A 72,089-nucleotide genomic window follows, 5' to 3' on the forward strand; every position below is an offset into this window, starting at 1 on the left:
AAGAAATATTCCTTGTGGGAAAGAGAGAGTGAGTGAGAGAGGTTGCAGTCAGAGGCATTCTGCTTTTATTATCACCAGGAGAACTGTCATCTCACTTGTAGAACAGAATGTGCTGTGTTAGTCGCTCAGTCATGTTCGACTTTTTGCGACCCCAAGGACTGCAGCCCGCCAGGCTCCTCTGTCCATGGGGATTCTCCAGGCAAGAACGCTGGAGCGGGTTTCCATCCTCTCCTCCAGGGGATCTTCTCAACCCTGGGATTGAACCCAGGTCTCCCACATTGCAGGTGTATTCTTTACTGACCGAGCCACCAGGGAAGCCCCAAACAGAATTAGGTATGATAAATAAGGTTCGGCTTCCCTGGTGGCTCTTGAGAGTCCCGTGGACTGCAAGGAGATCAAACCAGTCAATCCTAAAGGAAATCAGTCCTGAATATTCATTGGAAGGACTGATTCTGAAGCTGAAACTTCAATACTTGGTCCACCTAATGTGAAGAACTGACTCACTGGAAAAGACCCTGATGCTGGGAAAGATTGAGGGCGAGAGGAGAAGGGGATGACAGAGGATGAGATGGTTGGATGGCATCACTGACTCGATGGACCAGAAGTCTGAGTAAACTCTGCGAGTTGGTGATAAACAGTGAAGCCTGGTGTGCTGCAGCCCATGGGGTCGCAAAGAGTCGGACATGACTGAGCAACTGAATGGAACTGAACTGAAATAAGCTTCAAAGCCAGGGTACTGCAAATGCAGTTTGGGGTCTCTGGTCAGTTTTGCTGGCATTTATTGATATAATTATAGTTTTCTTAACTTTATGCAATAAATTTTATTTCAATGAATGTTTAGGACAGTGTTCGGCAAAAACTGATCTCATAATTTTTATAAATTCAAATGCAACTCAGTGTACCATGGGCAGAGAATTGTCCTTGATGTCTTAACCAACTGCTAACCAGAACTCTGCCTCTGTTTGTATTCACTTTTACTTTGACTGGACATCTCCTAAAATCCCAAGAAGGAAATATTTCTAAGCTATAAAGAACTTGGGAACTTGTTTTTCGAAAGTACATTTCTTTTTTTTTTTTCTTTTTCTTTTTACTAGTCAAGGAATTTTCAGAAATGTGCCATTTGCCTAAGGGCAGATAATTTAAGATCTCTCTTGTGATGGCTTCAAGTAAGTCAGTGATTGGAAAGCTGATGCATGAATATAAGACATTATTATTCTACACTGATGCTTCAGAGGAGGAAACTAGTTAAGGGAATATTTTCCTCCCTAACATTTTATCCCTGCTGAAATAAGTCAAAATACCCAATGTTCTTTGTATTCAGAGGTGACACTGGTACCAGCACAACTGTCAGCTGCTGTCAATCCCAGGCTATTGGAAGCAATGTCATGGTACTTTGACTTGCTTTTCACTTTGCTCAGCATGTCTTGGAAGCATCGCCTCTACTCGTCTCTTCCACAGCTCACTGTTCAGCCAAATTGCACTATTTCAGCAGGAACTCAGCTAAATACTTTAAAGCTAGTGGACCAGCCTCCTTCTTGTTGAGGTTTTAAGTCTGTTTTTCAAAGAGAGATCCTCAGACAGGCACCAGCCACACTGCCTGGGGAGCTTGTTACGTTGCCTATTCCTGTACCTTATCTCTCAATGGAAGGATTCAAACACTGGGAATGGGAGAGCAGATAACCAGCATATTAAGCAAATGCCCCCGGTGCCGTCTATACGCTGATGGTTAGGACCTCTGATACAGTCACCAATTATGTTTTGGTTGAGCCTCATGTATTCCTTTACACACTGGGCTGGGGCATCAACAGTCTGTAGAAGCCTATTTCCAGAAATACATCTGGACATCTTCACAAAAGGCAGGTCGGTTCATATGACTCAAAGCTTTGCAGAAAACCCCCTGTCCCTTAAATATTTAATGGCTTATATTTTGAAAATGTCCCATGTGCAATCAAGTATATCTCTTTCTAAATGGCTAAATAGATCTGGAACAAAGAAAACAAGCCAAATCCAAAACAGTAACATATTTTGAAAGAAGAAGTACCATATTTCACATATCCGTAACTCTGATATGTTACTGATTTACATATCAGTTACTCTCATTGAATAGTAAGAGTAGAATTATGACCTTTGGTGGGAATGGAAGAATGCCTCACCTTGGCTGATACACAGGCAAGAACTCTTTCAGATATTCGTTAAGAAAATGAAAATAACTACAGTATCTTGGGCTTCCTTCCAGACAGGTATCTTCCTCGCCCTGCTCAGGACAGTCTGCACTTCGTCTTGTGACCCAGATGCAGCTCCCCAGGCTCAGAACTTCCTTTCCATCTGTATTGTTTCTGCAACCACTGAGAACATTTCTGCCCATTTTTTTTAAAAAGAACTTTTGATTGTGAAATAATTACAGATTTGTTGGAAATTTTTAAAAAAAAAGAAGTATAGGGAGCTTTCATATGCCCTGATAAACCCAGCTTCCCCGTGGGTAATATCTTGCACAACTGTAGTACAGCATCAAAGCCAGGAAGCTGATACTGGTGGCTGGTATGATCTACGGAGCTTCTTCAAATTTGACCAGTTCTACCCACACTGTGTGTGCTGTATGTGTGTGTGTGTGTGTGTGTGTGTGTGTAGATCTATGCGAATTTATCACACATGTAGATTAGCATAACTACTTCTGACACTAAGCTACATAACTCTTCCATCACCCAAGGCTCCCTTGTACTACTACTTCACAGCCACAGCCAGCCTCCTCCCCATCATCTCTGTGTGTGTACGTGCTCAGTCACTCACTGGTGTCAGACTCTTTGCGACCTCATGGACTGCAGCCCGCCAGGCTCTTCTGTCTGTGGAACTGTCCAGGCAAGAATACTGGAGTGGGTTGCCATTTCCTCCTCCAGGGGATCTGTCCGATCCATGGATTGAAAGCATATCTCTTGGGTCTCCTGCACTGGTAGGCAGATTCTTTACCACTGTGCCACCTGGGAAGTCCACTACCGTCTCTAACCCTGAGCAATAGCTAATCTGTTCTCCATCTCTATAATTCCATACAATTATTTTTAATAGCATTTTAATAGCCTTGGAGCAACTTCCAACCATGCTGAGCTTCCTGCCTGAACTGTCCAAGTTGTCTCCCAAGGCACCAATGACTGTTTTTGTTCATGCTCTCGTTATAAACTTGCATACATTTTTAGTGGTCTGACTATAAATATAATATTCCTAAAAGCATTATTTTGAATGTATAATTTTGCTGAATGTGTGGTTTTTCAGCAACGTTTATTATGGGAGAGCAGAAATATTCGTATAATGACTCCAACATAATTGAGTTTATTTTTTACCAAAAGAAGAGTTCAAGGAAGATCTTCTGTTCAGTGAGCATTTCTCCTTCAACTGGCAATCAAGTACCTACACTCTCTTCATCTTCTGACTCTGTCACTTTGATGGTTAATTTTATGTGTCAGCTGCACTGGGTCGAGGGTGCCCAGAGGTTTGGTTAAACATTATCTCTGGGTGTATCTGCAAGGGAGTTTCTGGATGAGATTATATTTGAATCAGTACATTGAGAAAAGCAGATTGTCATCCCTAATGTGGTCAGGCCTTATCGAATCCATTAAAGTCCTAAACAAAATAGAAGGCTGATTATGAAAGAATTCTTTCTCTTTCCCTCTGTCTATATATATCTTATAAGTTCTGTTTCTCTAGCAAACCCTGCCTAACATAGCTACCCTCGGGGGCCACGCACAGCAGCAGCTGTACCTCTCTAGAGGATGGGTACACAGAGAATGGGGCAAGCACAGCTACTTCTTTGAGATTTGACTAGAAATGGCCTGATTGCTTTCACTTACACCCCATTGAATGTGTGAACTCAGTCATGTGGCCACACTAAATCACAAAAGGGGTTGAGGAAAGTTGTCTAGTTCAAAGGACATCTCTCTTCTAACTTCTAAAAATTGAGGTTTCCTTAGGAGCAAACACCAGGAGAAGAAATGGCTTTGGGGTAGGCAAAAATAATGTCTGAAATAAGGATGAATGCAGAGATGATGCTATACAAATGTTCACCACAGAATTGTTTATAACAGTGAAAATATTTTAACAATCTAAATAACCTGTAATAGGAGATTGGTTAAATACATTATAATGAATTCATAACATTATAAAATATGACGTTTAAAATGGTATTACAGAGGAAAACATGCTTTAGAATGACATGGAAAATGTTTATAATGCATTGTTAAAGTATGAAAGGCAGGTAATGAAACATATACAATATATTTCCTCTTTTGTAAAACAACAACAGAAGTAGTAGATATGGGCACAGAAGAGAGACTGGATGAGTATATACAACAATTTTAATAAAAACGGTTATCTTTCTCTGGAAAACTATACGTGATTTTTATTTTCTTCTCTTTTTTAAAATCTGAATTTTCTAATTTGGGGGGTATATACCAAAAATGTATTACACTTGAAATGGAAATAATAAAAAGTTAGTTAAAATGAAGATCATGAGTATAGATGACCATTTAACTGGTGCCCTGGTTTGAATCCTCACTCTATCACTTACTAGTTATATGACCTTAGATGAGTCATTAACCTTTCTAAGTATTGATTTCCTTATCCACAAAATGAGAAGAGTGGTAATAAAAATACTGACCTCATTATCTTGTTATGAGGCTTAAATAAAATATTGTTCTTATAGTTCAGTACCAGGCCCACAGTAAGTGCTCAAAAAGCTTAACTATTGTTACCATGATCATTATTAATAGTAATAGTACAGTGTCTTAGGGCAACTCAAAGTCATAGGGTTGGAAGGCACATGGAAGTCATTGATGGGTTTTTCCATTCCTGGGCCAAATATCAATCTTCATAAATAAATTCTTGCTTCCCTCAAATCTACATTGCTTTTCATTCACCTCAGTTTGGTATTATTCTGTTCATAAACTTTCAAACATGTTCTTTGTTATCATTACTATTCAGCCTAAACTCCATCTAATTTTTCAAAATCACAAATTACAATATTATTTCCTTTTAGCAAAAGATTACACCATCAATCAATCATCATTACACATCATTTCTAAAGAATTTGGCTCTTAAGTGACTTCTAAGCAATTAGGATGACGACATTCTTTTTTCTTTCTTTTCTCTGTTGTTATCCAAGTGGTGGTAGGGGCAGAAAATGAAAGTCACTCAGTCTTGTCCAGCTCTTTGCGATCCCCTGGGCTATACAGTCCATGGAATTCTCCAAGCCAGAATACTGGAGTGGGTAGCCTTTACATTCTCCAGGGGATCTTCCCAATCCATGGATCAAACCCAGGTCTCCTACATTACAGGCGGATTTTTTACCAGCTGAGCCACAAGGGACGGAGAAGGCAATGGCATCCCACTCCAGTACTCTTGCCTGGAAAATCCATGGACAGAGGAGCCTGGTAGGCTGCAGTCCATGGGGTCGCTAAGAGTTGGGAATGACTGAGCAACTTCGCTTTCACTTTTCACTTTCATGCATTGGAGAAGGAAATGGCAACCCACTCCAGTGTTCTTGCCTGGAGAATCCCAGGGACGGGGAAGCCTGGTAGGCTGTTGTCTCTGGGGTTGCACAGAGTCGGACATGACTGAAGCGACTTAGCAGCAGCAGCAGAGCCACAAGGGAAGCCCATGACAACATTATACAGAACTTATCTCTCTTACCACCACCACACACATACTGATATCTGTCCCCATTCCCAGAGTTTCTTTTATGCACAGGCAACTCTTCTGGCTCTCTCCAGCACTTCACTAACTCTTCCCCCTCCCCTAGCTAGAACTTCCTTCTCCTTCTCTTTGGGGAGACTGCCCTGGGCCAGCACTTACTATGGTTGCTACTACTGCTGCCACTAAGTCGCTTCAGTCGTGTCCAACTGTGTGTGACCCCATAGACGGCAGCCCACCAGGCTCCCCCATCCCTGGGATTCTCCAGGCAAGAACACTGGAGTGGGTTGCCATTTCCTTCTCCAATGCATGAAAGTGAAAACTGAAAGGGAAGTCACTCAGTAGTGTCCGACCCTTCACGACGCCATGGACGGCAGCCTACCAGGCTCCTCCGTCTGGTTAATACTGGATGCTGCAGGGGAATCCCATTTGTGTTTGTGTGGGGGTTAGTAGCTTGTCTGGCCCAACTCTTTGCAACCCCACGGACACTTGTAGCCTGCCAGGCTTCTCTGTCCATGGAATCCCCCAGGCAAGAATACTGGAGTGGGTAGCCATTCCCTTCTCCAGTGGATCTTTCCAACCCAGGGACCGAATCCATGTCCTTTGCATTGTAGGTGGATTCTTTATGGTCAGAGCCACCAGAGAAGCCCATTTGGCACGTCTTTAACCTAGACTTTATCAGTGATAAGGAAAATATTTTATCTCCCTTCTGCTTTATCCTTTGTCTTATTTCCTAATTAGTTCAAAACCTGGATGGGGAAATAAAACACATACATACAGTTTCTTGATAATATCAAAGGATAATGGTGGGTTTTTGTTGTTGTTTTGCAGGGGGGAGGGTTGATGTGTGTGTTTTGTTTTTACTAAAGCTATAGTAGGAAGCAGGCAGGAAGAAAGGTATTCTAAAGCATCTAAAGAAGTAAAACTAACTGACTAGGAAAGGAAAGACTAGGTTAGTGGTCAATGTGGATTCAGTTTGCATTTTTAGGACACATTAGTGCTTCTCAAACTTTAATAGTGCAAAAGAATTACCTGGGAATGTTGTTGAAATGAACAATTATTTTGCTTAATCTAATATTTACAATGTGCCTACAATTTCGAAAGCATACAGCTATCTGCATAGCATGTCGTATTTGCTCACCTGCCCCCACCTCTGAATATCTCTCATTCTCATTATCAGCAGGCTAATGCTGTTTAACAAGCCACGCCAAATGCATTGGCTTAAAACAACAACCATTAACATGCTCACAGTTCCCTGGCGTCGGCCCCACTGGGTGATTCCCTTGCTGGTGTTGACTGAGCTTGCTCTTGATCTATGGCCAGCTCTAGGGAGCTAGACTGCTGTTCCCCTGGCAGTGCTGACTGTTGACTTGGGCAAAGCAGAGTACTGGACCACGTGTTTCTCATCACCATCCAACTGTCTAAAGCAGGATTATTCACGTGGCAGCAGGGTGGATCAGCCTACACATATCAGCTCTTCTCACGTCTCTACCTCCGGTACTCTTGCCTGGAAAATCCCATGGGCAGAGGAGCCCGGTAGGCTGCAGTCCATGGGTCGCTAAGAGTTGGACACGACTGAGGGGCTTCACTTTCACTTTTCATTTTCATGCATTGGAGAAAGAACTGGCAACCCACTCCAGTGTTCTTGCCTGGAGAATCCTAGAGACAGGGAGCCTGGTGGGCTGTCGTCTATGGGGTCACAGAGTTGGACACGACTGAAGTGACTTAGCAGCAGCAGCAGCAGCAGCAGCAAGTCTCTACCTGAATCACATTTGCTGCCATCCATCCCACTGGTCAAAAAGAGCTGCATGACCAAGTCCAGTGTCAGTGTGGGATACAATTACCTAAGTTGTGGATGTTGGATGGGGAAGCATTTGTGGTTGCTTTTGCAATCCGACTGTTCAAGTTCGAGTTGGCCTTTAAGGTCCCTTCCCTACCAAAGTCCCATCAGGCTTATTTTTATCTCCATACTATTACTCTTCTACTGCCCTCCTCCTGGAACACTCCTTCTACCTATCACTGGACAGAGACCTGGTCCACTTTCAAAAAGTATGTCCTACTTAAGCTTATTGTCTAAGTTGGATGGGATCTTGAATTACACAGCACAGCTCATTCAGACATTCAGACTCATTGTTACTTATACACGGGTTGTATATATTAGATCAGATATTTCTAAAGGATTTTGATTATGGCTTGCTCATCTTTGCATTCCTGTGACATTCAGCAAATAATTTAAATTTGAAGTCCATTCATGTCACTGGGAATGGAAAAGTTTCATTCTTTTTTATGGCTGAGGTATGAGGTAATATCAAGAGGCTTTTTTAGTTCCTCTTCACTTTCTGCCATAAGGGTGGTGTCATCTGCATATCTGAGGTTATTGTTATTTTCTCCCAGCAATCTTGATTCCAGCTTGTGCTTCTTCCAGCCCAGCATTTCTCATGATGTACATTGCATATAAATTAAATAAGCAGGGTGACAATATACAGCCTTGACGTACTCCTTTTCCTATTTGGAACCACTCTGTTGTTCCATGTCCAGTTCTAACTGTTGCTTCCTGACCTGCATATAAGTTTCTCAAGAGGCAGGTCAGGTGGCCTGGTATTCCATCTCTTTCAGAATTTTCCACAGTTTATTGTGATCCACACAGTCAAAGGCTTTGGCATAGTCAATAAAGCAGAAATAGATGTTTTTCTGGAACTCTCTTGCTTTTTCTATGATCCAGCGGATGTTGGCAATTTGATCTCTGGTTCCTCTGTCTTTTCTAAAACCAGCTGGAACATCTGGAAGTTCACGGTTCACGTATTGCTGAAGCCTGGCTTGGAGAATTTTGAGCTTTACTTTACTAGCGTGTGAGATGAGTGCAATTGTGTGGTAGTTTGAGCATTCTTTGGCATTGCCTTTCTTTGGGATTGGAATGAAAACTGACCTTAACCAGTCCTGTGGCCACTGCTGAGTTTTCCAAAGTTGCTGGCATATTGAGTGCAGCACTCTCACAGCATCATCTTTCAGGATTTGAAACAGCTCCACTGGAATTCCATCACCTCCACTAGCTTTGTTCATAGTGATGCTTTCTAAGGCCCACTTGACTTCACATTTCAGGATGTCTGGCTCTAGGTCAGTGATCACACCATCGTGATTATCTGGGTCATGAAGATCTTTTTTGTACAGTTCTTCTGTGTATTCTTGCCACCTCTTCTTAATATCTTCTGCTTCTGTTAGGTCCATACCATGTCTGTCCTTTATCGAGCCCGTCTTTGCATGAAATGTTCCCTTGGTATCTCTAATTTTCTTGAAGAGATTCCTAGTCTTCCCCATTCTGTTGTTTTCCTCTATTTCCTTGCATTGATCATGCTGCATAAGATCATGGCATCTGGTCACATCACTTCATGGGAAATAGATGGGGAAACAGTGGAAACAGTGTAAGACTTTATTTCTGGGGCTCCAAAATCACTGCAGATGGTGATTGCAGCCAGGAAATTAAAAGACGCTTACTCCTTAGAAGGAAAATTATGACCAACCTAGATAGCATATTTAAAAGAAGAGATATTACTTTGCTAACAAAGGTCCATCTAGTCAAGGCTATGGTTTTTCCAGTGGTCATGTATGGATGTGAGAGTTGGACTGTGAAGAAAGCTGAGTGCCGAAGAATTGATGCTTTTGAACTGTGGTGTTGGAGAAGACTCCTGAGAGTCCCTTGGACTGCAAGGAGATCCAACCAGTCCATTCTGAAGGAGATCAGTCCTGGGTGTTCATTGGAAGGACTGATGCTGAGGCTGAAACTCCAATACTTCGACCACCTCATATGAAGAGTTTACACTGGAAAAGACCCTGATGCTGGGAGGGATTGGAGGCAGGAGGAGAAGGGGACGACAGAGGATGAGATGGCTGGATGGCATCACTGACTCGATGCACATGAGTTTGGGTGAACTCCGGGAGTTGGTGATGGACAGGGAGGCCTGGCGTGCTGCGATTCATGGGGTCGCAAAGAGTCAGACACGACTGAGCAACTGAACTGAACTGATGAGGTAATATTCCATTGTGTATATATATGGAGAGAGAGAGAGAGCACATCTTCTTTATCCATTAATCTGTTGATGGACACTTAGGTTGCTTCCATATCTTGGCACTTGTAAATAATGCTGCTATGAATATTAAGGTGCATGTATCTTTCTACTAGTGTTTCTTTAAAAAAAAAATACACCTAGGAGCGGATTTGCTGGGTCATCCAGTAGTTCTGGCTTCCCCGGTGGCTCAGACAGTAAAGAATCTGCCTGCAATGTGGGAGACCTAGGTTTGATCACTGGATTGGGAAGATCCCTGGAGAAGAGAATGGCTACCCACTCCAGTATTCTTGCCTGGAGAATTTCATGGACAGAGGAGTCTGGTGGGCTACAGTCTTTGGGGTTGCAAAGAGTCAGACATGACTGAGTGACTAACACACACACACACACGCAGTAGTTCTACTTTTAGTTTTTTTTGAAAAACCTACATAGCATTTTCCGCATAATGACTGCATCAATTTACATGCCTACCAACAATGCAGGAAGGTTCCCTTCTCTGAACATCCTTGTCATTATTTATTATTTGTATTCTTTTTGACAATAGCCATCCTGACAAGTGTTAGGTGGTATGGCATGGTGGCATTGATTTGCCTTTCTCTAATGATTAGTGATGTTGAACATCTTTTCATGCACTTGTTGCCATCTGCATTAAAAGTAGGTATTCTTACTGCTTCCTTTTACACATTCAGTTCAGTTCTGTTCAGTTCAGTTCAGTTCAGTTGTTCAGTCTTGTCTGACTCTTTGCGACCCCATGAATTTTAGCACACCAGGCCTCCCTGTCCATCACCAACTCCCGGAGTTCACTCAGACTCACATCCATCGAGTCAGTGATGCCATCCAGCCATCTCATCCTCTGCCATCCCCTTCTCCTCCTGCCCCCATCCCTCCCAGCATCAGACTCTTTTCCAATGAGTCAACTCTTCGCATGAGGTGGCCAAAGTACTGGAGTTTCAGCTTTAGCATCATTCCTTCCAAAGAAATCCCAGGGCTGATCTCCTTCAGAATGGACTGGTTGCATCTCCTTGCAGTCCAAGGGACTCTCAAGAGTCTTCTCCAACACAACAGTTCAAAAGCATCAATTCTTCGGTGCTCAGCCTTCTTCACAGTCCACCTCTCACATCCATACATGACCACTGGAAAAACCATAGCCTTGACTAGAGAGACCTTTGTTGGCAAAGTAATGTCTCTGCTTTTCAATATGCTATCTAGGTTGGTCATAACTTTTCTTCCAAGGAGAAAGCGTCTTTTAATTTCATGGCTGCAATCACCATCTGCAGTGATTTTAGAGCCCCCAAAAATAGGAAAATAAAAAACAGAGAAGTAAAGTAACTTGATCACAGAGCCAGGAAGCCTAAGATCAGGATTTGAATCCATATCTCTTGAACTCAAGAGCCTAGCCTTTTTAATTTGGAGAAGGAAATGGCAACCCACTCCAGTACTCTTGCTTAGAGAATTCCATGGTCAGAGGAGCCTGGCAGGCTACTATCCATGGGGTCACACAGAGTCGGACATGACTGAAGCGACTTAGCAGCAACTGCAGCAGCCTTTTCAATTAGTTTCCTAATGGAATGAAAATAAATGGTGTTGAGTATTCCATATGCAGGTAATTAGGAAATGAACAAAGAGAGTATGTTTGTCCACTTTGGAATGCAAGTCACGCTTTTTAGGGCTTCTCATAGAGATGAGCTCAGAGGTTTGATTCAGATCAGTAGGTTCACAAGATATTCTCACTTCTCTGTACAAAGTTTTCAGACTCTGGAAAACTGAATCATTGATAAAATGATTCCAGCTTCACAAAAAGCTGAAAAAAAGCTAGAATGCTAACTCATTAGCATCTAGGGAGAAAGAGAAGTTACAACCACACCAGCACAGGTGTCAGATGGGTAGCATGGTCTTTTATCAACAGGGAAACCAAGATGAAAAGGCTGCAGAGTGTATTTACTTCCTTCCTTCTGAAGAAGATTTGAGTCCATTGCAAAGGGAGTGGTTATTTTAAAGCAATACAGTCGCTGATGAGGCATGGTGAGTCATTCTTGATGAAAAGGCTAAATCTGCCAAGCTGACAGAAAGACTCATATTGAGTCATTAGTACTCCATCTCTTTTGAGCAGTACTGGGGAAATTCTTCTTTGTCAACAACCACACTTTCAATATTCCATAAGGACATCAGTATTGATTGGGCCCCCCTTTCTTGGTTTGGGATTGTGAAGTCTGCTCTATTCTGATTCTTCTAACTCTGATTACACCCTCCCCGGCATCACAGTAGCAATTTGGGCAGCTGTCACCAGGAGATGACAATGCCTCAGACTTAGTTACACAGGGATGGGGTAATTGGTCAATCTTCCAGGAGGTGTGAATAACTCAGGGAGGATAATGTTACCAGATAAAGTGAATGATGCTTTAAAAACACTTCTTTCTTCACATGTGAAAAATGTGACAACTGAGATTGTGAAAGAAATAAATCCAAACACCTAGTGTAGTAGACATGTGGTAGTGGACATGGCTCTAGGTATTTAACTGTGAAGGGACTTAATGTAGGGAATAAGGTGTTTACAAAATCATTGAGGGGTCAAGGGATATGGACTCTAGACTGGGCCTCTGGAAATGCATTCTAGAATACTACAGAACTGACCTACCAGGGGAGCTACCACCTCTGCGGCTACTGCTAGGGCTGCTGATGTCAAGAACCCAGAGCTGAGACTGTGTTCCTGGTATCAGGAGGCCATACCACCTCTGGATCCCGGGACGAAAAATTCCATGTCTCTACTGCCTTGTTTGCCAGTGACAATCAACAGTCAAAAAAAAAAAAAAAAAGCAGGAAATGTCTTCCACCTTCTAAGTCTCATGGAAGTACATCTAATTGGCTAAACTTAATTTGTTTCTATAGTGCTAGTTGGGAGTCCAGAGAATGTAGTTTTGTAATTGTCCAGTTTTTAGTAAGGGGGCTTCCCTGGTGGCTCAGACAGTAAAGAATCTGCCTGCAATGCAGGAGACTTGGGTTGGGAAGATACAGTGGAGAAATGAATGGCAACCCACTCCAGTATTCTTGCCTGGAGAATTCCATGGACAGAGGAGCCTGGCGTGCTACAGTCCATGAGGTTACAAAGAATTGGACAAGGCTGAGCGACGAACACTTTCACTTCTAGTAAGACCAATGAGAAGGAGGCTAAGCGAGACAGTCCACACTCTCCACACTCAGGGTCAAGTGACACACTCACTGCCATGGCCACAAATGGCTGCAACAGCAGAAACCAAGGTCTCCCACTTGCTGAGTGCTCCGTCAGTGCAAGTACTGGGCTGAGTTCTTTACACCTGTCATTCCTTCCCTGCACTATTATTAGGATCCTTTCATAGAGGAGAGAGCTGGGGTCTTTCTAGAGAGACAGGTAAATTGCACAAGTTTATGCTGGGGCTGACTTTCCTATAGCTCAAATGGTAAAGAATCTGCCTGCAATGCAGGAGAGCAGGGTTCGATTCCTGGATAGGGAAGATCCTCTGGAGAAGGGAACAGCAATCCACTCTAGTTATTCTTGCCTGTAGAATCCAATGGACAGAGAAGCCTGGTGGACTACAGTCCATGAGGTCACAAAGAGTCGGATACAACTGAGTGACTAACACACACATGCTTGAGGAAGAGGAGGAGCCAGCCTCTGAGTTCCATCTGCCTGATTCCAGAGGCTACTTTCTCACTGCTACTTGACCACCAGCCACCCAATTCTTTATCACTGCTCCCCCACCCACCATCACTCTGAGCCAAGGGCCTCTGAGCCAAGGGCGTCTTCACTCTCTGTTAAGTGCAGCGAGCCTCAGGCTCTGGGCCAGTTCACAGACTCCTGAGAAGTCTCCCACAGCTTTCTTCTTGGTCCCTGCTTTTGAAGTTGTGGCAATAATCTCAGTTTTCTTGCTTGGAAGAAGCTTTCTCTACCCACCTCTCCTTCTGGAGAAAGAATTGCTTTACTCATCCCAAGGAAGGTCTTCATTTCGCTTCTGCTACAGCCACATCTACTTTTATTTCATCTCTCTCCATCTGAAATACAGATGAAGGCAAGACCAGGCTCTCTGAATTCTGAGTCTTAGCAAAATGCAATTACTATATTTCTTTTTTCTTGTTCTAATCACAGGAGACTTTTCTGAGAAACCTAGTTACTGATTCTACCACTCCCTTACTTCCTACTTCTGACTCCTCTTTGAAGTTTGACATTGGTGTGAAAGGTATTTTGCTTCAAACTGCTTAAGAGGTCTCATTAATGAGGTTGACGACAGCCATATCCTGCCATGCTTTGTGAGACTTGTCATTTCCCCTACCCTGAACATTTAGAACACATGTGAAAGGAATGACAAAGTGATATGGTCATTATTTGTTTATTTGCATCTGTCTTTGGAAAACATCTCCTTAATTTGAAATACCCTCATCTCATGAGGTATCACTGATTTGTCCCTGGCTCTCTCCCCTCTCTTCATATCTGGGTTCATTCAGCAACCACCAAATGATAAGCAATCTCTGGGACTCATTCTAATTATTTATTCATTCAAATCTGTGAATGCTTACCATGTGCCAGACACCATGCTAACTGCTAGAAAAGTAGGTGAATAAATAGTCATAGTTTCTGTTTTCCAGGAGGTTTCTTTCTAGACATCACCAATGCAGTTTAGGCAAGAATACACAGAAGAACTGGACAAAAAAGATCTTCATGACTCAGATAATCACGATGGTGTGATCACTCACCTAGAGCCAGACATCCTGGAATGTGAAGTCAAGTGGGCCTTAGAAAGCATCACTACGAACAAAGCTAGTGGAGGTGATGGAATTCCAGTTGAGCTATTACAAATCCTGAAAGATGATGCTGTGAAAGTGCTGCACTCAATATGCCAGCAAATTTGGAAAACTCAGCAGTGGCCACAGGACTGGTAAAGGTCAGTTTTCATTCCAATCCCTAAGAAAGGCAATGCCAAAGAATGCTCAAACTACCACACAACTGTACTCATCTCACACGCTAGTAAAGTAATGTTCAAAATTCTCCAAGCCAGGCTTCAGCAATACGTGAACCGTGAACTTCCAGATGTTCCAGCTGGTTTTAGAAAAGACAGAGGAACCAGAGATCAAATTGCCAACATCCGCTGGATCATAGAAAAAGCAAGAGAGTTCCAGAAAAACATCTGTTTCTGCTTTATTGACTATGCCAAAGCCTTTGACTGTGTGGATCACAATAAACTGTGGAAAATTCTGAAAGAGACGGGAATACCAGACCACCTGATCTGCCTCTTGAGAAATTTGTATGCAGGTCAGGAAGCAACAGTTAGAACTGGACATGGAACAACAGACTGGTTCCAAATAGGAAAAGGAGTTCGTCAAGGCTGTATATTGTCACCCTGTTTATTTTACTTATATGCAGAGTACATCATGAGAAACGCTGGACTGGAAGAAACACAAACTGGAATCAAGATTGCTGGGAGAAATATCAATAACCTCAGATATGCAGATGACACCACCCTTATGGCAGAAAGTGAAGAGGAACTAAAAAGCCTCTTGATGAAAGTGAAAGTGGAGAGTGAAAAAGTTGGCTTAAAGCTGTCAACATTCAGAAAACGAAGATCATGGCATCCGGTCCCATCACTTCATGGGAAATAGATGGGGAAACAGTGGAAACAGTGTCAGACTTTATTTTTCTGGGCTCCAAAATCATTGCAGATGGTGACTGCAGCCATGAAATTAAAAGACACTTACTCCTTGGAAGAAAAGTTATGACCAACCTAGATAGCATATTCAAAAGCAGAGACATTACTTTGCCAACAAAGATCCGTCTAGTCAAGGCTATGGTTTTTCCTGTGGTCATGTATGGATGTGAGAGTTAGACTGTGAAGAAGGCTGAGCGCTGAAGAATTGATGCTTTTGAACTGTTGTGTTGGAGAAGACTCTTGAGAGTCCCTTAGATTGCAAGGAGATGCAACCAGTCCATTCTGAAGGAGATCAGCCCTGGGATTTCTTTGGAAGGAATGATGCTAAAGCTGAAACTCCAGTACTTTGGCCACGTCATGAGAAGAGTTGACTCATTGGAAAAGACTCTGATGCTGGGAGGGATTGGGGGCAGGAGGAGAAGGGGACGACAGAGGATGAGATGGCTGGATGGCATCACTGACTCGATGGATGTGGGTCTGGGTGAACTCCGGGAGTTGGTGATGGGCAGGGAGGCCTGGTGTGCTGGGATTCATGGGGTCGCAAAGAGTCGGACACGACTGAGCAACTGATCTGATCCAATCTGATCTGATAAGGAATCTGCCTGCAATGCATGAGACATGGGTTGGATCCTAGTTGGGGAAAGATCCCCTGGAGAAGGGAATTGTTACCCACTCCAGTATTCTTGCCTGGAGAATCCCATGGGCAGAGGAGCCTGGCAGGCTATAGTCCATAAGCTTGCAAAGAGTCTGACAGGACTGAAGTGACTTAGCATGCACACGTGCATGCCCTCTTCCTGCAAAGAAGTAGGAATGCATCTAAAGTTTACCAACTTGTCCATTTTTAAAATGAGACTTCCAGCACTGTGCTCAAAGTCAGGTACTACTCCAAAAGCTTACATTCAAGTATGTTTACTGTCTGGTCTTCGGTTAACTGACTAGCTCTATTAAGTGCAATAAAGTTCTGCCATTTGGGCTGATTTTTACCTCAGGCAGAGGACTGATTTCCAAAGGAGAGATTACGTTAGTGATCGTATATCCTGCTTGATAACCTCCAGATTCAGTTTTGAGGTATGAGCCATCAACAAATAATATTAGACCTCAGTTCTCAGTGGCATTCTCTAATACATTTGAGTCACGTACAGAACATCCCCTAACAAAGGCAAGACAATTGTGCTGTTCACCTTCCTCTGGCAGAGTGGCAAAATTCAGTGTTGGAGTGGTGATTAGTTAGTAATGTGAGAGTACAAGAGTAATAATGTCACAGGAGGTTAATCAGCTGGCTGAAAAGTGTTGCATGTTCTCAGCCAGCATTAATGTCTGTCCTATATGAGGAACTATGAGGTCAAATGAGGATCCTAGTTCAGTAAAACACCAACAATTACTTATTTTTTTAAGCAACAGCTACTACTATGGGGGATAAATCTTTCCAATGAGGTCAAGGGTCTAGCAATAGATTTTTGATGGTTCCCATGAAGTTGAATTAAAACCCCAAGGGTTTGTCCAGATTACTTATGCACATATAGACAAAAGGGATTTTTGTATTTAGAAATGCCAGTAAATGAAGCTATTGAAGAACTTTTTTCCTTTTTCAGAGAACCTTTCTGAAAAAGGAAAACACTTTCAATATACTGACTTATCTTTGAACACTTGAGGTGAATAAATACAGATAGTTCAACAAAAATGACAGGGTTTAATTTAGTAATAGTAGCATCCCTGTCTACCGGGAATTGATGAGGCTGACCATCTGCACATAAGCAGCAGCCATTTTTCCTGGAGGAAAAGAGACTCTAAGCTTAGACGACCTCAGGAGAGCTGGCAATAGTTGGTTAAAAGAGATGTTTGGTCTCTTTGTGTTTCAAGACCACTCTGAACATAGACCCAACAAATTTTCCACCCTTGGCAGGTGAGTGAATTTGAGTGAACGCCCTCTAGATCAAAGGCAAACTCTCAGAACAAAAATCAAGATGAAAGTTGAATCTCATCCAGTTTCACTGGTGACTCACGACAAAATTTGTCCAAGTGGATGCTGGTCTGGTAAGAACAGCCCTCATTAGATCAATACTCATCAGTCTGCGACACTGGTTCGAACAACAGTTTAGAGGACCTGTGCCTGTGTTCTACCTTATGATTCTTCTTCTTATAACAACACTTTCAAACAGCACAATACAAAATAGAAGTATTAAAGAGAACCAAAAAGCATGGAAAGGAATGGTCTGATTCCAAGGATGTCAAATATATGGGAACCAATAACAAAACCTGGGTACCAAACTTATAATAAATAGTTGAAGAACTCAACACAAAAACAGTGGAGCCCAGATTTGGCACTTACTTACCATGTTGACACAGACTTGACAGCCAGAAGCAGGGGGCACTGGGGTATCTGTGAGAATCTCATCTGGCTGAAGGCTGGGGTCCATGGTGATGGACAGTTCAGATCGTGTCTCAGTGGAGTCTCCAGGAAAACTATGGAAATGAATGAAAACCATCCAAATAATAGAAACTTCAGAACTAGCAAGTTCTAAAACAAATTCAGAACTTGCTAGTGTAAGAGATTTAGTCATCATCACTTGCATTTGGCAGACTCAAAGGCAGGCAGGGGAGTGGAAAAGCTTTATGTTAGAAAAGGGGAAGGGTTCAGGTGTGCTCTGATTGGAGACTGTTGGCAAGGGGAAGCTGTTGAACATCTATTATATAGATGTTCAGTGCTGTGCTTTGAACACAGGTGTCATACATAACCCTCATCAATAAGGAGCTCACAGTCTAGTTGAGGAAGACAGAAAATTATCAACTGAAATGCAATTTGGCAAGTATCATGGCTGATAAATGCCAGGATGGTCTGGGAACACACAGTAGGAACAGTGGTTGAGTGTGAAAGCTTTAGTCATTCAGTTGTGTCCTTTGGGACCCCATGGACTGTAGTCCACCAGGCTTCTCTGTCTATAGAATTCTCCAGGCAAGAACAGTGGAGTGGGTTGTCATTTCCTTCTCCAAGGGATCTCTCCAACCAAAGGATCAAACCTAGTTCTCCTGCATTGCAGAAAGATTCTTTACTGTCTGAGCCACCACGTTACCTGTTAAACAATGAGTCCCAGGGGAGTGGGGTGTGGTGGGGGTGGGGGATTGGGAGGGAAGGGTCTGATTTGTAAAGATTACTGATTTCAGTGGATTTCCATGGTGTAAATACTCCCACCCTGGCCAGTTTTAATTTACCAGTAGGATGCCACTAAACAGGTAGTTGGAAAGAGATGTGAAGTAAGGTGCCATTATATCCTGTTTCCACCATACAGTACAGTGGATGCAAATAATCTCAAGAGCACAGATAATAGTAAAATGTAGAAAAATAATTAGGAAATTACGAGTTTGAGTGTTTACCATATTTTGCTTTTAAAACAATTGGCTTAATTGTAAACTTACAATTAAGAGCCACTGTATTTAAAAACCAACTCACAAAATTATTGAACATTTGACAATCACCTCTTGAAAGAGAATATGAACTATTGTAAACAGACCCCAGCATACCACTAGATAAGAGTAATTTCAAGAATTATTGTAGGCTCACCTAGAGTGAAGACTGCAAGGAAATCAATGGGAGGGATCCTGCCTTTTCATCTCCATCTCAAGCACCTAGTGCTAGGTTGTTGAAAAGTCAAAAGTAACTCATTAATTCAATATTTTTTTTTTTAATTTGAGCCCCTACTATATTCTGGGCACTTTTCCAGGCATTTGGGGAGTACCACAGCAAATACCAAGGCCCTGCCCTTTAGAGGGTTTACATTCTTTTGGGTGTAGGTGTGTGTATGTGTATGTTTGTTATAAACGTCTCATCAGGAGGTGGATGATAAGTGTTATGGCCAAAAATTTTGTGGTACAAAGGAGAAAAGGAGTGGGGGCATTGCTATTTCAAATGGGGTTTCCAGACAACTGTCAATGTTGAGATCTATGAAGGAAGGGATGAACGGGTCTGGAATCTGAGAAACATGGCTTGAGTAAGGCTGAAGAGCAGACTCAGATATCTCACCATTCAACAGGACTGGAATAAAGCGTAACCTAGGAAATTTTTTCTTCAGGGAAGATACTCACTTGGCCCTGACTCTCCTCAGCCGCTGCTCTCAGGTGCAAAGTCGTTTCTTCAAATCTATGGGCAGGGCTAATTTTCTGTACTGGTTGAAGCCTGACAAACGACCTGACACCCTTGCGCAGGCGCAAATGCTTCGTCTTCAGGCACACTATTAGGAGCGGTTCGCGCATGTGCGAGAGCGAGACGGACGTTTTTGTCCCAAGGCCCTCCCGTACCGTCCAGGAGGTGAGTCGCCTCCTGGTTCCGGGGTGTATTTGTTGTGTGTCAGTTGTTCTCCGGTCTCCGACAGCTGTCGCCACTACGGACATGAACCGCGAGCTCTTCGCGGCGGGCGAGCGGCTGGTGTCGCCGGCTTACGTGCGGCAGGGCTGTGAGGCCCGCCGCTCGCACGAGCACCTCATGCGGCTACTTCTGGAGAAGGTACTGGGCTCTGGGGTCCCTCCCCAACCGCCGCGCCCCCCAGGCTCCGGCTCCGCCCAGCGCCCCTGTTAGTTCCAGGATATGCCCCACCCGCTCGTATTTGCTGTCTGAACCCTGTCCCCAGACCCTGTCGCAGATTGGCATTGCCCTGTACCGGCTTGCACCGCTCAGGTCCTTCTCAGCTTCGCCAGTGCCGCAAAACCCAGCGTTTTTAGGGGATACGAGGTTTTCGGGATTTTGAGCTCCCCCCCTCCCCCCCCCCCCAACTTCGGGTTGGAGAAGCGAGGGGGAGAGGCCACATGATTTAGTTTTTTGTTTGCGGGTAGGGCAAAGTTCGCCTCTTCCAACTTTCACTACTCCCAGGAAACACGTGATGTTTAAATAAACTTAGGTTTATTAACTGGAAGGACTTACCTGGTGGCAAAGAATCCGCCCGCCAATGCGGGAGACGTGGATTCCATTCCTGGGTCGGGAAGACCTCCTGGGGAAGGAAATGCCAACCCACTCCCAATTTTCTAGCCTGGAGAATCCAGGCTCCATGGACAAAGGAGCCTGGCGGACTACTGCAGTCCGTGGGGTCTCAAAGAGTCAGACAGGACTTAGCAACAAAACAACAAGGCACTTAAAATCAGTCAATCCTAAGGGAAATCAACCCTGAATATTCACTGAAAGGACTGATGCTGAAACCCAAATGCTTTGGCCACCTGATGCAGGGAGCCGACTCATTGGAAAAGACCGCGAAGCTGGGAACGATTGAAGGCAAAAGGAGAAGGGGGCGGCAGAGGATGAGATGGTTAGGTAACACCCCGGGATGGACAGGAATTTGAGCAAAGTCTGGAAGATAGTCGAGGACCGAGGAGCCTGGGGTGCTGCAGTCCTTGGGGTCTCAAAAGAGTCGGACCCGTTAGTGACTGAACAACATGCTAACTCACGGCAAGTATTGCTGAGGAACTTCACAGTTCTCCTGGTTCTTGCCAGCATCCTGAATTTTAATCTCAGTAGTTTGGCAACCCCAGTTTTAACACCCTGGTTTGAAAAATCCTAGTTGAAGATAAGGTTTATTTGTCTTCAGTTACTTTTGTTACAGCTTTAAACCTGAGTAAATCTCATTGTATGCATTTATCATCACTTCTTGGACCAGTCTGTAGATAACTGTAATGGATTGTAACAAACATTTTGCCTCCTGAGAGTTTCTTCATAGTGTTGAATTCATGTCTGAATTTTAAAAAGCAAGGAGCATGGCAGAATGTGCATTGAAAAGTTTTAAAGTTCGTTGAAGTAGAGTTCTAGGGAATGATGTGTGTTTTTTTTTTAATATAGTCATAAGCTTTTTTTCCCCTCCTTTTTTAAGGGCAAGTGTCCAGAGGATGGTTGGGATGAAAGTACACTTGAACTCTTTTTACATGAACTTGCAATTATGGACAGCAACAATTTCCTGGGCAATTGTGGTGTGGGAGAAAGGGAAGGAAGAGTGGCATCTGCATTAGTTGCTCGGCGACATTACAGGTATGTTTTTTTTTTAAGTACAAAGCATTTCTTTTTTCTTTGTTAAAAACCATGGTGGCAGTATTAATAATATTAAATTATAAAATGTTCATTTGTAACCTACTTGTTTAAATGGACATGTGAACTAGCTGCAACAGGGAGACGGAAACAATTTATCTGAGTAGGTGTTTTTTAAGACAGTAGGGTAAAAGTTCTAGTATGTGGTGGTTATCCTGTCAGGTCTGGGTTGTTAAAAATACTGGCTGTATGTTGTGTTAACAGTGTTTAACCTAACCTATTTGGTTATAAGAGTTTTAAAAGTGTTAGGGTTGTTTATAATTTTCCATGTTTCTTTTCTAACATTGCAAATTTTTTTAATAGAATGCTATATGGATAGAACTTTCCATCATTCACTCACATCTAAATTGAATCCCATTATATGAGTATCCTGCTTTGTTGCACATAGGTGTAGGAAAGGTATATTTTATTTAATTTCAGGTCATTAAATCACTTTTTTCTTTTGTATTATTTCAGAAACATTATTCCATCAATTCTGACAATGATTTAGTTGTCAGTGGTTCGAAATATGATTTCTCTGTTCTCCAACCTTTCCTTGAAAAATAGGTAAACTCTTTAAAACTCATGTGTTCCGTGATTTTAAATCATGATGAAATTTTCCTCGGGATAGTAGAATTTTATTTCAGCCCAAACTATTGTCAAAGCTAATGATAATAAATGTATGAGCTAGATGAAAAATTCATGGTTAAAAATAAGCTGATAACACGGTTGATAATATATGTTAAAAAAAAAGCTTTGTACCTGAGGTTGCAGAGGTAATGGAGTATGACACTAGTGTTCTGTGATAATTCCTATGTGCAGAGTTTCTAATCTAGGCAACTATAAATGATAAATAAATCAAATTTAAAATGAATAGTTTGTACACTAGTTTTCAAGGAGCATATAATTCTTCTAAACTTAAGGCAATGTTTGAAACATCAGTTCATCTCTGTTGGAACTTAGCTCACTGCTCTGATTAGGGAAATGGAAAGAAAGAAGATAATTTAGTATTGCATATATTCTGGTTTTCCATTGCTGTATAACAAACCACCTCAAAACATAGTGGCTTAAAGCAGTCACTTATTGTTATCTCTCACAGTTCTATAGGTTACCTGGACTCAGCAGGTAATTATTGCTTCAGGTCTCTCACGTATACAGTCCGGCTGAGAGTTTAGTCATCTGAAGGTTCAACTGGGCAGTTTATCCAAGTTCAGTCACTTAGATGGCTGGGAATTGAGATGGCCTCTCCAAGTGGCTTGACTTGGGTTTCCACCAGCATGGCAACTGAATTTGAAGAGAGAAACCCTCTCCTCCTCTCCCCAGCCTCCCCCTGAGCAAACCCTTCAAGAGGCCAGGTAGAAGCTTTAAGACTTGTTATGACCTAGCTCAGAAGTTCCACACCATCATGTCTGCTTGATTCTTCCAGACCAAACAAATCACTGAGGCCAGCCCAGATTCAATCTGGGGAATTAGATTCCATCTCTTGGTCTGGCAGTGGCATATGGGCATAGAGAGAAAAGAAATCAATAGTGGCCATCTTTGAAGACTAGCAACCACAGCATAATTGATGAATTTGTTTTGATTTAACTAGATATTTCCACATTATTAATAGTCAAATATAGTGTTTATTTGGTTATTTGTATTTGTATACTTATACAGTGGATTACTTAACACTGAACATTTTTGTCCAGTTGTTGGCCCATTTTTTGCTTAGGTTCATTCATGGAATTGGACGATCAGGTGATATTTCTGCTGTGCAACCCAAAGCTGCAGGTTCTAGCCTTTTGAACAAAATTACCAATTCTTTGGTCCTGGACATCATAAAATTGGCTGGTATGTACTGTGTTAATCATAATACTTTTGGCTGACCAGTCACACAAACCTTTGCCTAATTTCTTTTATTAATGCTTCTTTCTAAAAGGAGTATAAATGGCTTTTGAAAAGATATATATAAAACCTTTAGAATAAGATGGAGAATAAGAGCCATAAGCCTGAAGGATGAATTTAGCAGTGAGCTTCCTGAGCAGGAATACAGAAGAAGTATTAAGTCTATAACTCTTTTTATTTGATAGAAGTATATAATTTCTTTAAGAAGGATGCTAGTTTTTCAATGGAATAACTAATTTCTGTTTTTCTTCTTATTTGTAGGTGTCCATACAGTGACCAGCTGCTTTGTAGTTCCAATGGCAACTGGTATGAGTCTAACCCTGTGTTTCTTAACATTGCGACACAGAAGACCAAAGGCAAAGTATATTATATGGCCACGAATAGACCAGAAGTCTTGCTTTAAATCCATGATCACTGCAGGTAAAAAAAGAGAAGTGGCATATGTCTTCAATACCACAGAAAATTCAAACATTTTATATAGAGGCAAATAAGTGAAAAAGAAACTAAAGTGAAGTCACTCAGTCATGTCTGTCTCTGTGACCCCATGGACTGTAGCCTGCCAGGTTCCTCCATCCATGGGATTTTCCAGGCAAGAATACTGGAGTGGGTTGCTGTTTCCTTCTCTAGGGGATCTTCCCAACCCAGGGATTGAACCTGGATCTCCTGCACTGCAGGCAGACTCTTTACCATCTGAGCTACCAAATAAACCTGTTCCTATTCCATTTTTTTAATTGTGGTAAAACATACATAACAAAATTTATTATTTTAACTGATTTTAAATATATAGTTTCTTGATATTGAGTACATTCATCATGTTTGAACCATCACTGTCATCTCTCTACAGAACTTTTTCATCCTCTTAAACTGAAACTCTACCTATTAAACAATAACTCTCCCCTGCCCTCCACCCCAGGTCCGTAGAAATCACTATTCTACTTTCTATGAATTTGTCCTTCATATAGGTGGAATTATAGACTGTTTGTCCTTTCATGACTGGCTTATTTGACTTAGCATTATATCTTTTAAGGTTCATCCATGTTATAGCATGTACCAGAATTTCCTTCTTCTTTTAAGACTCCCGTTGTGTGTGTGTGTGTGTGCGCGCATGCATGCATATTACGTATATATATATATATATCTCATTTTGTTTATTCATTTATTCGTTTACTGGTGGACACTTGGGTTGCTTCCACCTTTTGGCTATGGTGAATAATGCTGCTAAGAACATGGGTATACATATCCTGTTTGAGTCCCTGCTGTGAATTCTGAAAAGTATACACTCAAGAAGTGGAAGTGTTGCATTTTATGCCCCCATTCTTTAAAATGGGGATATGATTACCTACTTCAGAAGATTGTTTTCAGGATTAAATGGGATAACATATGAAATGCCGGCAATAATCCCTGGAGCATACAAGGTGCTTCAGGAATGTTTGTTGTATGTACATGAGTGGAATACCCATAAATAATTACCATGAATCAAAGTACAGGAATACAGACATCACTGAATATAGATGAGAAGAAACTTTAAATGGGCATTTTAGTATTTGGCTTTGTGATTAGGTCAAGTCAAATTTAAGAATTTAAAGTTATTTTTGAATGACCTCAGTCTGTTGTATGAAATGAACCATATTGGACTATAATTAAACTGCTTAAATAATTCTAAAGAAACTCGGGTAAAGGGATTCATAATAAGGTCATATAGCAGAAATAGACTTTTAACTGGCATAAATCTGTCAAGTCTGTTAATTTTCAAACTATTAACCAAAAATCTGATAACCAAACTTATGGAAAGATTGATATATTGAGAAACTGGAAACTTTTTCCAAAAGGTGTTATGATTTGGACTACATTATGTTCTTAGGAAGCAAGATGGTTGTATTCATAGAAAAACAACACAAACTTGCATTGTAGTTGTTTGAAAGCAAAAATAGGGTTGAATCTAGAGAATTTGATAATAGAAAATTAGCTATCCTTAGGATGTTATTTATTTAAAGTTTTGTTTTAGTAGCTGCTTAGATATGAAATCTAGACTTCTGTGGACCAGCATATGTGAATTGATGATTTTATAGTGGCTGAAGTTTTATATTTCTGTAGGTAGAATGCAGACAACTTGTTGTGGATTCTAAAACAGAAATGAAAACTACTTGCACTTAACTCTGCTTTAAATTGCTGTGTGACCTTGGGGAAGCCACTTAATCTTCCTAAACTTTGGCTCCCTTATCTTTGAAATGAGTAAGTTGAGTTAAATGGTTTCTAAATCCCTTATAGCTTTTAAATCCATGAATCTAGCCTACTGCTAGATCTGGTATTTGGGAAGACTTAAGATGTGAGTACATAATAACTTTATGTGCAAAACAATTTTTATATTTAAATTATAGAAGGCTGTTATAAGCTATGAGATGGGTCTCCTAAAATGTGTTTTATTTTTCTTTAGAGGTAAAACATTAAATGCATGATTGTGATTTGTTCCAGTACTTGAATTATATTATTTTTGTTCATCTCTGAAATAAAGTGAACTTTAAAATAAAACTTGTGTTGCCAGAGATTGAGTAGATTTACTTCTCGGTCGACTGAAATTGAACAGAGCTCAGTGACCTCTTTTGTCATCAATGACTGTGTTATTACTTTCCTAGGCATCTATTCAACACTTGTTTTCGTTTCTTCCCAAAATTAGTCTTTCTTGTCATATCAAAATATTAAATGGATTTGTGATCCTAACTGTCCTTTACATTGTTTTGACCTGCCTTTGCTTCATGCCAGTATTAAGCCAGGTCTTTATATTAGAGAAGGGTCCATTGACCAAAATAAATATTTAAGAGTTCTGTATAGAATAGGACTGCTTCCTAGAGTGCAGGATCTCCCCTTATTCTAACATTTTGGTTTCTGGTTGACTTGGTTAGGTTTTGAGCCTGTGGTGATAGAGAACATTTTAGAAGGTGACGAGCTGCGCACAGACCTGAAAGCAGTGGAGGCTAAAGTCCAGGAACTTGGGCCTGATCACGTTCTGTGTGTTCATTCTACCACGTCCTGTTTTGCTCCAAGGGTGCCTGATAGGTAAATGATTTGTGAACTTTGTCTTTCACTGTTCATCAGTCTTTAAAATGCACTTACACTAATTCTGAGAGATGTCTAAGTAACATTTGGCAGTTAATGCTACTTGAATGGACTGTTGAAGAAACAACATAATGGCTTCAGAAAATAAAAATATGATATAGAAGAAGGAAAAGCAACTAGTACCAAGTGGAGACCCTTTTTATCACCTGAAAAAACGCAGAGCATCTCTGTTTTCTTGCTCTTCATTATGTTTCTGGCTTTCTAGCATCCTTTTTGTCATTATTTAATAGAAGTTTCTAAGCTAAATTTTGTATTTACATATTTGGTTTTATTGCCATCTCCACTTACTTGATCTTACAGTTAGTTTTCATATATAGAAACTATCAGTATTATAATAACAGATTTTAAATAGAAAATTTTAGGATTATTTATTGTCCACTGATGCATGTTGATGTATGGCAAAACCAATACAATATTGTAAAGTAAGAAATAATAATAATAATAATAAAATAAATAAATAAATAAATTGGAAGACTAACCCAGATATACAGTTAGGTATATAATTATCCTTGCATTTAGAGAAAATGCAAATGTTTAAAAATGGCAACTGTTTCCTTTACTAAAGGACGGCCACAAGCTTTTGCTCTGAAAATGTGGTAGGCTTAGGTATAGTAATATATATTTCTAGTTTTGACAGCAACTGTTTGTTTCATTTTAACATTTTTAATAGAAGTACTAATAATTTATAAAAACTACATTGACTTTGGACTATTTTCATAGCATCAAGTTACACTTTGATTTTAGTTCATGAAGTCACGTGATTTGACAATAATGAATGCATGTTAGCTTTCTTTATAGGCAGATTTTAAGACTTTTTAAGGCACTTGCTTCATTCATGAGCTTGAGTGCTGTTTTCAGATTATGTTACATATGCTTGAGTTGTTTATTCATTACTTATCAAATTTTAAATTTGTACTGAAATATTAAATAAACATCTTTATTTCTTCATTGATGTTTTTGCTATATAGAAAAATTTTAATGTGATGGAAATAAATTACATTTCTAAAAACAGCATATGGATATTTGTATTATTATAGATTATTTATCCTTGAGGATATTTTTGTGAGGATATTTTTGTTTTTGTTTCATTTTGACTTTTTTTTAAATTGACATAAGGTTGATTTGCAGTGTTGTGTTAGTTTCTGGTGTACAGAAAAGTGATTCAGTTATACATATACATATAAAAACAATATACATGTTATTTTTTTATATCTTTTCCATTAGGATTTATTAAAGGATATTGAATATAGCTCCCTGTGCTATACAGTATGACCTTGTGGTTTATCTATTTTACATATAGTAGTTTGTATCTGCTGATCCCAAACTCCTGATTTATCCTTCCCCCACCCCCTATCCCTTTTGGTAATCATAAATTTCTTCTCTGTGTCTGTGAGTTGTTTCTGTTTTGTAAGTTTGTTCATTTGTATCATATTTTAAATTCTGCATATAAGTGATATCAAATTGTAATTTTCTTTCTCTGACTTGCTTCACTTAGTATGCTAATCTCTAGGTCAGTCTATATTGCTGCAATTGGTGTTATTTTGTTCTTTTTTTATGGCTGAGTAGTATTCCATTATATATATAGGCCACATCTTTATCCATTCACCTATAGGTAGGCATTCAGGTTGCTTCCATGTTTTGGCTATTGTAGATAGGGCCATTATGAATATAGCTCAGTCACTGAATCGTGTCTGAATCTTTGCGGCCCCATGGACTGTGTAGTCTGCCAGGCTCCTCTGTCCATGGGATTATCCAAGAAGAATACTGGAGTGGGTGTCATTTCACACTCCAGGGGATCTTCCCACCTCAGACACTGAACCTGTGTCTCCTGCGTTGGCAGGGAGATTTTTTTACCACTAATGCCACCTGGGGAAGCCCTCGTTATGAATGTAGGGATGCACGTGTTTGTTTGAATTAAGAGTTTTGTCTGCATGCATGTCCAGAAGTGGGAATGCTGGATCCTATGGCAACTCTAGTTTTTTTAAGGAATCGCCATTCTCTTTTTCCATAGTGGCTGCATCAGTTTACATTCCCGCAAACAATGAAGGAGGGTTTCCTTTTCTCCACACCCTCTCCAGCACTTATTGTTTGTAGATTTTTTTAATGATGGCCATTCTGAGTGGTGTGAGGTGATACCTCATTGAAGTTTTGATTTGCATCTCTATAATAATTAGTGATGTTGAGCATCTTTTCATGTGCCTCTTGGCCATCTGTATCATTTTGAATAACTTTATTACCTGGTATAGGATAAGTACATTTTGTGTGTATTATTCTTTAGAAAAAAATCAGGTTTTTTTTTTTCAGTCAGAATTCTCATGTTTATTCTTATGTTAAATGCTACTGTTATTGGTGTTATATAATGAATGTTCCTGATTAGAGTGAACTTTAGGAACATGATGATGCTCAGTTATTAGTAATATGTTTGAATTTCTGATTTTATTAAATTTAAAAATACATTTTGATTTCCTTACATTAAGTTTAATTCCTTTATAGTTTTAATTTGAATGTATATATTATCTTTATTAATTAATTGGACAGTATTATGGGGCAGAATCAAAGAAAATGTTTTTTAAAAGTATCATTTCTTAAATTGATAACTTAAATTGGATTCTGAGTTAGAATACAATCCGATTCACATCAAAAATATTTTTTTGTTTCTCCTTGCCCTCTTAATACACATTGTAAATATTAGCAATTTGATCAATTCAGAATATTTAAAACTACTCACAAGTCCTTTTTTTAAAGTACTTTGTTATTATGATGCTTTATTCTAAAAGAAGTTTGTTCCATTATTAAGAAATACTTTCATTAAAATACAAACATGTGAAAGTGTCTTTTATAAAAAAAATACTTGTGTGTATTCCAGAAGGTCTGTTTTTGTTAAAAACAACATCTGATTAGTTTTCTGCCTTGATTTGTGAGGTTTATGAAAATGAGTGATAAAATAAAACAAAACTTTAGGGATATAAATTGAAAACTTCTGATGTTGAATAATGTTATTTCTGTTTGTAGTTTAAAAACATATTAGTGTACATCTACTGTAAAAGGAAAATGTGCTATGGATAAATAGATAATTAAGCTATTATATATTTATGATACATTCTTATGGGGAAGAATTTTTTACTTTTCACATGCTTTGTTTTCAATTTTATATTGTAGAGAGCATTTTTTAATAATTTTATCAAGCCATAAGGTTTTGTTTTAGCTTCATAGCATGAAGACATTTCTGTTAGAGATGACCTCAGTCACAAGTAGTATTTAGTTTTACAAAAGAGCATTATTTATTACACTCCAATTGAAATTTATTACCTTACTTTGCATAAAGTTAGACTCTCAGATTGTCTTAATATGAGAAGTGTCAAATGAAAAAGTAAGAGTGAATTTTAAACCAGCAGCTATTTAAAAGATTCTTTAGTATCCAAGTTGTTGGAAAACGTTATTTTGGTACTCAAGTAGTTTAATGTTCTGTATTTTTTAATACATTAAAGTCTGTTTGAAAATGTATTTTTTACTTTATGAGATGCTTCATATGAGACTTCTTAGGATTTCAAGATATGCTAATTATTTTGCAGATATTAGCTTTGGAGTGATAAGCAACTGAAAGCATTTAAAAATGAGTATATCAACCTTGTAAGAACTGTATAAATAATCTGCTTCTTGCTTTTTATATAGAAAATTTTCAAGTGATTTAAAAGCTGCCGTCTATATAGATTTTTCTAAACACTTGTTTTCTTATTTTTATTGGTAACATTAATTTAAAAGCTTTTTCAGGCTTATCCCTAAGTACCTACTATGTATATTAAAGGTGCCAAATTATATGCTGAAATACTGCTGTAAAAATTTCAGTTTGTCATTTTTTCCCCTAGTATACTTTTTTGATATTTAGTCGCTAAGTCGTTTGTGACCCCATGAATTATAGCTCACCAGGCACCTCTGTCCATGGGATTTCCCAGGGAAGAATCCTGGAGTGGGTTGCCATATGGATAACTTAAATTTTAAAACTTTTTTTGTAGTTTATTAAGGCAGAGTATGAATACATCTTTCTATTGAATATGTTTATAGGTTAGAAGAACTGGCTGTGATTTGTGCTAATTATGGCATTCCACATATAGTCAACAATGCTTATGGAGTGCAATCTTCAAAGTGCATGCACCTCATTCAGCAGGTAAGAGCTTCAAAAGATATGTCAAGAAAAAATGTATTTTAACATACTTGGGTTTATTACTTTGTTTTTCTTGCAACCTAATATAGAAAGACAGTTAGTTTAGCATCTTCATTTTTATGGAGCATTAGGAATTTGCATCCAGTAGTCACTAGTGAAAGTCATTATTCGCTGCTAGCGGCATTGGACTATAGCTATGCTCAGAACGGATATAAAAATATTTTGCCACAGAACACAGAGCTGAGCTTCCTATACTATAGAGCAGGTTCCCAGTAGCTCTCTACTCTCCACAGGGTAGTTGGTAGTGTGTATTTATCCGTCCTAGTCTCTCAGTTCATCCTACCCAAGGTGGGAGGTGGGAGGGAGGTCCAAGGTAGGGGGCTGTATGTAGCCAATTCACTTCATTGTACAGCAGAAACTAATACAACATTGGACATTACCAGATGGTCAATACTGAAATCAGATTGATTATATACTTTGCAGTCAAAGATGGAGAAGTTCTATGTAGTCAGCAAAAACAAGACTGGGAGCTGACTGGGGCTCAGATCATGAACTCCTTATTGCAAAATTCAGACTTAAATTGAAGAAAGTAGGGAAAACCACTAGACCATTCAGGTATGACCTAAATCAAATCCCTTAACGATTATACAGTGGAAGTGACAAATATATTCAGGGGATTAAATCTGATAGAATGCCTGAAGAACTATGGACAGAGGTTCGTGACATTGTACAGGAGGCAGTGATCAAGACTATCCCCAAGAAAAGGAAATTCAAGAAGGCAAAATGGTTGAAGAGGCCTTACAAATATCTGTGAAAGAAGAGAAGGAAAAGGCAAAGGAGAAAAGCAAAGATACACCCATTTGAATGCAGAGTTCCAAAGAATAGCAAGGAGAGATAAGAAAGCCTTCTCCAGTGATCAATGCAAAGAAATAGAGGAAAACAAGAGAATGGGAAAGACTAGAGATCTCTTCAAGAAAATTCGAGATACCAAGGGAAGATTTCATGCAAAGATGGGCTCAATAAAGGACAGAAATGGTATGGACCTAACAGAAGCAGAAGATATTAAGAAGAGGTAGCAAAAATACACAGAAGAACTATACAAAAAAGATCTTCATGATCCATATAATCACGATGGTGTGATCACTCACCTAGAGCCAGAAATCCTGGAATGCAGTCAAATGGGCCTTAGGAAGCATCACTATGAACAAAATTAGTGGAGGTGATGGGATTCCAGTTGAGCTATTTCAGATCCTAAAAGATGATGCTGTGAAAGTGTTGCACTCATGCCAGCAAGTATGGAAATCTCAGCAGTGGCCACAGGACTGGGAAAGGTCAGTTTTCATTTCAATCCCAAAGAAAGGCAATGTCAAAGGATGCTCCAACTACTGCACAAATGTACTCATCTCAACATGCTAGCGAAGTAATGCTCAAAATTCTCCAAGCCAGGCTTCAACAGTATGTGAACAGTGAACTTTCAGATGTTCAAGCCAGTTTTAGGAAAGGCAGAGGAGCCAGAGATCAAATTACCGTCATTGAAAAAGCATCATTGAAGAAGCAAGAGAGTTCCAGAAAAACATCAATTTCTGCTTTATTGACTATTCCAGAGCCTTTGACTATGTGGATCACAGCAGACTGTGGAAAATTCTGAAACAGATGGGAATACCAGACCACCTTACCTGCCTCCTGAGAAATCTGTATGCAGGTCAAGAAGCAATAGTTAAAACTGGACATGGAAGAACAGACTGGTTCCAAATCGGGAAAGGAGTACATCAAGGCTGTATATTGTCACCCTGCTTATTTAACTTATATGCAGAGTATATCATGCAAAATGCTGGACTGGATGAAGCACAAGCTGGAATCAAGATTGCCAGGAGAAATATCAATAACCTCATATAGGCAGATGACACCACACTTATGCTGAAAGTGAAGAAGAACTAAAGAGTCTGTTGATGAAAGTGAAAGAGGAGAGTGAAAAAGTTGACTTAAAGCTCAACGTTCAGAAAACTAAGATCATGGCATCTGGTCCCATCACTTCATGGCAAATAGATGGGGAATAGTGGCAGACTTTATTTTGGGGGGCTCCAAAATCACTGCAGATGGTGACTGCAGCCATGAAATTAAAAGATGCTTGCTCCTTGGAAGAAAAATTATGACCAACCTAGATAGCATTTTAAAAAGCAGAGACGTTACTTTGCCAACAAAGGTCCATCTAGTCAAAGCTGTGGTTTTTCCAGTAGTCATGTATGGATGTGAGAGTTGGACTATAAAGAAAGCTGAGTGCCAAAGAATTGATGCTTTTGAACTGCGGTGTTGGAGAAGACTCAAGAGTCCCTTGGACTAGAAGGACATCCAACCAGTCCATCCTAAAGGAGATCAGTCCTGAATATTCATTGGAAGGACTGATGCTGAAGCTGAAACTCCAATACTTTGGGCACCTAATATGAAGAATTGACTCATTTGAGAAGACCCTGATGCTGGGAAAGATTGAAGGCGGGAGGAGAAGAGAATGACAGGATGAGATCATTGGATGGCATCACCGACTCAACGGACATGAGTTTGAGTAGGCTCTGGGATTTGGTGATGGACAGGGTAGCCTGGCATGCTGTAGTCCATGGGTCACAAAGAGTCGGACATGACTGAGTGACTGAACTGAACTGAACACAACATTGTAAAGAAACTATACCTCAATTTTTTTTTTAATCTGTTTTTCTTAAAAAAAAAAAAACAACTTCAGTAGCTTATTTTATTTAACTTTCTCAAAATGTTCCATTACCAGTGTTCTCATTTTTCTAATGTACTTGATTATAGTATTCATAAAATGTTGAATATTTATTCTAGCATATAACTGTGGAGTTGGCAAATAGGAAAGAACTGTTTTCTATTAGGGAAAGGACTTGGTTCACTATTATGTCCTCAGTCCTTGGGACAGAACCTGGTACATAATTGGCACTCAATAATTGATTACTCCAAATTGAATTATATTTACTTGCAGTGATTATTCATGCTATATTAGTATATAGATAGATATTATTTAGGTATGATACAAGTTTTATGATTTGTGTTCATAATGATGTAAATCAAGTACTCAGTTTTGACACACATGTAATTTGTGTTATGTGGTTAAGAGTTGCTCACAGATTATCTGTGGTCTCCCACGTGGTGGTGAATGCTTCTTAGATCTGTAGGTCCTATCTTAAAAATTTTTTGTTTTCTTTTTTATTCTTTTGAGTGTACTCTGATATAAATATGGTTTATATGATAGTATTAGCCGATTTTCTTAATTTCTTTACTCAAAGGTTGTACCTGTTAAGATGTAATTGACTGCAGGTAACAGAAACCCAACCCAAATTAGCTTAGTCAATAAAGAAATAGATTAGCTTGCATAACAAAAGAGGTCCAGAGGTGGGGTGGTATGCCAGGTTTTTTAAAACCTTTGTGGAAAACCGTTTACTGTTTCCTCAATATCCTTTTCCATAACTCCTTAACTTTTTAAGCCTTCATCACAATTTTAGATTAGATTATATCTAATTTGAATAGTGGCAGAGGAACTCTTGAAAAAACCATGATTTCAGTGATTCATTTTTATTCCATCTCCCTTTCCCTCTTTTCCTCTCTCTTCCTCTTTAATTTTTAGCAGCCTCAGTTCTTTTAAAAGTTAAATATACCAGCATTCCTAAAAGTTTAGAAAAATGAGGAAAGAGTAGAAGATCACTCATAAACCTGTTACCCTAACAGTTACCCTTAGTAATTTCTGTATCCCTTTTCTCTCTTTTTTAAAATACATATATGGTTATAGCTGTTTTGTATACTTAGTATTAACATTTCAAATTTAGTAAAAATATTTAATTTTTAAATTTAAATATTTGTGTTTCTATACTCTCCACATGCTTATGAAGTTTTCATAATAATCAGTTTAATGGTTCCTTAACATTTATCCAGATGTTACATACTTAACCCAGCAATGTTCATGACATATTTTTGAATACTGGAAAATTTGATGGTGTAATTGAAGAATTTAAGACTACGAAAGCTTCCCGTGGGGTTATACATCACAAATAGACTACTTTGTCATCACTTCTCTTCATTTGTGAGGTGGTTTTACTAAAATTTTAACCAGAAAATAACATTATAAGATGGTGAATGAATTTTTATGAGGTAGTTGTTGTATTGTTGCAGATACTGTGTTACCTTCTAGAACTGATAGTTCTTTAAAAAAGCGAAGAACCCTACATGAACATTGACCCTTAGAAAAAGAGGTGGTGTCCCTGTTGCTTTCAACCAAACGAATATTTGGGTCTTATTGGTGCTAGTTGTTTCATGACATTCTAAAAAATTAAAATTAACTTTATTTCAGTAGTTTTTATTCATTGTACATGCCATTTACTCAGTATACACCATGTGTCAGGCATCCTGCTAGACTTTTAAAATTTATTAAATTAATCCTAACAGTTTAAGGTATACTTCTTATTGTTTCTGTTCTGCAAATGAAGAAACACACTCAGAAGTATTAAGTGACTTGCCTAAGGAACGAAGCTGCAAAATGGCCCATCTAGTTCTGTGTGACTCCAAAGCCCTTATTTTCCTCTAAAAAAACAAAGTACCAAAACTGCTAAGCTTTCTTGAGAAGATAGTATTGCAATAATCAAGCAATCAGGGAAGAAAGAGATATAACTAAAATGTTTCTGAATTCTTTTTTTTTTTTTAAGGGCAGTACCCCAGAATCACTTAATGCTGAGCATACCGTGCATTCTGATGTGCATATATGGCCAGGAAATTAACTTTGCAAAACGTATAATTCTGATATATATTAAACTGACTAATTTAGGAGACTCATAGAATATGGGTGTGAGGACACATTACTAGATAGGGTTGTAGTAGAGTCACAAAATTACGTAGAATTAATTTAAATTTTAGAGTTAGAGTGGATTGTTAAGCTCCCAAAGTGTGGGAAGCAGTGAGTGTTTTTATTGAGAATTTGAGAGAAGTAGGTGTTATACTGCTTATTCATAGACCTGTCAATTCATTCAACACATATTTGCAGGGTTCCCACAGATGTGCCAGGCACCAGGGTAGGTGTTGGGGATGCAGTAGTAATTGTAACAATCTTCATCCTCATGGAGTGGAAGCAGACAGTGAGCAATAAGGATGACAGGTCTTCATAAATGCTCTAGCGTTTGAGACGAGGGGTGTCAGATGGAGTGATCCAGGAAGTCCTCTCTGAGAAGTGACATTTGAGCAGAGTCCTGAGTGATAATGAAAGAGTGAGTTGGGTGGTACTCGAGAGAGATTCCAGGCAGAAAGTAACGCTGAGGCCAGGGTGTGCTGGGAATGGGTGAAGAAGAGCAAGGAGGCCGGTATAGCTGGGCCAGGGCAACTGAGGGCGGCAGTGAGGGTAAAGAGGTTCTGAGGTGGGGTAAAGGTTTGAGATTTTATTCTTGGTATGATCATCAGGCAATGGAAGGCTTTGAACAGGAGAATAGCCTGTGACTGACTTTTTTAAACCATCGTTTTGGCTGTGCTGTGGGAAATGGCCTGCAGGAAGACAAGTATGGAAGGTTGTTGCAGCTGCCCACGTGAGATGTGTTGGTGGCCTAGGCCAGGGTGGTAGCTGTTGAGGTGTTAAGGAACAGTTTGATTCAGATGTATTTTGAGAGTCGATCTTATAGGGTATGCTGATGAATCAGATGCAAGAAATGAGGAAATGAGGATTCAGGGCCTCCAAGACTTTTGTGAGCTGCTGGAAAGATGAAAATGCTGTAGGATACTATTTAATTCTTTAAACATGAGTTCTTCATCGCACTTACCTAGGTTTTTGCCAGGGTGACTTTCAGCATGTGCATGTGTGCTCAGTTGCTTAGTCGCGTCTGACTCTGAGACCCCATGGACCGTAGCCCACCAGGCTCCTTTCCATGGGGTTCTCCAGGCAAGAACGCTGGAGTGGGTTGCCATTTCCTCTCCAGGGGATCTTCCCAATCCGAGGATCAAACCCGCATCTCCTGTGACTCCTGCATTGGCAGATGGATTCTTTACCACTGAGTTTCCTGGGAAGCCCCAGGTGACTTTCAGTAAGACTCGTCAACTACATTTCTGACCTTGGGCACATCACTTTAATTTCTTTGTGCCTTAATTTTCTTATCTGTAAAATAGCTATTATTGTGACATCTGCCCAGAGGGGTATTGCAAAGGTTAAATGAGTTAAGAATGTAGAGTGCTTAGAACAGTGCCTGATGCATAGTAAGTTCTCTGTAAATTCTAGCCTTAATTATTGTATGAACAATCATCTGTTTTATTCACTGCTGCTGTGTCCAGGAACTGGAGCAGTGTATGATAATAGGTGATAGGTGCCCCAATATTTGTCCTCTGAATTAATGAGTAAGTGAATGAACTGATAAATGGCCACTGTTAACTTCATAGGACGTGCTCCTGTGTTTCCTATCCTGTTTAAGCCCTTCTAGCCTTGTAGTGTTTTTCTTTCCTCCTCAGTAATAGCCTCAGACCTTAGTGTGGAGAGTGAGATCTATACACCATTCCTGGCCTGTTTGTTTTCCTGCCACAGAGTTTGCTGGCCTTTGACTGCTTTCTGTGTTTTAGTAGTGAAAGGATTCTAGCAAAGTCTTGTGGACTGATTGCCCTCTTAGTACTCCTGCTCCCAATTTAAGTTCAGATTTCTCTTGGGACATCTTGGGCAGTACTTAAATGTTGATGAAAAGGTAACTCTGTTCCACTTTATATTTATGTGCTACTACCTTGCATAGTTTTCAGTTATTTGTTCAGTGACTTTGCATGGTTTTCAGTTATTTATTCAGTTAGTCTCATATTCTTCTCTCTGTTTTCCTGTGGTAAGATGAGATTTTCTCTGATCATAGTTTATGAGGAAATTAGAAAGGAGAATGATGGGGAATGTTACAATTGAAACAATCACAGGATAGCCGCCAGAGTGGTCTGTGCCCTTTTTCTGATTTTGCTGCTTCTCTCTATTGCCAGAATCTGGTCTCTCAGATTAGGCTACCTATCTGCTCCTTCTATTCTCCCTGAGATATGGATGTGGATATAAAGTGGGAAGATGAAGGTCAAATGTGGTTACAATATTAATAGGAATGTAGATTGAGAATACAGATTGAAAATCTGTGGCTATAGATAAAGAAGAAAAACTATCTTAGCTGAAATTTAGATAGTATCTCAGTTTTTAAGAGGAGAAAATTGAAACACATTAGGCAGAAGGTCATGGACTGTGTTGCATGGGACTAGAACTTAGTTTTACATTTCTAGCAAGTATTCCATTTTTCACCAGAAGATGAAATTTTCACTTGAAGTTCATTTGCAATGGAATAGGATCATCCAAGATTATGACATTAGGAAACAAAAGTTACGTAGAACCATTGCCAATAGTATACTTCCAAAAAATTCCATTAGTTGATATTAAAAATAGAAAATTTCTTTTCTCTGTTATTATCCAAGTGGTGGTAGGAGCAGAAAGTGAAAGTCGCGCGGTCATGTCCGACTCTTTGCAATCCCCTGGACTATACACAGTCCATGGAATTCTCCAGACCAGAATACTGGAGTAGGTAGCCTTTCCCTTCTCCAGGGAAAGTCGTGCAGTCATGTCCGACTCTTTGCAATCCCCTGGACTATACACAGTCCATGGAATTCTCCAGACCAGAATACTGGAGTAGGTAGCCTTTCCCTTCTCCAGGGGATCTTCCCAACCCAGGGATTGAACCCAGGTCTCCCATATTGCAAGCGGGTTCTTTACCAGCTGAGCCACAAGGGAAGCCCAAGAATACTGGAGTGGGTAGTCTATCCCTTCTCCAGGGGATCTTCCTGACCCAGTAATTGAACTGGGGTCTCCTGCATTGCAGGCAGATTCTTTGTCAACTGAGCTATGAGGGAAGCCCTCCAGTTATAAGAAGCAGCATTTAAAAACTCTGTTTAATACTAAAAAATATTTTACTGGTGTTTATACAAAGAAAATAAAAATATTTGATCTGTGTTTTTATTTCTGTGCATTGTTTTAATGACATTTATTAACAACAGTTGCTGTCCTTTCTTCTGGAAACTAATAATGTAATATTGCATGTTACTCTGTTCTAGGGAGCTCGTGTTGGTAGAATAGATGCTTTCGTTCAGAGCTTGGACAAAAATTTTATGGTTCCAGTAGGTGGTGCTATAATTGCTGGCTTTAATGATTCCTTCATTCAGGAAATCAGCAAGATGTATCCAGGTAAATAAATCAGTTGCTCTTCCGAAAAAGTAACTAACAAACAAATATCCATTTATGTATTAGGCTACTGTAATAAATCTTACTTTACAAAGCTTTTTCTCCCTAATGTAACATATCATCCTTATTTCAGGAAGAGCTTCAGCTTCACCTTCTTTAGATGTCCTTATTACTTTATTATCACTTGGATCAAATGGCTACAAGAAGCTATTAAAAGAAAGAAAGGTAAGCTTTCCCTGTAGGTATAAAATAATATCCTTGACTAAAACAGTACTCCAGAGTATTGGTGTTTCTGTCTATTGGTTTATCAATTTGGGATATAGATACCTAGCACAGTCCTAGGGGATTGACTTTGATTTGGTTTTCAATTAATCATTGTTATCCCATCTATTCAGATATCCTGAGAAATCTTGGAAAAGCAATTTTGTTTTTGTGTTTGCTTTTTTTGAGAAAGTCCTGTATCAGGGATTCTATTAATTCGGTAAAATTTAATTCATTTATCACTTATAGGTAAATAGAAGCTCTTAAAAAACAGATGGACAAGTTTTTTTCTTTTTAGTTTTGGAAGACTTGTTTGGATGTGACATGTCATTTGCAGGAGGAAAAATACAGCTCAGAAGTTGACCAGCTTCTCTTTCTAAGTAATAAATCCATCTTTTGCCGTTATTGGAATGCTGAACTCATTGATTATGTTGATTATGAAAAGTGACATTTGTGCTTGAAAACTGAACTTTGTCTTCAACACTAAAAGCTAGCTTAATTCAGGGCAGCTTCAAAATTGTAGTCAGAGACAGTGTTGCTAGGGCAGGTCAGATTAAGATGTTTTATTCATCTCTAATCTGGGAGGGCTAGAGGTTCCTGGTATCGTTTTTGTATCTATAACTTTCTAATACTTAGTAGCAGTTACAGTCCCTAAGATTTATCATATTAATTTACATATTTTAAAATATTTTCATGTATATCATCCGATAGATCCTCTCAACAAACAGCCTTATGAATATCTAACAGAAATTTAAAACTTCTGTGCCCTGTTTTCTCCTAGTCCCTTTCTTCCCACTAATTCAACCCATAGGAAAGTAATTGCTTACTTTTTATTGTTAGGACATCTCTTAAGATTTACATGATATAGGAAAAAGATGGTCAACCTCAGTCTTTAGGGAAATACAAATTAAAGTGAGATATCACTAATATAAAAAACAAAAACTAATATAAAATCTAATCAGCAACGTTGATAACGCTTTGGCAGTTTCTTGTATGCTTACCACAAAAACTAGTGTCCCGCTCTTAGCTGTTTAGTCAAGAGAAATGAAAAATTGTATGTGTACAAAAACCTATATGTGAATCTTCATGGTGATTTTATTCATAATTGCCAAAAGCTGGAAACAACTCAAATGTCCATCATCTGGGGTATAAACAAACTGGTACATACATACTCTGCAATAAAAAGGAACCAACTACTGACATATGCAACAGCATAATAACTCTCAAATGCATTATGCTAAATGAAATAAGCCAGACTCGAAAGGCTACATATTGTATGTAGCCATCCTTTTTGTAAAAGGCAAAAAGATATCAGGACAGAAAAGAGATCAGTGGATGCTAGAGGCCTGGGTTGGAGAGGGGATTATTAATGGTAGAGAAATGTTTTGTATCTTGATAGTGGGAGTAGTTCCATGACTGTATGTTTGTCAGAATTCACAGAAGTGGACACCTGAAATTTTACTGTGTGTAAATTATGCCTCAATAGACCTGAAAAGAAATTCTAGGTGATTAGACTAAAACTCCAGTTTGATGAACTCCAAGAAATAATCATCTTGTTTTAGAGAGAGAAAACCTCAGCAGAATCTTTCAAGGCTCCTTCCCCATAGGACAGATGGAGACTGTTGACTGAGGAAAACCGTCACCTGTTTATGTGAAAGTTGTATCAGACACCAGGGGTCTTAGCTCTCTTGTCCCTAGTTGTTTCACTATGGTAAAGGTACTTGAACTCACAAATTTTTTTCCCTTATTTGTGAAAGAAACATTTGACATCTAGGCCACTTCTAATTCTGAAAGATTATAGAATATTTCTTAAAATGAAATAGCTGCTTTCTGGGCCTTGGGTATTATAATCATGGGAATTGGCCTGTAATTTAGTAATCCAGCACAAGTCATACTTTATATGACTTGTAATTTCTATTAAGCATTTTTTAAGTTTGAAATTTTTAAGATGATCTCTTCAATTTCATGGTATCTCATATCCATTTCCACCCCTGTTAAGCCCTTTTGACCCACCCCCTCCCCCAATCTGAACAGTGACAAGCTCATTTAAAATAGCATGGTCTAATGTATGGACCAGTATTTCTATGAAATAGAAATAAATAGTGGAGAACTTTGATTGTAGGATAAGTTTCACTGAGTAAATAATTTACTAAGTATCTGTTAAGCATATATTATGTGTCAAGCCTATAATATTGATATAATAACCAATAAGATAGACAAAAGATACCTGCTCTTGTGGAGCTTACATTTTGTATGAACGATACCAGCAGTAAACAAATAACGTAAAATATAAATTATAAAGTTTGTTTAATACATAAGTTATACAGGTGAAAGCACTGTGGAAAAGAAGAACAGAGTAAAATAAGGGGGGTTAGGGTTGATGTGAGGGGGGAGATGGTCAGAACTGATTTTTAAAATACAGTGGTTAGTGCAGGCCTCATAGAGAACATGACTTCTGCGTTGACTTGAAGAAGTTTGAGGGAGTATACTCCGTCAAGTGTGTGATGGAGAAGAGTATTTCAGGCAAAAAACCAGTACCTGAAATTAGGGCAGAAGACCAGGAGCTGACTGTGGCTCAGATCATGAACTCCTTGTTGCCAAATTCAGACTTAAATTGAAGAAAGTAGGGAAAACCACTAGACCATTCAAGTATGACCTAAATCAAATCCCTTACGATTATATAGTGGAAGTGAGAGACAGATTTAAGGGACTAAATCTGATAGAGTGCCTGATGAACTATGGACAGAGGTTTGTAACATTGTACAGGAGATAGTGATCAAGACCATCCCCAAGAAATAGAAATGCAAAAAAGCAAAATGGCTGTCTGAGGAGGCCTTGCAAATAGCTGTGAAAAGAAGAGAAGTGAAAGGCAAAGGAAAAAAGCCAAGATATACTCATTTGAATGCAGAGTTCCAAAGAATAGCAAGGAGAAATAAGAAAGCCTTCCTCAGTGATCAGTAGAAAGAAATGGAGGAAAACAATAAAATGCCAAAGACTAGAGATCTCTTCAAGAAAATTCAAGATACCAAGGGAACATTTCATCCAAAGATGGGCTCCATAAAGGACAGAAATGGTATGGACCTAAAAGAAGCAGAAGATATTAAGAAGAGGTGGCAAGAATACACAGAAGAACTATACAAAAAAGATCTTCATGACCCAGATAATCATGATGGTGTGATCACTCACCAGAGCCAGACATCCTGGAATGTGAAGTCAAATGGGCCTTAGGAAGCATCACTACGAATAAAGCTAGTGGAGGTGATGGAATTCCAGTTGAGCTATTTCAGTCGTAAAAGATGATGCTGTCAAAGTGCTGCACTTAGTATGTCAGCAAATTTGGAAAACTCAGAAATGGCCTCAGGAATGGAAAAGGTCCATTTCCATTCCAATCCGGAAGAAAGGCAATGCCAAAGAATGCTCAAACTACCGCACAGTTGTACTTATCTCACATGCTAGTAAAGAAATGCTCAAAATTCTCCAAGCCAGGTTTCAACAGTACGAGAACCGTGAACTTCCAGATGTTCAAGCCGGTTTTGGAAAAGGCAGAGGAACCAGAGACCAAATTGCCAACATCTGCTGGATCATGGAAAAAGCAAGCGAGTTCCAGAAAAACATCTATTTCTGCTTTATTGACTATGCCAGAGCCTTTGACTGTGTGGATCACAATAAACTGTGGAAAATTCTGAAAGAGATGGGAATACCAGACCACCTGACCTGCCTCCAGAGAAATCTCTATGCAGGTAAGGAAGCAACAGTTAGAACTGAACATGGAAGAACAGACTGGTTCCAAATAGGAAAAGTATGTCAAGTATGTCAAGGCTGTATATGTATGTCAAGGCTGTATATTGTCACCCTGCTTTTTTAACTTATATGCAGAGTACATCATGAGAAACGCTGAGCTGGATGAAGCACAAGCTGGAGTCAAGATTGCCAGGAGAAATATCAATAACCTCATATATGCAGATAACAGCACCCTTATGGCAGAAAGTGAAGAGGAACTCAAAAGCCTCTTGATGAAAGTGAAAGTGGAGAGTGAAAAAGTTGGCTTAAAGCTCAACATTCAGAAAATGAAGATTATGGCATCTGGTCCCATCACTTCATGGGAAATAGATGGGGAAACAGTGGAAACAGTGTCAGACTTTATTTTTCTGGGTTCCAAAACCACGGCAGATGGTGACTGCAGCCATGAAATTAAAAGACACTTACTCCTTGGAAGGAAAGTTATGACCAACCTAGAAAGCATATTGAAAAGCAGAGACATTACTTTGCCAGCAAAGGTCCATCTAGTCAAGGCTATGGTTTTTCCTGTGGTCATGTACGGATGTGAGAGTTGGACTGTGAAGAAAGCTGAGTGCCGAAGAATTGATGCTTTTGAACTGTGGTGTTGGAGAAGACTCTTGAGAGTCCCTTGAACTGCAAGGAGATCCAACCAGTCCATTCTGAAGGAGATCAGCCCTGGGATTTCTTTGGAAGGAATGATGCTAAAGCTGAAACTCCAGTACTTTGACCACCTCAAGCGAAGAGTTGACTCATTAGAAAACACTCTGATGCTGGGAGGGATTGGGGGCAAGAGGAGAAGGGGATGACAGAGGATGAGATGGCTGTATGGCATCACTGACTTGATGGATGTGAGTCTGGGTGAACTCCGGAAGTTGGTGATGGACAGGGAGGCCTGGTGTGCTGCGATTCATGGGGTCGCAAAGAGTTGGACACGACTGAGCGACTGAACTGAACTGAACTGAAAATCACTGCAGGTGGTGACTGCAGCCATGAAATTAAAAGATGCTTGCTCCTTGAAAGAAAAGTTATGACCAACCTAGTAGCATTTTAAAAAGCAGAGATATTACTTTGCCAGCAAAGGTCCGTCTAGTCAAAGCTGTGGTTTTTCCAGTAGTCATGTATGGATGTGAGAGTTGGACCATAAAGAGGGCTGAGAGTCAAAGAATTGATGCTTTTGAACTGTGGTATTGAAGAAGACTCTTGAGAGTCCCTTGAACTGCAAGGAAATCCAACCAGTCCATCCTAAAGGAGATCAGTCCTGAATAGTCATTGGAAGGACTGATGTTGAAGCTGAAACTCCCATACTTTGGCCACCTGATGTGAAGAACTGACTCATTTGAAAAGACTCTGATGCTAGGAAAGATCGAAGGCGGAAGGAGATTGAAGGGGATGACAGAGGATGAGATGGTTGGATGGCATCACCGACTCAATGGACATGAGTTTGAGTAAACTCTGGAAGTTGGTGACGGACAGGGAGACCTGGCATGCTGCAGTCCAGGAGGTCGCAAAGAGTTGGACACGACTGAGTGACTGAACTGAACAGTGCATTTGAGAAGCAGAGAAGAGGGCAGTGTGGTTAGGGCAAAGAGATTAAGGAGAGTTGTGAGAGTTGAGGTCAGGATGGTAATGGGGGTGGTGCTGGTCATGTAGGCCTTTCTAGGCCATGTAAGGTCTTTGCCTTGTATTCTGAGTAAAATAGCCGTTAGAGGATTTTCAATAGAGAAATACTGCTTGTTCTTTTATAACTCTCATCAGACTTGTAATTATTTATTTGGTATGTAAATTTCCCCTGCAGTATAAGTGCAGGGTCTTAACCACTGGACCACCAGGGAAGTCCCTAGTCACTGTATTTTTAACAAACTTCCCTGACAAATCTGATGCACACCCAAGCTTAAAACCCATTATTTTGGGGTACACAAATCATTTGTATCTATAATGGAAGCTTGGAACAGAAACCTGCAATGTTATAGTGTTGTAGTGTTTATGAAAGTGAAAAGTGAAAGGATATTTGGGAACACGTAAGTCCACTCTTCAGTCTTGTTTTACATGGAATAAGTATCTTGACATCTCTTATGACTTAGATGTTCTTATAGAGACATTTCTCTATAGGGATATAGTTGAAAACTTGTGAAAAAGGAATGACTTAAAATGGTGATTACCAGTTGTATGTAGCATTTACTGTACTTGAATAGGGCTTCCTCCCTAGCAGATACTCTTCTTCCAAAAGGACTTTTCTTACCCCTAAGAATTTTGAAATTGTTGATTTTAGGGATGTTCTGTCATCTTTTTGCAGTCTAGGAGTTTCTTTTATGCCATGCTTCTTACTTTTGGCATTTAGAGTTTGACTTTAAAATTTTAAGTTACTATTAGATGATGCCAAAGTCCCAAGCACGTGTACGTTTTGCTCAGCATGAATGAAAGTCCACCTGCTTTGAGACTGACTTGCAGGAATGTGTAGCTCAGCTGGTAAATGGATCCAGTAGGCAGCCCAGCTCTAATTTCACTGGGACTTTGTCCTTTATTAACCACTGGGTAAATATTTTGTGGGGAAATTTTATTTTTTAGTATTATGAATTGGATGAGTCCACTTTAGGTGTCAAGAGATCACTCACTTTGTAGCATCCAGAACTTTGTTATTTTTCTTTATGTAGATAGTGTAGAGTGGAAGGAACAGGGACAGGAAAAGAATAGGATTATAGCTTCAGTATATTAGCATGTGTCTGTATGAGTCCTGCTAGCTAATGTTAATTATTTTAGTCTGAAAACTGTTAGGCTAAGAGAAAAGTAGGTGGGTGGGAAACTAATATTTTTATGAATGTCTGCTGTATGTCTAGGACTCTGCGAGGTTCATTGTATTCATTATTTCATGCAGTGCATGTAGTACTCAGAGCAAGTTTATGAGGTAGATATTATGCCCATTTTACAGATGAAATTGAGGTTAGGAGAAGTTACGCACTTACCCAGAATCACACGTAAGTGCCAGAACTGCTGTTGAAACCCAAGTCTGTGTGATACTGAAGCCTCTGCACTGTCTTCCCACTCTTCCCACTTGCTTCCAGTCACCCATCAACTGTTGTGGAAGTGTTTGCCTGCTCTGTGCTAGGCATCTGAGCCATAAAATGGTAATCTCATGACCCCTTTTCTTATTAATAGAGGTGTGTAAAATCCCAAAGGCTCTAATGTATTCATTGATTTTATTTAAAATTCTGTGTATTGAATTTACTTAGAACAGAGACTATCTATAGTAGTAATCTTCAGAGTATAAAAATGCTCATTTGAGAACTCTATCATTGTAAGAGAATAAAAGTTTGCTTTTTAACAACTTCATTCAACAGGAAAGTCTTTTTTTTGAAAAATGTGGATGTCCTCCATAAACCATAATTGCATATATGTAGCATAAATATTGTTTTTTTATTGGATTTGTTGCAGAAGTAAAACCCTCTTTTGTTTAAATGGACTTGCTTTTGAACTGTGAAAATTTAATCGTGATAGTTTATTGGTTCAGCTCTGGAGAAGCTGAGGCATAGCTATTTTGCTCCAGCCAGAGCTATTTTTATACCATCACTGAGAGCTGCTTTTTATATTATTGGTGTTATTGAGTACTAAAAAAGGAGTGTTAAAAGAAAACTTAGGATTTTTTTTAATTCTGTGCCCTTATTCACCACAATGATATTTTTAGAGGTTATTTCATCTAGCTATATCTCTTCCAAAAAGGCTTTATCTTTTTCACAGTAAAAGGAGACAAGAACTCAGCTTGAAGCCATTCCTTCTCAAGCTTTCTTATTTGAAGAGTGAAAGGATCTAAGAGAGTGGAACTGTGTGTGTGAATTGAACCTCTTTGCCCTTAGCCCCTTCCTGATCAACATGTCTGCTTCATTGAGGGGAGAAGTGACCAGGAAGTTTAACTGAAGAGGCCTTTAAGAACAGGGATGAAAATTGCAGAAACTATTTCTTTGAGTTGCTCTATGCAAAAGAATAATCAGTCTTAGATGTTCATCCCTGCTTCAGGTTTGGTTCCAGAGAAGACCATTATTCTGCTTAGCTTTACTTTTTATAAGAGTGCTCTGCTGAACCGGACAGGCAGGTAATCGTTCATTGTTGCAAATATCTGCTGATTTGGAAAAGAGAATATCTGCAGAAAAGGAATGACAAAATGGCTGCTTCAGTGACTGGAATTTGTTTGCTGAAACTTGGAGAGCGTTAGACACATAACTCAAACAAACTTTGTAGCCTTAAGGTAGAGTAGTTGGATCCCAACAAAAGTGTCAGATTTTAGGCCTGGATATGAAGCATCAGTAGAAAAGTTTGAAGGCTTTAGCCTGTGCGGCGTGGAGTGTGTCTGGACCTGTGGCCTGGCCATTGTCATGGATAGCAGCATCCCACATTTAGTATGTTTGTCTTCACTTAGGAACATCTGTGTGAGTGGATATGTACCTCCAGTCTATTGTCTGTCCATCCTTACATGTTATTATCATTGAAATACCAGACTACTTGTTATGTTTCCTTTTTGATTTATTACCCACCTTATGAGGCATATTGTAATGATATGTGAAGTTCTCTTTCATCGTGTAACATGAAATAGTTATTTCAAAAGACGTGGTTACCTAAGACCCTTTTCTTTAAAATTTAGTGAATTATGTACATCTTGGATTATGGGAATAGATAAGCTAGATGTTGGGCTTCACAACTGCAAATCAATTTGCAAAAGGCTATATGAAAGATAATGCTTAATGTAATTCAACTTCTCTTCCATTAACACCTTGAGTTATGGTGTAAAGTTCTATATTTTTATTCTAGAAATGTAGCTGACATTAGCATTCAGGTGTACGGTTCAGCTTATCTCTGGTGAAGAATCTTTAAAATTAAGTTAAATACAGCACAAAAGACATAGAAAATCAATAATATTTCATTTCTTTTAAGTAAGATCTTTCTATATACATTTGTTTGGAGTGCTTATAAATTTCTCCCTTTACAGGAGTATTTTATAATAAATGTCAGTTATAGATTTAACTGTAGGAAAAAAATAGTGCAGGTTTTGAAATACCTTTAATATATCAGGTAAAAAACTGCTTAGCTAAGTATTAGTGTAGGAAATAATGGTACAGTCTCTTAAATGATATTTTTAAAGTGTAGTGATATTAATGGGAGAGCATTTAGGACCTTAATATGTGAAATACTGTAGGACTCAGTACATTGTGCTTTAAGATATTTTAAGCTGCTTTATTTATTGGATTACTTGTCATAACCCTTTATTCAGAGTAGAGATACTAAAAACATTTGCAGATGGATGTGAACTTGACTCACAAATATATTCTTTTTGTTTAATTACTCCCATACTAGTAATATGTGATTTAGTTACTTTAGCATTACATTTATAGTCTGAATATTTTTATTCTAATATTAGCTACCATTCCAGTGGTATTAGCAAGTGATTGATAGAACTGGTTAGAATTAATTTGTTAAGGTATTAGAAATTGAACACTGGAAAAATCTGTTTTTTAATAGCCATGTATGCATTAGTGAATTTAAAAGCACCCTCTAAGGGTGTTATTAAGGAACCATTTCCTTTCTTTTTGTTTTAAAGAAATAGCTAAGTACAAATTAAGGAGAAATTACTCTTTTCAGGTTCCTTTTATTCTACAAGTGTGATCACATTGGTGATAACTGTGGCAGTCATACTAGAGAGAATAATATTTTAAATTTGTCCCTCACAATTGAAATAAGTTTTTTGTTGTTAGTGTTAGGGGGGAGAATGTGGGAGTCTGTAAAAGGCATTTCCTGGCTCTCAGATTTGTTTCTGCTTATGCGGAGAAGGCAATGACACCCCACTCTAGTACTCTTGCCTGGAAAATCCCATGGATGGAGAAGCCTGGTAGCCTGTAGTCCATGGGGTCGCTAAGAGTCGGATACGACTGAGCGACTTCACTTTGACTTTTCACTTTCATGCATTGGAGAAGGAAATGGCAACCCACTCCAGTGTTCTTGCCTGGAGAATCCCAGGGACGGGGGAGCCTGGTGGGCTGCCGTCTGTGGGGTCGCACAGAGTCGGACACGACTGAAGTGACTTAGCAGCAGCATGGGAAGTTAATGAATTTGAGAGTAAGAGAGAATTAGATGCCCATTAAGACTTTAATGTATAATATGAAGAATCAGCAGTTAACATCTAAATTAAAATATATGACTTTTTTTTTTCTTTTTTAAACAACACTGAACATTTTTAAAATTTTATTTTTAATGTTTTTGGCCTGTGGGATCTTAGTTCCCCAGCCAGGGATGAACCCAGACCACTGGCAGTGAAAGCACCAAGTCCTGACCACTGGACATCTAGGGGAATTCCCAACACTGAGCATTATGATAGTGACCTAGTTACTTTATAGTAGAGGAAAATACATAAATGAAACCCAGGAATTTTGCTCTTCATTAACCCTGGCATGGTACCTAAAAGATTACAAATTATTCCAGTTGTAGGAAAAACTCTTGATTTTAAAATTTCATTTGATTTTCTTATAATTTCACCTAGTGAAGTGAACATCAAAATATTAGTTTAAGACAGAAGGGCCAGGAAATCTTTATATGTCTAAGAAAAGATGCCCGCTCTTTTTTCTGTTACTGCAAATGGTGATAACATATGTCTCCTAAAGTATTTCTGTACACTTTTTTTTAATGACAGAAGAGAAAAACTTATTAAATATAACAATATGTTTACTTATAACTTCATTTGGTATGACAAATGTGGATGTTAACTTTTTTAATATAAAAAGAATCAGTATATTTTAGTGATCTAAGATTTCATAATTCTGGCATGCTGAGAATTGATCTTAAAAGATCCTAAAAATTTAAGAATGAGTATTAAAGTTTTTTTAGGTCAGAATATAAAATATACTGTGTTGACAAGGATAAAAATGCTTGTGGTCTTAAGGAGACTCATTCATAATTCATAAACCTGGTAGGAATTTTCCTCTTCTTTTAATCCTTACCTAACAAAAGACAGAGTTAGTCATCTACTATGTGCTTTAGACATGAAAAAGCTACTCTGGGTCCCAGTGTGGGCTCAGACTCACCAATCCTTACCTTAGAGAAAACTGAAGCCGCTTATGTGGTCTTTGAAGTTCAAGTATGATTTTCTCCTGTCTTCACTTAGGTACTCTCTTGGCCCTTGGCATCTTGGTACATCATTAGAATTTATATGTCTTGACTATGGCTGGAGGAGGTCATTGCAAATGGGTTTGTTCAGCTGCAGACTTACTGGGGCAGATATTCATTTCAACACTTTTTAAAGTCCTTACTAGGAGAAGAAAAAACAATTTTAGGTCAAACAGTTGCCAACTTAATATTTGTTTGTAGCTTCATTAAATTCTCAAATGTGCCTGTGCACATGAAATTTTGTACTTGTAAAATAATATGTATTTTTACTTTTTACTACCAGATATACTTTTCAGAGTTGGATCAACAGTACAGTTTTTAGTTGTTAGCTGCTATATTTTTTTTTAATTGAGTTAAAAGGAAATTGTTAATTTTAAGTTGATAATATTAAAGGAAATTAATTTTTAAACTGTCTCTTCCCAATTCACTTACATACTAAAATCTTGGCATATTTTTCTTGATGTTGGGAAAACAGTGGTGAAGAAGGTAAGGAGTCCCAGCTTTCAAGGAGTTTTTCCATTCTAGTGGGTAGTCATAGGCAATATTTATTTGAGCACATAAAAGAGATAACTTCAGACTGTGTAAGTATAGTGAAGGAACCAAAATAGACAGTGGTGTTGGAGGGAGATTAGGAGCTGGAGGTAGGCAGGGTCTACAGTTACTTTAATAGGGAAGAGATAAGGTCTCCTTAGATTGTGACAAAAGGGACCACTCATGGAATGATCTGGGAGAAGAGCCTTCCCAGTCCTGGAGGAGTAGTCACAAAGGTTATGACGTGTCCAGGGATCAGAAAAGGAGGCTGATGTGGCTGGCACGTAGTAAGTGGAGGGAATGGTTGTTGCCGAGTTGGGCATGTTGGCTCGACTGGATCATGCGGGGCCTTATAGATGAGGAGTTGTTGTTGTTGTTTTTTTTTCTTTTTGTTTTTAATACTTACAGGAGGAAGTTGGGAGGAACATGATTAGATTTATGTTTTTGAAAGACCACTCTGGCCTCAGTCTGAAGAACAGATTGTAGAAGGGCGGGAAAGAAGGCAGAGAAGTCATTTAGAATCTATTGCTGTGGTCCAGAGGAGAGGTTGATGGCTGCTTGGACTAGAGTGGTAGCCCTGGAGATTCTGAAAAGAGGATGGATTTCTGATAGATATGTGATAGCACCTGAGCAGGAAATGTTCTGGTTCTTTACCTTTAAATCCTGTGGTTTCAGATCATTCTGGCAGCTCGGAATCTTACTATATTGTGGCAAAGGAAAGAATTGTCCCTAGGGCACATGGATGAGTTAATTTACAGCATAGACTAGACACCAGTCAGATTTGTTTTACTCCATCTGGCAAGTTGCAGTGAGTGTTTATTTGATTTTCTGTAAATGTAACATTTTGTTGTTGCAGGAAATGTTTTCCTATTTGTCCAACCAACTAAAGAAGCTGTCAGAAGCCTACAATGAAAGACTATTGCATACACCTCACAATCCCATATCTTTAGGTAATTTTTTTTCTTTTTTAAAACATTAGTACTTCTGAACCATTTCCAGTGGGAAGCTGGTATTTCTCAAAAGAGTATGAGTTCTTCCTTGTTACAGTGATGTTTCTAATTTCATTACAGTACTAATTTGTAAATTTTAAAAATTTAGTTAGCCTTTTTAAATGCTTTAATGTATTTCAAAGGTAAAACCTATGTGCTGAAAGAATTCAAATCTGTATTATGTTACAATGAATATATGGAAAAAATACTTTGACCTCTTGCTTCTTACCAGAATAATTTGGTCAATAATAAGGAATCTATATAACTATTTAAAAATTTCTACCAGTTAAAAAAATACCATAACATTGGGTATTAAAGTTACTCTTATAATTTTTAATGCTATTATTGTTAGTTTTCCTTAGTATGCCTATGTTAGAGATATCAGTGTTTATAATAATTTAATATTGTCATTGTAGTACAGGAGCTACTAAACAGGTTAATATGAATGTTGACTTTTATGTATTTAACATTTAAGCTTCATAATTACCTCTTTTAATTTGTGAATATATATAGTATAATATGGCTCATATTTATGTATATCTGAGGAAAGTAAGGAAATTAATAATTTGTAGTTGAAGCCTTTTCCAGGAATGAACTTCCTTGGAAAACCTTTTGGCCACTGATAGATAATAAATCACCCTAGTCAGTCCTCTCTGTTGGTTTAAAATCTGGGTAGATGTTATAGAAGGTGATATGGTGTGATCTGAATTTCAGTTCTGCCATGTAGTAGCCTCTAACTTTCTTTTCCCTGTCTATAAGTAGAGATAATGATCCCTCACATACAAAGTTAAAAGTGGTTGAGATTATAACTGTAAAGTATCTAGTATGGTAAGTCATACTATTCATGTCATTGTTCCATGAATTTAATTGGAATATTCACTCTTTGGAAGGGTTGTATGGAAATTCTTTTCTGAGTATGTTAGCTTGTTTTAAAATATTTTTCTTTGATATGCAAGAAAATCCTTACTATAATTTATTAAGTGCATTAAAGTGAAATGGTGCCATGAGACAATGAATAAAAAGTGCTATCTCCATGGAATAATTCAGTTGCAAAAGATAAATGCCATATGATTCCACCTGTGTGAGGCACTTAAGAGTACTCAAAATCATGATAGAAAGTGTAATGCCGGTTGCTAGGGTCGGGGAGAATGGAGAATTACAGTTTAATAGGTGTAGAGTGTCAGTTTTTAAGAGAAAAAGAGTTATGGAGATGAATGGTGTGATGGTTGTTTAACAGTGTTTGAGTATTTAATACCACTGACATATATACTTAAAAATTGGGTAAGATGGTAAATTTTATGCTTTATGTTTATTAACCGAATAAAAAAAAGTAGCGTCTTCATGGGTATTTGTTTCTTGAGTGGTTTTGTGCTGGTGAACCAGGGCTCACGGGAATACTGTTTTCTCTTGCAGCTATGACGCTTAGAGCCCTGGACAAACACCGTAGCAGAGCTGTCACGCAGCTTGGCTCCATGCTTTTTACAAGACAGGTTTCTGGAGCCAGGTAAGTATGTTTAAAAGGGAATTGGTTTTATTTTGTGTTACAAAGTTAATGAAGTATGTTTCCTTACCAATAAGTCCCTCAAGTATATGGTGAGCTACACCTGAGGATTCATCATGGAGGAAAATAGTGATGAGGTAGAGAATCTGTGAGGCTGTTACGCATCCACCTGTAGAGTATGAAATAGTCACGGAGGGATATGAATCTTGTTTAATAGATACACAAAAACAAAGCTCATTACCCTCTGTACAAATTTGTATTTTCTTTTGTTAGATAATCTTCAAATTATGGTGTTAGAAATAAGTTAGCTGCATTCTAAAGTTTAAGTGAAAATGTTTTTAAGGAAAAGTCCATTTCCTAAACTGAAAACAGCTATGCAATTCTTGTCTTGCCTTTGAAAAATGTCTTTTTTGCTTTTATAGCTTAAGATGAATTTAATTTTTCATTTTATATTTGATGAGGTCAGAGAAAGATGACTTGAAGTAGCTTGCTCTAAGTACTCTTCTTTACATGCTTCTACTAAAGAATTTCTCTCTGACTACCAGAGGTCAGAGATTTCACATCAAAGAACAACTTTTTAAAAGGAAAAAATCTCAGATTACTTCACCATTTTAACTTGATGAGCTCTATCTGTATGCAGCATAGTTTTGACACTTATAAAATGGTTTTCTTGGCCTTGCTTTTTAGTGTTGCCCCTATTTGTCTTTATGTTTAGGTTGATCTTAATTGGCTGCTTTTTTTAAAAAGTACCATTAGAAATCTGCTTATATCAAGTATGCCAGTGAAATCAAGCTTTAAAAATGCATGTGCCATTGCTGAGTATTGCTAGTTGCTGACCATCAATCCACTGGAAGCAATTATGCGATTTCTTCTGGAGCCTTGCTCTAAAACCTTCCATGCATAATATGATCAGATAGGTGTAATTTTAGTCTATTGATTACTTGAGGAGATACATGGCAGTTAATCAAAGTGGTTTGATTTACAAACTTAAATATTCCATTGAAGTGTGTATATGTGAAGTATCAAATTTCCATATTTGGTACAAAAACAGAAATAATTTTCTTTCTACTTTTTTGAAGATGTGAAGGTGTTTTTGATTTCTAGAGCTTGTAGCTCTTTAATAGAAGATAAGTTAATGGTAAGCATCAGATAGTACCTTCCTGTGTGAAGTGCATTGTATCGTATAATTTTATTTTAAGGCTGACAGTCTATTTTCATAGGCTACGATCTATGGCTGTTTTTAAACTTCTTAGTAAGTGGGTGTAAGGCTTAGTAACACAGCTTTCTTTTGTTTATGAGTGATACTCTGTTAACATCACCAGACATATTAAATTGGTAAATCTTTTCCCTTTCAGGGTTGTTCCTCTTGGGTCTATGCAGACTGTGAGTGGCTACACTTTCAGAGGCTTTATGTCACATACAAATAATTACCCTTGTGCTTACCTCAATGCTGCGTCAGCCATTGGAATGAAGACACAGGATGTGGACTTGTTCATAAAGAGACTTGACAAGTGTTTAAAGACAGCCAGAAAGGAACAAAATAAAGAGAGTGACGTATCTGGAGTTGACAATAATGACAAAACTGAAGATGTGGATATAGAAGAAATGGCTTTAAAACTAGATAATGTATGTCTTGACACATGCCAGGATTCTTCTTGATGACATGTGAAGGGTTTCTTTCTGATAATTTGAAAGAAGTGAGGAGGCTACAGTATAAGCTAACAGTTTAAAGACAAAATGTAAGATTTTTGAATTGAGAATTTCATGGAGAATATTTGGTCAAGGAATAGAATATGGTCTGAGCTAGCCATTGATGATTGTTACATTTGTTATTTTTAGACTGCTTCAATCATTACCATCCTCAACAGGTCATAATATACAATTAACATTTTTCCAATTGTTAAACATTTGCCAATTAAGCATTATGATTCAGATAATTCTTACTAATATGTTGATAGTAAAATTACACATGACCTCTGATTCTCTTGGAAATGTGTAGACTGTGTTCCTCTGACCATTCTCTGTCATTCACAAATTACTTAGTTTCTGACCACACAGAATTTAGAAAGATCACTAATGCTGCTATTTACTAGATGTTTGTCAATGTGTGTAAGTCATGGTATGCCTGTAAAATGGATATTTCCCAGGAAAGCAGAGTCAAGGTGTAAGCTTTAATTTTCACTCAATAGAAATGGATCTCAACTTCAGGATGATTTGCTTATATCTAAGAAACATTTAGGGATCTTTTTGATTGTCAAAACTAGCAGAATACTATTGATATCCAGTGAGTGGAGGCCAGGCGTGCTGTTCAACATCCTACAATGGGCAAGACAACTTCCCAAAATAAAGATTTATCTAGCCCCAAATCTCACTAGAGCTGTGGTTGAGAAACACTGCTCTAAATTCTCTCATAGCTCAGTCGGTAAAGAATCTGCCTGTGATGCAGGAGACCCGGATTCGATTCCTGGATGGGAAAGATCCCTTGGAGAAGGAAATGGCAACCCACTCCAGTATTCTTGCTTGGAGAATCCCATGGACAGAGGAGCCTGGCAGGCTATAGTCCATGGGGTTGCAAGAGTTGGACATGACTTAGCGACTAAACCACTAGCAAAGTAAGAGAACTCCTAAATAAAGAGAAGTTTTCCATAGCAACTTTACTTATTCACTAGTAACTTAATATAAAGTAGCTCTGTAAATGTTAATGAATTACACAGTATGCAGATTCTTAACTGATAACTGAGGTTACCTCTTCTGAGTATATAATTATAAATTGTTAATACGACATGTGTGCATTTTTCCATTTGGGAAAGTGAAAACTTTATTTCAGTGTTTTTGCCTCAAGCAGCCTTGGTTAGCTTGTTCAGGTGTTTTGTACAGCCATCATCAAGAGTGGTTAACATGGGGATTCTGAACATATTTTTGCTGGGGAGGTGAAAATGATGGAGTATGATGAACAGGTGTATTCCCTACCCATTGCCCATATGCTTCCTTCCTGAATCTGAAATCCTAGACTTAGTGGCTATAACTGTTATTTTTGGTGTTGATTTTAAGACTGATAGGCTAAGGAATTAGTGAAGCTCCTGAATGCACCAAAGTTTCAAAACTGTGTTTCTTAAGACTTGCTCTGCGGAGCATTTATTCCTAAGAGATGCTCAAGGGTATGAAAGGAAAGGTTCCATGAGCAAGTTGGGAACTTTGCAGACCTGCCTATTGGCATATTAAAGGCTCTAAGAATCCCTTCTATTTGAGTTTGAATATATCCTTGTCTAAAGATGGAACCTGTTTTTTTAATTAAATACTTACTGACGTCCCATTGAATGTATTTTTGAAAACACTACAGTAGAGAATGCCACTTTTCTTTCTAGATTGTGTTTTTCTCCATTGGTTTGGTACTGTAAACTGTGTGAAACATGAGCTCAGATTGCTGCCACTCCCACTGGTAAGTTAGAATATTTTATTGCCAACTTTGGAAGTCCACTGTTGAGATAAGTACTTAATTACAACTATCGTAAAGGGTTGCTTTGAAATTTTTGTATGTCTGGGGTTCAGATACTTGAAGTGTGTGGGTTCTTAAAATATTTCTTTCAAAGGTAAATCCTGGATTAAAAAGTTGTATAATGTTTTTAATGTGAATTTGGGACTGAATCTAAGAAGTAGTTAAGATGAAGAGTTGCTATAGACCCTCTCCAGTCTGTGAAAGGAAATAAAGTGATGATGTGGATGTAGATGCTGGTGATGCAGTATCCTGTCCACATAAGCCCAGATCGTTTTATAGAACGAGTGATCTATTTTATGTGATCATCATTTAACTTAAGAAAGGCCAGAGTCGAGAGACCCGCAAATGTTTTCTCATCTGTGGTGTATCAGCAGTTCTTGGGCTACAGCTGCTGAATAGATAATAATTCTAATTGAAGATAAATTACATGAACCCACATGTGAATGATAGATATGTTATAACATTTCATTCCTGGCGCATAATATCAGCTGCAGCTTTTACTATTAGCCCTTTCTTTTCAGAGGTTTTAGAATTCCAACTATTCCTACTGGTTTCAATTTGACCTTGAGGTTGTAGAAGTCAAGAATTTTTGAAGGGATATTATAGGTTCTGCACATTTAGGCTTTCCTTTGTCCCCACTCCAGTGTCCTTTGACTTGCTATCTCTGCTTTCCGTGTACATACAAGTTATTTATTTTAATCTCCTAGTAATGATTGGTAAGCCTCATAATTGGCTTTAGTTATCGTCTCACTGGGGCAAAGGGCCAACCGATGATATCTTTTCCAATCAGTGGCTAAGATGACCTCTTCTATCTTTGTGATCTAACTGCCCTTATTAAGACTATCAGGTAGAATTTTGGAGTTTGGTTTTTAAAGTCATTGGGCTGTGTGGTAGTCTGCCCAGAAAAGAAAATTGAATAACATGAAATATTCTTTAGGTCACTACACCCAATGTGTTACTTATTATACACAGAGCAGGAAAGGGTATTTTCAATCCAATTCTCAATTTGGCTCTTAAGTTCTCTGCTGACAAATTCTCCCTCTATCAGGGAATGATATGTGATACTAGCCTTAGGAACTCTGTGTTCAACTATAAATCTTTTTATTTAGCTTTTTGCAATAGTTGATGAGTTGATCAAATGTGAATTATTGAAAACAGTTACGTTCAGTCAATGGGCACTTGATATACAGAATGATAACTTTAAATTGAGTTTTTTTCCCTGATATTTTGCCCTAGCTCATACCTCTATTGTGGTTCTGTTTCTTTAACCACTATAGTAAGTACTGTCATGAGGTCTAAGCTATAGGGCATGCTTTTGGTTTTAGACTAGACGGCCATGGTAGGTCTTAGTAAAATTAAACAGAGATAATTTGTTCAACCAGTGATGTTACTTTAATACTGAATTAGTAGCTCATCCTAAGTTATATTCTTGTCTTCTTTCGTAGAGGAAAAATCCAACAACTGACAGGTATGGCAAACCCTGGTGAATCTCATTTAGGGAAACTTTTTTGAATACATACACATTTGGTGCATATAAAACTTGGGTTTTCTTTTCCCACTGTCTGAAATATACTCATTTCTGCCAAGCCCTTAAATGGTTTTGTGTTTTGCATTCATGAGGCCAGTCCTGTTTTGAAACTAAGTTTGTGTACGTAGAAGTTTAATTATTTCAGGGGTTTGATACCCTCTGAATAATTTGATAAAGCAACTGAATATGCTGTGAACATCTTTTTTAAGTTCCTGTAAATAGTCTTTTCTTGTCTGTCACATTGTGTTGATTATTGGTCTCTTACGGCCGCTCAGCATACAGGCCTAAGACTTCCCCGCTGTGTTCCTTCGTGCCTGCCTTTCTACTTTCATGCTCTTCTTGGTCATTATGGTGTGTACACGTGTAAGACGATGAGTTCAAGGCTAATGACTATATCTTTATAATTTTCCACCTAATATTTTAAAGTTCAATCTAAGGCCTTAAGCAAAATCTGAAACTATTAATATGGTCTTGTTTTTATCAAGTGATACTGGCGTCAACTTGAACATTTAGAGAACTGTGAAGAAAGGCTGTGTTTAAATGTATAGTTGTGAGGGATTTTAGCTATTAGAATTGAAGCTGGTGTCAGCCTGCTAACTTATATGTTTTACTAAAAGAGAAAGGTATTTCCAAAAATATTTTTGCTGTAGACTATTTAAAAATAAGACTGAATTGTATAATTTATTATGCAATAAATTTTTAATAAATCATGGCAGTGTGTTACATTATTTTACCTAATCATTGCTACAGATAAAATCTGAAAGTGCAGATAACTAACATTAAATTACTTGCACATATTTTCATTTACTCATCAATATTAACTTGCCCAGAAATCAGCAAGGAAAGTCATACTTTGTAATGAGACTCATGAGTCATGGGGGTGGAGGCTAGATTATTTTTTTTTAAAAAGGGAAGGAGAAGAGAATCTTCCAGCACCCATTTTGCAAAGCTCTGTTGATTGTAGAAGGTTGGAGGCTTATAAGTATTTAAAAAGAAACATGTTAATTAAATATAAAATGGTAGGACTTCCTTCTTCAGCAGACTTCGTTTTTAAATTGTACTGTTTGATTTTTGCAGGTTCTCATTTGGTTTTTAATTAAATCTTTGCACTGGTACTTATTAACCCATGTGAATTCACATTTAACCTCTCTGAATCTCAGTCTCATCCTATGTTAAGTGGGTACAATCCTTTAGGATTGAAGATTTAAATGAGATACAAAGTGATTAACTCGATACTTGAAACAGCACTTGCTGTTAATAACTACTATGATGGTCTGCATAAAGCTATAATGTACCAATTTTTACTAGATTTAAATTAAATTTTAAAAATTAAATGAAAATCTATTTCTTAGCTTATTAGGTGGATTTTTTTTTTCTTTTTCAGCCACACCATGTGGCTTATAGGATCTTAGTTCCCTAATCAGAGGAACCTTGGCCATAGCGGTGAAAACACTAAGTCCTAAACGTAGGAACCCACCAGGGAATTCCCGGTAGAATTATTTCTGAGAGAGAATCATCAATGAAATTTTGTTCATTTCCAATGGAAATTACAAAGTATTAGTTGATTTTTGATGACTATCATTTTTCTTTTTCCAGAATTTTTCTATTTAGATTTTTGTGAATTTCTGTTTTGTGTTTATATCTGAGAGTTTTTTTTTTAAAGAAACATTTAAATATGTATTAATAATTTTATGTACCTGAAATTCTAGATCACAACCCAGCAAAAATGTACAGAGAAAGTCCATTTACTGTGATGTCCACATCCATTGTATTATCTGACCCAAGTTTTTGGTATAGTCAGCAGACCTACCGGCACAGCAGTTTGCTATATTTAGCACTATTCTTATATAACTTTATAGTAGAATGATCACATATAGGTCTCAAGGAGACCTCTTTCTTGAACTCCACACCTTTGAATTCTCCTCTTTCCCTTTTTTTCCCACATCCTACATCTAATTCATCAAGAAACTTTGTTGGATCTACCTTAAAAAGTTATCTAGGATCAAACTGCTTCTTACCTCCTCCTCTTATCTGCAAGGTCTCAGCTATCAGTGTTTCTTATCTGAATTATTTCAGTACTTCCCTCCCACCCCTAAAAGTCTCCCTGTTTTCTCACCATGCCCCATTACAATCTTATTCTCAATACAACAGCCAGAGTGATCCTTTTAAGGCGTGTAGTCACTTGCCTGCTCAAACTCTTGTAGTGACTCCTTATATCACTCAGTGTAAGTCATAGTCCTTGTTGTGCCCCCAAAGGCCAACAGCACCTGGCCATCCTACTCCCACCCCCTTTATCTCTCTGACTTCCTTTATCTCTCTTTTTTTTCTACTCTTCACCCTTGCCCCTTCCAGCCAAACTGGCTATCTTGCTGTTCTTCAAACACTAGGCACACTTTGCCTCAGAGCCTTGGTTCCAGCTACTTCCTCTGCCTGGGAACAGCTCAACCCAGAGGCTTGGCTAACTCACCTCTTTCATGTTTTTAATCAAACTTTCCCTTCCTGATGAGGTCTACCTAGACTACTACTCTTAATACTGGTGGCTATCTCCCCCACTTTAACATTGCTTAAAATTTTTCTTAAAGTTGAAAGTGGAGCCTCAGTTTTTTTGTGCTTAAAAGTGGGCTTCTTGTTAAAATGCACATTTGAATTCAATAGATCTGGGATGAGGCTGGCATTTCTAGCAAACCGACAGGTGATAACAGATACTGGCCTGTGGTACTGGCCCAGGGACCACACTGAAGAGCAAAGATACAACGTATTATGTAATTTAACTATTACGTTCAATTGTTTATCTCTATCCCTCTGGCTAGAACATAAGCTACTTCAGGGCAGGATCTTTGTCCCCTCACATATACCCAAGTACCTAAATGGTACCTGGCACATGAGACATGTATTTGTTGTATGAATGATTCAGTAGGCATTATTAATTATATTTTAACTATGTAGGAAATCTTATCATGTCTGATTGAGTCTATTCAGTGGTTTTCTATTGCTTCTAGGACAGAGCTCCAAAAATCCTATTTGGTTATGACAGATCCAAAGAGGTCCTGCTCCAGTCTCCCCATCAAGAAAAGACTTTGTTACCTGGCTACAGCAATGTGCTTTGCTGACAACCTCCCTGATATTCACTCCTTTTTATTTTTCCTGGCCTCTCCTTGAGGCACGTGCTATCTTAGTTCCCTGACCAGGGATTGAACCCATGCCCTCTGCATTGTTTGCTCCTTCAACGTTAGCTCAAACCTCAGTTGTTAGCTCTTTAGTAATTTAAAGTACTAATTCCTGTTTTAAACATGGGGCAAGACAGTGGTTTAGCATACCTCTGACAAGTGGTCCATATACTGTGAGAAGAGTAAATCATCCCCTGAACCTTTAGAAAGAGTTCTGTCGTGACCAAAGTACTATAGTGACCAAGGTACTGCGGTGACCATGATATAATTGAGAGACCAGACTTCTACGTGTCTGAGTGACATTGCACAAGTTACTTTTGACTCATCTGTAAAATTGGGGTAATGATATCTAAGAAAGTTGAAATAAAGATCAAATGTAATCATGCGTGTGAGGTACCTAGCAAGGAGTGTGATAAACAGCAAGTGCTTTGATAGTAGCTATATTACATGGCAGTTAACAACAACAACAAAGAGATTTCAACGAAGTAGCACCAGAGACAATCTTTTAAAATGTAGCTGTGTTAGAAAGCAAACCTAACAGTTATCAAAGGGGAAAGGGATGGAGATAAATTAGGAGTGTGGGATTAACATAAATACACTACTATAGGAACAAACAGGACCTACTGTATGGCACAGGAAACTATACTCAATATTTTGAGTATAGGAAAAATAATCTTTAAAAAAATATATATATACACATATCTGAATCACTGAAACTAACACAACATTGTAAATCAACTATACTTCAATTTTAAAAAATGCAGCCAGGTTTAGAGGCCTGATCTTGATTAAATCCTATTAGATCAGATGAAAAAATGAACAGTAAGATGAACTGTATTCAAAGCTCTTGTTCGAGTGGCTGTTTTCCTCATGGCCCCCTCCTTCCCTCCTCTCTCCTTTGCTCCCACCTTATTTGCTACTGTTGTATTTATTTATTTGTCTTAAGTCTTTTTTTTTATCCTGTTAAAATGTATTAATAGCTACATCAGGAAATAGATAACTGCTATTTACCCTTAGCAGCAACATCTTAGTTTGGATAAGTTTATCAGATGTTTCCCTGAGAGTGGTTTATTAAAAAACATTTTTATTATGGAAATTTTCAAACATATTGGAGAGAACCATATAAGGAGGGCCACCTTTGACACTTACCAAGCCCTATTTTGTTTTACCTGCACCACCCTCTTACTTTAAAGCAAATATGCATTTTAACGTGTAGCTCACATTTCAATATGAATCTCCTAACTGAAGAATCTCCTTTCTCCTAGGAGGAGAAGGGGGCAACAGAGGATGAGATGGTTGGATGGCATCATTGACTCAATGGACATGAGTTTAAGCAAACTCCAGGAGATAGTGAAGGACAGGGAAGCCTAGTGTGCTGCAGTCCATGGGGTTAGTAAAGAGTTGGACAAGACTGAGTAACTGAACAACAACTAAAGGACTCATTTTTTAAAAAGTCACAATACTGTTATCAACCCCAATTATCTTGATATCATCAAATATGCTATCATTGTTCATTTCTCTAATTTCCTTTTTTACATTTGAGTCATGATCCAAATAAGATCCCCTAAGGGTAGATTTTAGTGGAAAAGGGAGAAGAGGTGAGAAACAGATGGCTTGAGTAACCAGAGAAAATTAGACAAGTGCAGAGAAAAGAGATTCACAAGGCTTGAGATGGTATTTTCTAACAACTTTCCCATGGATTAGTAATACTGGATTTATGAAGGATGTTCATATTCCAAATGGGCTCCTAAATATCTTCCAGGATGCTGGAGAAATTCACATTTCAGCTGTTCCAAGTTTTCACTGGTTATCATAAGAAATGGACTTCAGTCCATAGTCATGTATAACAATCCAATTTCAATGCCAACTTCCTTAACATAAGGCTGTGAATTAGAACCTCAAATTAGATTAGGTCTATAAGGCAATGGGGGTAATTGTTTCAGATACATAGCTGCTGCTGCTGCTGCTAAGTCACTTCAGTCATGTCCGACTCTGTGCGACCCCATAGACGGCAGCCCACCGGGCTCTCCCATCCCTGGGATCCTCCAGGCAAGAACACTGGAGTGGGTTGCCATTTCCTTCTCCAATGCATGAAAGTGAAAAGTGAAAGTAAAGTTACTCAGTTGTATCCGACTCTTAGCAACCCCATGGACCGCGGCCCACCAGAGTCCTCCGTCCATGGGATTTTCCAGGCAAGAGTACTGGAGTGGGGTGCCATTGCCTTCTCCGTCAGATACATAGAGGGATCCCTTATTCTAGATAAATGCATTGAAGGCTAATTGAACCATTGTTTGGGGCTCCAGCCAACCAGGTTTAATGAGCAGTGAAAGGGTGCCATCTCAAAACCAGTTTTCAGAGAAGGGATGCAGACAGGGACCCCCTCCGGGATAAATCAGAAGAGCTGAGTATGATGCTCAGTGGGAAGAATGCCTGATGGATCTCACGGACCACTTTAGAGAGACGGAAACTTTTAGAAAGCACTTGGAGCTTTTGACCAGATAGAAAGCTGAGAGAGTGATTTTCCACACTCTCGCCTCCAAAAGATTTGCTCACAGGCAGTAAATTGGTCTTATACACCATAAAGGCAGAAAGTACTTTCAGTTAGAAAGCTGCCAAAAAAACCCAAAAATCCAAAAACCCAACAGAACAGAACAAAACAAAAGCAAAACCTCTCCTTGGAGAAGTTAACCTGGAAATGAAACACCCCCTTTAAGTCTTTCCCCCGTAAGAAAACAGGTTCTGAGCAGGACTGACTGCCCAAAGTCGCACAGCTAATTAGGGTCAGGACTGAGGCAGGAGCCCTCAGCTATGACAGGGCATGGACAGGTCTGAAGGAGATAAAGAAAACCCTTTATAAGATAAAGAGTTGATCCAGAAAACATTTTGACAGCTTTTGGGTAAACTTCCTTTAGTCCCCCTGTAAAATGCATCAGTTTCTTTTTGTGCCTTCAATTCCCCATGCCCACTCTCACCATATTCACTTTATACCCTATTTGCCATCACCTGGTAACTCAAACCTTCTGGGCTGAGGGTGGAGGCAGGTGGGAGATAGAAGCCTTTTTGTTTTGCACAGTGACCCCTGCTAACTTTTCTTGAAAGCCAGTAAAAATACTCGTTAGTTTTAATCTACTAATTATAAGCAAATGGGCCTTTTAACATTAGGAAATTCAGTATTTTTGTTTGCATTTATGATCATTGTCTATTTTCCATTTATTCCCATCTATTTGCAATAAATGCATTTTGGGGCCAACTTGGTTTATGCTGTTTCCCAGGAAAAAAAAAGAAAAAAAGCAAACCCACAACCAACCAAACTGCTTATATAGCCATCCCCATGGAGCCCAGTGCTTCCTAGGCATGAAATTGACTGACACACACAAAGGCAGCAGGTGCGGGGCCACATGCCACTTGCCGCTTTTTTTTTAGTGTGTGTTTATAATCAGTAAATGGCTGTGGATGTTTAAATGGTTGCCTAATACTGATACAGTGCGGATGCCATTATAACTTGAACTTGTATTGCCACGCAGATGGTAGAAATAAACACCCAATTCCGCACACAGTTTTGTTTGCCTCTTACTTTTAAAAGATCGACTGAGCATCATGCATCCACGGTGCCAGCAGGGACTCTTGGATGGGTAGGGGTGTAGGCGAGCAGGGCTGCTGTCAGATTCCAGATCAGCTTTTGTGTTGAGAGCCCCCAGGACAAGAGATTCCTGGTGAGTGGGGGTTCATTGCAGCAGTGGGCCCCACCCTGGAATTATCAGGCTCCAAATATCCCTTCCCACTCAAGACATGCCTCACACCCTTGCCCTTCTCTATCACAAAGCAATTCCATACCTCTGGAACTCTCACTGTACCTTCCTTTCCTCCTTTCTCTCTCTTAGACACCTTGAAAAGTGGGTGTTCAGTACAGTGGTGATGGCACCAGCTTCAGTTTCACCCTCCTGGCATTCTCTGCTGGTCCTTCAAATTGCCTCTTTCCTGGGGGTCATCAGTCTACTTACTGCATGTTCCTTTCTCTGCATGTTGGAGAACCTTAGTAAATATCCATTGGTCCAATGATCAAATAACTTGTTCACACTACAGAATTAACCAAGAAGGTTTAATGGTAGTCTATTCCAGAAATAAATATTTAAACAAATGTTGAATTTGGAATAAAGATAGAAATGAATCTCTGAGATCTTTTGCAAATCAGTGAGCAGAAGGAACTGGGTGTATGTGGAGAACAGGGAAGATTTTGGAGTGCCTTGAGATTCCCTGGGGGGATAACCCGCTCCTTGGGTAGTGGTTGAATCTGGGAAGACCAGGTAGCCCAGTTTTCTGGGGCAAAAGCACTGGCCCCGGATAGAAATGCTTGATGGATGATTCTTCTCTGAAGGGCCAAAGGAACTGCCTGATAAGCGAGGGCCACACGGTTTATGCCAAAGGCCATTTCTAGCAGGTTTGGTCTGTTTTATTAATAACTCATGCAAAAGCCAAGCAGAACTTCCCCTTCCCCCAAACTGGCTTATTTTCCTCATACCAACCTCCTTTCTCTGAGTCAAATAATGCAGTAATCCTCCCCTTTTCTATAGAGTGCTTTCCAGATTACAAAATACTTTCACATACATTATCTTGTTTTTATCTTCTGTCAGTCCTGGGAGCAGGATCAGGCGTGATGATGATGTGTATTTTGCAATTAAGCTCCAGAGAGGTTTGGTGATTTAGATGACTTGTCTGCCCTCCTTCCGAGGGGTAGGAGGGTCTAGAAACCTAGGCATTCAGGGCTCCGACGCCCGCCTTGCAGTTTTCTTGGAAACTTAGAACAAGGGTTAAGATCCTGTGCTTTAGAGCAGGGATAGGCAAACTTGTCCTGAAAAGGGCCAGGTAGTAAATATTTTAGGCTTTGGAAGCCATACGGCCTCCATTGCAACAACTCAAAAACTGCGGCAGACAATATGTAAATGAATGGGCATGGCTGGGTTCCATTAACACTTTATTTATGGACACTGAAATTTGAATTTCATATCATTTTATGAGTTGTGAAATATTCGTCTTCTTTTGACTTTGTTTTTCAATCACTTAAAAGTGTAAAAACTATTCTTAGCTCACAGCCACACAAAAATAGGAGGCTGGTTGTGTTTTTGCTCATGGGCCATGGTGCACTGACTTTCTTTTAGAGCTGGTTCTGGCATTTATTAAGCATACAATTTGGGGCAGATTACCTAAATAAGACTGCTGCTGCTGCTGCTGCTGCTACTAAGTCACTTCAGTTGTGTCCGACTCTGTGCGACCCCATAGATGGCCTCCCACCAGGCTCCCCCATCCCTGGGATCCTCCAGGCAAGAACACTGGAGTATGTTGCCATTTCCTTGTCCAATGCATGAAAGTGAAAAGTGAAAGTTAAGTCATTCAGTCGTGTCCAACTCTTCGTGACCCCATGGACCACGGCCCACCAGGCTCCTCCGTCCATGGGATTTTCCAGGCAAGAGTACTTGAGTGGGGTGCCATTGCCTTCTCCACTAAATAAGCCTAAGTGCCCTCAGTGACAGGATTGGAAAAGTCATAGTGTTTTCTACCTGCAGGGACTGGAGGATGAAATGCAATAATTGTAAAGTGTTTAGCAAATCTCTTACATAGGTAGCCCTCAATGGATGGGAGGGTGTCATGGTTCGATGATGCTAAATTCTAGGGAATCATTTGTCCTCCTGAAATACACCAATAAAGGATTCTGCTGTCTCTCAAACAACTTCAGCCTTTTCTGCACCTGGTCCTAGTGAAAAATTGTGAGTTGAAGGGAAATCCAGATATACCTGGAGAAGGCAATGGCAACCCACTCCATTACTCTTGCCTGGAAAAATCCCATGGATGGAGGAGCCTGGTAGGCTGCAGTCCATGGGGTCGCTAGGAGTCAGACAGGACGGAGCGACTTTACTTTCACTTTTCACTTTCATGCATTGGAGAAGGAAATGGCAACGCACTCCAATGTTCTTGCCTGGAGAATCCCAGGGACAGGGGAGCCTGGTGGGCTGCCCTCTATGGGGTCGCACAGAGTCGGACACGACTGAAGTGACTTAGCAGCAGCAGCAAGGTACACCCACAGGACAGAAGTACTTTTTTTAAGCCAAAGGTAAGCCTAAGACAAATATAGATAGTGTTTACATGTCTGAAAAGCAGAGACATTACCCTGTCGACAAAGTTCTGTACAGTCAAGGCTATGGCCTTCCCAGCAGTCACATATGGTTGTAAGAGCTGGACTTTAAAGAAGGCAGAACGCCAAATAATTGATGCCTTCGAACCATGGTGCTGGAGAAGACTCCTGAAAGTCCCTTGGACAGCAAGGAGATCAAGCCAGTCTATCTTAAGGGAGATCAACCCTGAATATTCACTGGAAAGAGTGATACTGAAGCGGAAGCTCCAGTATTTTGGTCCTCTGATGCTAACAGCCGACTCATTGGAAAAGTCTCTGACGCTGGGAAAGACTAAGGGCAGAAGGAGAAGAGGGCGTCAGGATGAGATGGCTGTATGGCATCACTGATACAATGGACATGAACTTGGGCAAACTTTGGGAGATGGTGAGGGACAGAGAAGCCTGGTGTCCATGGGGTTGCAAAGAGTTGGACATGATTGGGCAACTGAAGAACAACAACAAAGCCTTTAAAAAATAATAAATTGTAGTGACAAGAAAGCCCCAAATGAAATGAACAGGCTGCATGTTTGGCCTGCTGACAAAATCAGGATAAGGATCTTCTGCCCGCAGGCCTCAGTTTTTTCATCTGTAAAATGGGAATAATAACAACGATCTCTATCTCATAGGATGCAGGAGAAGATGAAATAGGATGATAGGTGTCAAAGGTATAGCATCATGCTTAGCCAAGGGTCAACAATCTTCCCGAGCAGGTGGTCTCCTTGTTCTGTCCCTCACAGGTGCCCCACATCAAGCTTGGATTCTGAAGGGATCAGTGTTGATGCTGATGGTGGCAGCGGGGGAGGGGAGAGAAGTGTCTATTAGCCAAATATGCCCCTTTTATTCCTGAGCACTAAAGAGACTGAGATCTTCATAAACCCTTTGCTCCAGGCGCCCTGAGTATTCAGCCCCAGGCCCGGGGTCATGGTCTGTGGGGCTCCAGCATCACCACGGGAGGCTGGGAGCGTGGTGGGCAGGAGACATCTGCAAGCACAGAAAGCAGCTAAGGAGCTGAATCCAGGAAAAAGCCCTGAGTCTGTCCACTCAGCATGTGCCAACCTGGCCTAGATTTGCTCAAATCTGGCTCCCTGCTCTCCTTGTTCAGAAGTAGAAGCTTGTGACTTGGCATCTGCTTCCAGAATCCTCCATAAACCAACCTTGTCAGATTACTGTTGCTCCCTTGAGGCAGGCAGGATGGATAAGAAGGTCAGAACAGGCCTCTTGGTACCCCAGAGACTGAATCGGGTGTCTGCCCTTTGGGGCCTGAAGTTCCCTGTTCGTCAGCGGGAATCCCTGCCGATACCCAGAGGACTGCTGACACTCACACTGACCGTGTGCAAGGTGACCCTACGTATCCTGTGGTGATGAATGGTGAGAACCATTGGAATGAAGCAGATGAAGCCCCAGCAGTTGCAAACAAGGATGGTCAGCCCTGTCTTTGGCTGACCCATCCAATAGCCTCATTGTTAGCCAGTCATCCCTTTGAGGCCCAGGAGCTGCTCTGCAGTGATGGGGGTATGGGAAGGATCGGGGTGCCAGAGATTGAAGAAGGGCCACCTCTGCCTGACCCATCCCTCACTCCTGAACCAGTCTCCTACCTCCTGATTCCCACGCAATCAGACAGTGGTCACAGTCTTGTATAGGCAGAGCTGGCACAAATTACAGCTCAACTGGCCTTTCAGTTCAGTGGGACTCCCCAGGGCACAGTCAGAAAGGGCAGAGGTCCCCATGTGACTGCGATTTACTGAACCTTGCTAATTTCTTAATATTTCTATTTCTCTTCTAGAACCCTGACTTTAACTAGAAATAATGGCATCCTCCCAATGGATTAAATTTCCCAGGCCACCTTGAAAGGTTAGGCCAATGAGATGTAAGCTGAGTTACTGTGTGGGGTTGCTGAAAAGTTTCCTTAAAAAAGAAGTAATACACATGTCTGTGCTTTCTTGTTCCTAATACAGAATTTAGATGTGATGGCTGGAGCTTAAGCAACCAACTTGGACCATGAAGTAGGCTCATTAAGCCTAGTGGAGAATCTAGGTAGCAGGAATTTGAGCCTCTGATGATGAGAGCACCATAAAGCTTTCCCTAGGCTGCACACCTGCAGACGTTTTCATCAAAGGTAGAAAAATTGCTACCTTTTAAAACTGCTATTATCTTGAGTTCATTTGTTAACACACAGTCAAACCCAGTCTAAGCTGGTACAAGACTCTGCTGTATGCTGCTCCTTCAGGTGGTGGTCACAGCAGGGGCACGGTGCATGTGCTGCCCTCCTTGTGTACGGGCATTGTAGTGGGGAGAGAACCGCAAATGAGGAAACACACAATAAATCCAGGAAATAATCAGTGATATTAAATAGACAGTTATACTGAGTGAGGCAAGGTTCTAAAACTGCCATGTGTAGTAGCCAGTTTCATTTTCATGTTGATTCTATGAGGTAGGGGCTATTAATATTCCCACTGTACAGTGGCCTGTGTGAGGACACGTGGCCAGGGAGTAGGAAGGGGCACGTGAATCCTAGCATTTAGCCTCCAGAAGCCACACCTGATAGGCTAGAGAGAGACAGGGATTCAGCTGGCATTGGGCCATCTGACTCCTGTCCAGTAGTCTTGTACAGCAAATGCTGTGAGTCTCAGCATGGTGGTTCTGGAGCGTGAGACCTCTTAAGCTACCAGCAGGAAACTGCATGACCTTTCTGATCTGAGTTATGCCGCCTCTTTTCTATTGCATCTTACTGGTTACAGATGAGTTACAAATACTGGGGCCCAGATATAGAAGAAGGGGACACAGACCTCTACTTTTCTATGTAGGAGTGTCAGAATCTGTGGACATGTTTAAAACCATCACACATATCAATAAGGCATGCACTCAGTAATGGCCACTCTGACTGGGGAGGGCCCTGGGAAGAAAGTAGAGCACAGATGTGATGACTGGAGCTCAAGCAATCATTTTGGACCATGAAGATTCCACCAAGAGACACGAGGCAACAAGCGCATAGTACAGACAATAGGGACCGTGGCTGGGATCTGAGAAGTTGAGGAGGGAGGAGGCCTTTGTGCTGCCCTGGGAATCAGTTTCAGTGATCAGTGCTGACAAAGTTCCAACCCTCTCCTGAGAATTCCAGGAGCTGCTAACCATTGCACCAGCAGATGTGGGAAGAACTGAGTGGCTATAACCAGTTTAGGTATACCCAGGCACAGGGGATTGAGTGTCTATACCAGATAAGGGTCAGCCCTGGAGGTCTTGCCAGTCCCCAGATAAGCAAGACCATTTATAGATGAGCTGGTGGGAATGTCAATGGACTCTCTTGAACACTGACATCTTGGAAGAGGTGGTTTAGGGCTTCCCTGGTGGCTCAGAGGTTAAAGCGTCTGCCTCCAATGTGGGAGACCCGGGTTCGATCCCTGGGTCAGGAAGTTCCCCTGGAGAAGGAAATGGTAACCCACTCCAGTATTCTTGCCTGGAGAATCCCATGGACGGAGAAGCCTGGTAGGGTACAGTCCATGGGGTTGCAAAGAGTCGGACACGACTGAGCGATTTCACTTTCACTCTCACTTTCACTTTATTTTTACAGGAATCAGCATCAAATTCAGGAGAACCTACAAACAGAGGTTCTTGGAGGGTCCCCAAAGCTGTGGAATTGCTGAGGTTTGGGGAGTATGAACCAGTGCAACAGAAACTTGAGGCTAAAATCTTCCAAATTCTCCCACTTTATCACCCCCACCTCCCTCAGACCACCTGGAAGACAATAGGTCACTGGCCCCAAGACCATCACTGAAAAGTTCAAGGAATAGCAAAACATAGAAATGAATATATATCACATGTATGATATATGTCATATATTATATGAACATATTGGCTTTTCTGGTGGCTCAGATGGTAAAGAGTGTGTCTGCAATTCAGGAGAGGCAAGAAACACAGGTTTGATCCCTGGGTCAGGAAGATCCCCTGGAGATGGGAATGGCTACCCACTCCAGTATTCTTGCCTGGAGAATTCCATGGACAGAGGAGCCTGGTGGGTTACAGTCCATGGGACTGTGAAGAGTGGGACACAATTGAGCAGCTAAACCACTATCACCACAGAGGTGGATACTGAAATTCAGAAAAATGTCACAAAGCAAGTGGCAAGGACAAGTCAGAAAGCCAGACCTGCCTGGTATGGAGTCTTATTTTCTTCCTCCATCTTATCCTAACCTTCACATCTCGATGAGATGGAGGGAAAATTAGGCTGGGACACGCTTTGAGATCCTCGAGTGACAGCAGATAAATCTCTGCAGCTGCCATGAGTCATTTGAGAGTCAGCTCGGCCAGGTTCAAGGACACATCCTACAGGAGGGAGCATTCTCAGTGCTCAGCAGGTACTGGGCATTGCCCTGGAGGCCCAGTGGGTGTTCCACCCAGACACCGCCCAGACCAGCTGCAACTTTGGGCAGCTGGGCTCTGGGGAGTGAGGGAAATGCCTATAGCATTATTCCCAGAAAAAGGAGAACAACAAAAAATGTGGTTTATTAGTGGGGAAAAGGTGGGGAGGAGTCTGAAACTAAAGGAAGGATTTGGGTTTTCATGAAAAGACTTCTATCCCCTGCCTCTCATTCTCCAACTGGCTTTGACTGAAAACAAAATATCATATTTTCATATGTTGAAGAAATAGTTCATCCCCAACAACATCTTCCTAGGTGGCACTAATGGTAAAGAAACCA

General features: G+C 39.6%; 1 protein-coding gene across 4 annotated transcripts; it reads left to right on the top strand.

The window, feature by feature from the left end:
- Positions 1-19,583: 19,583 nt before the first annotated feature.
- On the top strand, positions 19,584-58,774 carry SEPSECS (Sep (O-phosphoserine) tRNA:Sec (selenocysteine) tRNA synthase). 4 transcript variants are annotated; one of them, XR_006552321.1, is made up of 12 exons: positions 19,722-19,910; positions 21,262-21,416; positions 23,167-23,285; positions 23,601-23,759; positions 26,240-26,393; positions 30,516-30,618; positions 38,707-38,836; positions 38,967-39,058; positions 51,405-51,498; positions 52,951-53,041; positions 53,754-53,887; positions 54,394-54,620. XR_006552321.1 is itself a non-coding variant. In XM_006041990.3 (11 exons), the coding sequence occupies exons 1-11, from the start codon at positions 19,659-19,661 to the stop codon at positions 54,695-54,697; spliced, it is 1,458 nt and encodes a 485-aa protein (XP_006042052.3). In that variant the 5' UTR covers positions 19,584-19,658; the 3' UTR covers positions 54,698-58,774. The 4 variants fall into 4 exon arrangements, 3 of the variants coding, with proteins under 3 accessions (XP_006042052.3, XP_006042051.3, XP_006042053.3); XM_006041990.3 differs by lacking the exons at positions 19,722-19,910; positions 53,754-53,887 and adding an exon at positions 19,584-19,715 and having other exon boundaries at positions 54,394-58,774; XM_006041989.3 differs by lacking the exon at positions 53,754-53,887 and having other exon boundaries at positions 54,394-58,774.
- Positions 58,775-72,089: the final 13,315 nt, after the last annotated feature.

The sequence above is a fragment of the Bubalus bubalis genome, chromosome 7 (assembly GCF_019923935.1).
Source record: "Bubalus bubalis isolate 160015118507 breed Murrah chromosome 7, NDDB_SH_1, whole genome shotgun sequence".
Classification (NCBI taxonomy): Eukaryota; Metazoa; Chordata; class Mammalia; order Artiodactyla; family Bovidae; genus Bubalus; species Bubalus bubalis.

Excerpts from the sequence above, each read along its gene's own strand:
- SEPSECS (XM_006041989.3), top strand. The coding sequence starts at position 19,797 with ATGAACCGCGAGCTCTTCGCGGCGGGCGAGCGGCTGGTGTCGCCGGCT. Across the intron at positions 51,499-52,950 it reads TCACAATCCCATATCTTTAG|CTATGACGCTTAGAGCCCTG; the intron begins GTAATTTTTTTT and ends TTTCTCTTGCAG. Across the intron at positions 53,042-54,393 it reads AGACAGGTTTCTGGAGCCAG|GGTTGTTCCTCTTGGGTCTA; the intron begins GTAAGTATGTTT and ends TTTCCCTTTCAG.